The sequence below is a fragment of the Ziziphus jujuba genome, chromosome 10 (assembly GCF_031755915.1).
Source record: "Ziziphus jujuba cultivar Dongzao chromosome 10, ASM3175591v1".
NCBI lineage: Eukaryota > Viridiplantae > Streptophyta > Magnoliopsida > Rosales > Rhamnaceae > Ziziphus > Ziziphus jujuba.
In genome coordinates this window covers 678,707-730,039 of record NC_083388.1, presented here as the reverse complement: position 1 = coordinate 730,039, position 51,333 = coordinate 678,707, and the positions used below count along the sequence as shown (strand labels likewise).

Sequence of the window (51,333 nt, the reverse complement as noted above, 5' to 3'; positions counted from 1 at the left end):
TATTAATTCAACTTTTTAGATCCAATCTAAATATCATATGGTCAGGTTAAAGACTAATGCAAGCATATTATATATATATATATATATATATATGGGTAATATGATGTATATACGCTGCAACCAACTCACAATAATATGATTATTTTTATTTTTTTTTAAGAAAAAGAAAAAGAAAAAAAAAGTGTTATAAATTTTATTTAAAACTGCCATATTCTTTATATATATATATATATATATATATCAATAAATAAATAAATAGAAGATGGAGACGAGAACGGATTAATTAGGCCAAGGAAAAGGAGTGTCCAACGACAATCCGCCGCGTGTCCACGTTTTAAGGCTAAAATAAGAGGCCAAACTCACAAATCGCTTAGTCCAGGCGGGCTTTCGACAGTCTAAGGTGCGTGTTTTTCTTGTCGCTCTTCTTCTCAATCTTCTCTCCCAATTTGTCCTTTTCATTTTATTTAATTTTTGTGTTTTCTTGAAGATATTCTGTTAGATTTCTACGAAAACTCAACGAAATTGCGGAAATATTATTTCCCTTTTTCTTCTTTTCTCATTCATCCTCTAATATTTACAACAGTGGAATTTTCAACTTCTTTTTACTGCAAAATTGATCTGTGGTGTAGAAATAGGGTTATGTAGCTTTGGCCTATTTGTTGGCAACATTTCCAAGTTTTTTGTAATCCACTTGTTCGCTTGCTAAGATTTGGTTGGAAAAGAGGATTATTTTGTTTTTGAAAAAAAAAAATAATAATAATAATAATAATTATATTTTATAATTTGGGATACTAGAAGTATAGGTTCATGAACCAAGTCCAATTAACTATAAGTTAAATTGCAAACTATGGTGTTATCCGAGTGTATTTGGAACTCAAATTTTGGTCCTTGAAGCAAGTGCTGGTTCTGTTATTAGCTTTAACAGCATAGGCTGCTAAGTTAATGTATATCTAGCTTGTTTCAAGAAGCTTCACCTTAAGTTTGATAATTGGGGTGGGAAATGCTGCCATTTTATTTTATTGTATTATACTTTTTCTGCATGCTTTGAATCTGATTCAACTTTGGTTTGCTATTGCATAAGCTTCATAGAGAGAGTGGAAAAGAAATTTCTTTTGCATGATGCAGTAGAAAATCATATAATGGGAAGGAGAAGCTGAGAGGGAACACAATAGAGATTTAATCATCTAAAGATGTAGAAATTTGTTTTGAGCTAAGATTTAGAGGCCAGATAGTATAATCATTGCTGAGTAAATTTATCTAAACATGTTTGTGTTTCATGATCTACTCATGTAACGCCTTTTTGAATCTCTCTGGGTCAATTTGTATCTACATTCTCACCATCCAACTAAAATATAAATTGTAAATAAGCCTCTGACCCCACCATACTGGGATGTTCAATAATCCACATATTATGTAATGAATGTGAATGATGATGTGATTGTAAATTTTCCTCTTCTAAGCATTGAATGCACCCTCTTCGATATATTTAATTGATTTGCAAGCAAAAGGTGGGAAGGGAGATTAAAACTAGCCATTTGTTGGTGTGAGGAGTTTATATCCTACCATTTTGATCTGCTGGCATGATATGCCGTTTATTTAATGCATGCATAAACTGAGGAATAAATAAACTGCTTCCTTGAATATGTCTGCATCCATTCTCTGGTGTCATCTTGCAGATTTAATCCTTAGCAATTCTATATTTCGAGCCCTAACTGAACTTTGGTTTGTTATTTTTCAATTCTTTCCATAATGAAGGTTAACCAACAGGCCAGTGAAAATATCAAGGGGAACATAATTTTTTCTCTGCATTACACACAAGCATTGAGTATTCTTTTGAGAACCCCTTGATGTCATCGGGAGCTTCTCTTATATGTTTCAAATGCTCTGCTTTCTTAATTTCCTTAAAAAATATTCAAAATTCTATGGTTGAAAAATTGAAATTCTATGGTTACTTTACAAATATGAATTCTGAATTATTGTTAGTTTTCTCTTGGACATTTCAACTTCTGTGTGCCAACTACAGGTGCTTGGTGACGTTCTACATTCTATTTGCAAGGTTGTTGTATACACTATTAGTCTGAGAATGTTGTGGACGTTGTGTGGGCTGAGTACTTTGACCTTCTTTCTGTTTCTTTTTTCTAATTTCCAATGTTGCTAAGTTCTCAGGTTTACCTTGTATCCTTTCTGTCATTTGTACATTGACTTTCTCTTCTTCCTTTAAGTTTTAACATGAAATTCTAAATTTGACTTTTAAGTACTTTTGAACATGAATTAGGGTGATTGCTATATTCACATGCTTGACCTGCATGGACCAAATATCATTGCTGCCTTGTTGAATAAACTACTTTGATAGTCCAAAAATATTGTGCTGTTCATTACCGGTTAATTACTATGTGCCTCCTGATTGCATTTCTGGAGATGTCCAGGTTGGCTTAAAATGGGAAATAAACCTGCAAAGCAAGAAAGGGATGAGATTTTATTGAAGGTCATACCTCCAGTGGACCAAGCATATGCTAGGTGGCTTGCACGGGATCTTGAGAGGATTCATGGCTTCATTCCGGTAAAACCTCGTGCAGTGAAGCCCCCAGATCACTATATAGAGTACATGCGCTTGAATGGGTGGTTAGACGTGAACTTGGATGATCCTGACCTTGCCCATTTATTCAAGTAGATGATATTTTACTTAATAGAGTGAACATGAGAAGTCTAGTGGTTTGTAGGGAATGAGAGTCAAAAAGAACATTTTGTTAAGCAGGTTGCTAAGGATGATCTGATGTTTATGCTGTAAAAAGAATGATCTTGTCTTACAGAGAATATCTGGCATTGTTTAATTTTATCTGGAAAGTTACAATCATTTTCATGTGCTATGGTGGGAGAAAGAATTCCTGTTTTCGGAGTTTATTTTCCTCGAACAGTTATGTGCTTGAGTCTGATTTTTTGCTTGATTTGAGCTTGGATTATTTGTAATCTTCCAAACAGTTGATTGGTGAATAGGTTTGAAACCAGGGTACGTAAGGCATTTTTTTCAACTCAACATCATAAAGTAGAGTTCATTGGATTGGCTAAGCAAGATGAAAAATTCAAAACTTTGACCCACAAAGAATTCCTCTTATGTTAGCCTAGAAAGAAGAGAATGAGAAAATGAGGAAAAAAAAAATTGTAATAAAAAAATTGATCCTATTATCTGAAAATTAAACTCCTTCTACAGTTGCTTAACAAAATAATAAAAAATAATTTTGAGAAGCAACATGTTACTTTTATTATATGCCTTTTATTGATACATCAGTTGCCTAAAAATAATGGAAATACTTTTAATAAAATAAATTTTTTTTTTTGGTTAAATCTCCTTCATTTTATTAAATAAAATTATTGCTCTTTTCAGCCAAGGATTTTTATTATCTCGTTGCATATTTGCCAAAAGAAATGCTGTGATAATTTTAATCCAAATATATATATATTAGTTAATAATATTTCTTTAGGCAAAATTAAATTATAATGGTTTAAAATAGATCATGAAGGTCATTTTATGAGGATCACATTGTCTTAACACGTCAAATAAAAAAAAATTGCATTATCCAAGTAAAGTAATTAATTATTTAAAAAAAAAAAAGTAAAATAATTAATTGAAAGTGGACGACAAAATAAAGTGACGCTATGTGTACAACCGCAAGAAGCCGCAACTGCTATTATTATTAATTTGTTTTTTTTGGCATCTAAATTTTGTTAATATATAATATGTTTATGTTGAATGAATTAATACTATTTTTGTCGTTTTTGGAATAACTACAAACAAAAAAAAGAAAAAAAGAAAAAAGGCCAAGTGCTTCCCTCCACATCTATATCCGAACCAAATTCCCTCCAATCCATCTAAGCAGCGAGGCAGGCTTTCCCTCAGTCTTCTCTTACTTTCCCGCTTTTTCCAACGTCCCAAACACTCAACCAGATCTCAAAACCCTCACCCCACCAAAATCCCTTTTCTCTTTCTCTCCACCTGATTTTCCCTCCAATTTTCCATCCGATTCTTCCGCACTGTTCCTTCATTTTCCCTCCCAGTTTCCATAAACACCCTCTCCGATCCATTTCTCTCCCCCCCCCCCCCCCCCCTAAAGGGCACTCGATCTTTTGGGATGTCAGCCTCTCGGCCTCCCAACTCCTCAGTTCAGCCGTCTAATCAGATCATGCAGCCTCTGAATCGGCAGCTTCCATTTACCTGTATGAAGCCGCCCTTTTCTTCTCCTGCGGATTACCACCGGTTCGCTCCTGACCCTCGCCGGCTCTCTGAAAACGAACCCGAGGGAATTGTTGTTAAGACACCTGTAATTCTTCCTTTCAATGATTTCCTTTTTTTTTTTTTTTTCCTTTTCCAATATATATATATATATATATATGTGTGTGTGTGTGTGTGTGTGTGTAATTTGTGTGTGAATATATATATATATATATATATATATGTGTGTGTGTGTGTGTGTGTGTGTGTGTGTGTATTTTGTGTGTGAATATATTACAATTGTATGTGTTGTGTGGGTTTCCATTTGTTTTAATCGTGCCGAATAAATAGTTTGATTGAATAATTGTGTTCAGATCTGCTTAGTCAGTTGTTATGATCGCTTCTCGGTGGTTTGAGTTTGCAGCAATTAGTTTTGAACTTACGGTTTGCTGAAAAGAGTTAGCTAAACCGGATTTACACTCAGAATGGTAGATGTTTTTCTTTTTTTCTTTTTTTTCTTTTTTCTTGGAGATGCGGGAAACTTTGATTACTGCATTTATATGACATGATTCCAGGTTTTTCAGCGGCTGAATTGGTGTATATGACACCCTTTTAAGGAATCGCGTCTTAACCAATAAACAAAATTGCACTAACATTCCTGAGCTTATCAATAAGACAAAATAGACAAGATGGCATCAGGAGGAGAGCTCAACCCAAAATGCACCAAGCCCAATATCAAAAACGCTTTACATCTTAGATGATTTGGCTAACTTTTCTAATGTTTTTTATCTATAACCTCATTATATCATTCACATAAAATTTTCCATCATATGTATGCTTGATGTCTTTCTTTCTCCGGTTGATTATGTTTCTCTAAAATGTTCAATTAATTTTATCCATGTTGAATTGAGTCTTAATGTTGTGCTTTTAATTAATTATTATTAACTGAATTAATTTCAATCATTATTATCCATGATGCTGAGTGTGTTTTGGGATAACTAAATGGTGTATTAGCAGCTAAAACGGAAGAGTGAAACAGCTGAGTATGAAGCCGAATCTAGTGATAGAATGGTTGGTCCTGTATATGCTGAAGTAGTTAACAGTCCAATTCAGACTCCTGTATCAACAAAAGCAGGAAAGACAAACAAAACGCCAAGGGTTATGAAGTGCACTAGAACTGGACCTCAAACCCCTCTGTCAAATGTTGGTGAGTTTTACCATTCAAAATTTCTTGAGTGGGCTCTAGTACTTGTATCAAACATAAACTTATCAATATGAACCAAAGGATTATTTGGTCCACTAGATTTCTTCTAAATGTTTCACTACTTCTCTTCCCTCCATAGGTAGTATTCACTGCCATGTCTATCTAATCTTCTAGACTCTAATAAAATTGACAGGTTCTCCTTCTGGCGCTAATCTTACTCCAGCTGGTCCTTGCCGTTATGACAGCTCACTAGGTAGCATAGTTTGATTTATACTTCCGTAATTTATTCACTTTTGGAACTTGATTAAATATTATTTTTATTTCTGAAATAGATAAATGTAAAATCAGTTAAAATATTTTTAGTCAAACAGAAAAAAGTTTATAAGAGTGACAAAAGGTCCTATGGTTTTCATTCAGGTCTCTTGACAAAAAAGTTCATTAATCTGATCAAACATGCTGAAGATGGCATACTGGACCTAAATAAAGCTGCTGATACTTTAGAGGTGACTATCTATCTGTCGTTCTTGGTAATCTTTTTTAGTGAAGTTATGTTAAAAGTCTTTTATTGCTAATTTGCTACAGGTGCAAAAGAGGCGAATATATGATATAACGAATGTACTTGAAGGAATTGGTCTGATAGAGAAAAAGCTCAAAAACAGAATTCAGTGGAAGTATGCAAAGTTGAAAATGCTTTTTATTTTTTCGAAACTATTATGCCATTTGTTGTTATGTTGTGAAAGATTTTATTTTTTAAAATTAGTTGATTGATTTGTTAGGGGACTTGATGTCACAAGACCAGGAGAGGCAGAAGACAATTACGCTAGCTTACAGGCAAGAAAGAAGAAAACCTGTTTCTTAGCATGTTGTAGTTTAGGTGGCCTTAGACTTTTTGTTCAGCTCATGTGTGGGTCAGGGTGTGTGCGGATTCTACATGTTATTATTATTAATATGTATCAGTGAAACTTTTTCTATCTGCAGGCAGAAGTTGACAATCTTTCCATCGAGGAGCACAGATTAGATGATCAAATAAGGTTACATAATTATTTAGCTTTCTATGCTGCCAATTACATTGATATTTTTACTAGTGTTTGGACTGTGCTGAGACTAACTTTTTATGGCAGAGAAATGCAAGAAAGATTAAGGGATCTAAGTGAAGATGAAAAAAATCAGAAGTAAGGGCTCATTGAAAACATTTATGAATAATCAAAGCTTCCTTATGGTCGGTTAAATGGCATGTGTATCTCATTTTGTCTTTATCCTCTTAGATTGCTCTTTGTCACTGAAGAAGATATCAAGGGCTTACCCATCTTCCAGGTTATATATTATCTTTGCAATTGTTATCACATATACTTGGCACTGTTCTTTTGATCAGCGTGCTAACATTATATAGGGTTAGCACATATGGTTAGCCGTGTGATAACCAATTGTTATCACATATGGTTAGCCATATTCCAACATGCTGCCCTTTCGTCTTTTTTCTTTTCTGTTAACTGAATGTATAGTTTATTTCTTCTGTCAGAATGAAACCTTAATAGCTATTAAAGCTCCGCATGGCACCACTCTGGAAGTCCCAGATCCTGATGAGGTAGGTCAAGAGCAGATGAGTTCTATTATAAGTTCATGCTGTCTAAGTGCGGTTTTCTGAGTGAAACTTGTTGGTTCTTTGCCAGGCTGTTGACTATCCTCAAAGGAGATACAGGATAGTCCTAAGAAGCACAATGGGTCCAATAGATGTTTACCTTGTCAGGTTCAGTTGCTTCTCCTTAGAAATGTAGTTGATATTGTGTAAAATGGTTAACACTTCTTCTGCTGGTGTAATTGAGAATTGTGATAAAATTTACTGATGCCTCTCTCTCTCTCATCCCTCCCTCACCTCATTCTAGTCAATTTGAAGAAAAGTTTGAGGAGATTAATGGGGTTGAGCTCCCTACAAGCTTCCCATCCAGTTCAGGGATTCGTGATGACCCAGCAGCAGCATTGGTCATAGAAAACACAGCCCATAATGTTGAACTGCAGGGACAAGATGATCATAGAACATATGCAGATCCAAGTGCTTCACAGGACTTTGTTAGTGGGATTATGAAGATTGTTCCCTCAGATGTTGATGTAAGTCTGTTTCTGTCACCTGTTTTGGTATTAGCACCTTTTCAAAGCTATAATCTGTTGGAAAATGATTTTACATTTTTTGTTTTTGTTTTTTTATTTTTTCACTTTTTTATCTATTTCACTGGACTTACCGAGATTCATAGACTACGAGCAGCAGATTCTGTTTCTAAGATCCATCTAGCTTTGTAAAGCAATTCAAAAATAAGAGTTTGAATAAAGGGGATTAGGGGTTTCAAGAACTTTAAAATGCCTTTTATAAGTACATTTAAAAATACTTTTATCTATTGCCAAGTTTTCATAACATTTCAAAAATGATCCTTCTTTACTTTAAAAAATAAATAAATAAATAAAATGAATTTGAGTTTTCATATTCTCTGTTCAATGTGCAGAGTGATGCCGACTACTGGCTTTTATCGGACGCTGACATTAGCATAACAGATATGTGGAGAACAGAGCGTATCCTACATAAGATGTTGCCTCGTTACTTTATTTTCTTTCATTTTCTCTCACTCTCCTTCCTAGAAATGTTTGCAATAAACTTGAATTTCTTAACCCTTTTTTATTCTAGCTGGGGTTGAATGGAATGAGTTGGGGCTTCATGAGGATTATACCATGGTTAATGTCAGCAAATCAAGGCCCCAAACTCCACCGTCAAATTCAACTGAAGTGCCTTCAACTGCAAACCATACCAGCAGTTGAAGCCTATGAAGGAACATATATGTTAATGAATCTAGTGAGGATAGATGAGGTGGAAGGTTTCGTGAGAACCTATGACCACCAACCTTTCCCTTCCGTAATCCTTTGTTGAATTCACCATGGGGGTTGGATGGAAGGTTTCACAGAGTTGTTGTACATCAAGTTCTGGTCCCTGAAGACTGATGGAACCGGAAGAATTGAAGGATGGTGTGAGCTGGCTCATTGTACAGTTAAATAACATAAATATCCCATGTGATATAGTGGCAAATAAGATTTATATTTGGTAGTCCCATCCCTGTATATTACCCCATTTTCTAGGCATCTGTGTTAACCATCTAACATTTGGTGAATCAAGGATGTAAAATTTCAAATGGATGCTGTTTGATAGCTTCAGTTCGCGAATTACAATCTGTTTTTGTGCGTGTTGTTATATTTAGAATATTATAATAGGTTGTATTAAAACTAGGTCATTTTAACGTGAAAAAAATTATTTTTCAACTGCAAAAAAGCCTCATCCAAGACGGCCACAATTATGAGAAATCAGCTTACAACAGAACAAGAAATGTCAGAAGAGTGGAAAATTCCTGCAAACGCCCCTCAGATTTTGCCCATTAGCAAAGAGAACCTACAATCTTTTGACCTTTCTTAGAGTTTAACAAAATAATAAGAACTTTTTGGCCTAATGAAATAAGAAACTTTTTCTGATACTTTAATAGGCAAAAAATAAACTTTCGACGATAACTTTTGCCAAGCCCCATCCCATAACTTTGATTTTCACAAGTGAACTTCCTCATGTCATTAAGTTGCGGTTACTTCACAACGTCACCATGTCGATCATTATGTGAATAAGCTATTTAGGCTTGATTGCTTCTCTGATAATTCACAAACACATTATAAGCTTAATTTGTACCCACAAAGGGCTTCAACATAACCATTGAAGAATCATTTGCTTCAACTTGGAAAGTAAGCAAGCAATATCCTAATTCATATCGAAAAGATCATTTGCAACATAATAACAAAATATTGAAAACAGGTATTAACACAAAACTAATTTTCCTTCTCAACTTTCTTGCCAATCCAACTTGCGACAATGGGAGTTAGAGCTACCGTGGGAGGAAATCTTATTGGTGATGCAGCTTTATGCGCCGCATAAGCCAAAGCAAAGGTTCCTACTTTCTCTCCTGTCTCATTAGTTGAGATTCCCACCTGGGCATTAAAACACCAAAATTCATTGAAAACTTGAAATCTAAGTAACCCATAATCCCATTTCAGTTCTTAAAACATATTGAAACAAGTCAGATATGCAGTTTGGGTAAAGCTTCCTTGTATGCTTATATACCTTTTGCAGCAAAGCTTGGACATCAATGCCGGCGTTGATTAGAACATAGCAGAGTGCAAAGGAGATCAAGGAGAGAGTGATGGAAGTGGCTAGGTATGCTCCTCCATACTTGGCAAGGAGCTCCTTGGCCTGATCGCCCTTCGATTTCTTTTCCTCCCCACCTTGTTTTCCCTCCTCCTTCGAGTTGAATATCTGCGTATTGAAGGAAATAAGATTATACCACTTGGTTTAACCAATTTAGAAGCATTATATGCAACCCTGCAACAACTAGTTTATTCTTAGTCAATTTAGAAATTTCTTGTTTAATCAACTAAATTATGTGGATCTTCATCAACGTTTTCGCGGGCACAATTGGACAGATTTTATCCATGGCTAAAACCCACATAAAAAATCAAATTTTTTTTTTTTTAATAAAAAGCTTCTTATTCAATTCTAAACTTAGTTATTTTTATTTTAGTTTGATAAGTAACAGAAAACACTAAATAAACAAAAGACTGAAAATTGCTTTTCCAGCATTTTTCATGGAATATTCCTTGGCACTAAAAATTTAAAGCTAATGTTCACTATAAATGGAAAAGAAAACTAGGAAAGCAGGTGCATCATATTGTACCAACTAAATTGTTTGCATAATTATTCATGTCTAGAACAATAACCAGTACCCAACTATATGTTTGGAACCATCTTTCCATTGCAGCTGCTCGCTACGAACAGCTAATGAGCTTAAACTAACTAAGCCAAGATTTTTGAGCTTTTGCTTCTTTCTCTTTAGAAAATATTCAAACTTCCTATGCAATTCCGCACAAATAAGATTATTTGAGAGACAAAATCCAAAAACAAAAAGAAAACAGGAAAAAAAAAAAAAAACGGAAGAATAGAGTACCTTCCACAAACCAGCTTCGAGGCCATATTTCTTGGTAATTTCTTCAGCTGAAGAAGAGGAAGATGGGTTTTTGATTTCCTGGGTTTTCTCTTTGAGGGAATTGACTCTAAACCGTTTCAACTTAGGAGAAGAAGGTGGAAAAGATGAAGAACAACAATGACGGAGTCTAAGCTGCCCATTATTCAAGCAAGAAGCAGAAGATAGTGGAGGGACTTGCAGTGCTGTTGTCATTGTTAACCAACCAACGACTTTCTATCTTTTCCAAACCAAAACGCCTTTTTGCCCTCCCAGGAAAATATCCGTAGCAAGAAATTCGAATCCAATTCTGACCTCCTCGGAAAACTTCTGCATTTTTTTTTTTTTTTTGGTTCGGGACTACCCTATGAATTTCCAACATTCTCCTCCACAATTGTACAAATTCCTATACTCCACAGTTGATTTTGTGTATGTGAACAAGTAGATAAATAATATATAAACGTAGAAAATGACTATTATTTTTATTATTATTTAAGAATAGGAATGAAATAAGTAAATAAACCCATTCAATATGAATGAATATGAAATAAATAATTCTTGAATTCATTTTCCAACACTGAATTGTTATTTATACAAACTATTATTATTTGTTTAATTGCGGCAAGGATATATTAGTAATTCTGACTTCCACCGCCTTTTTGAAATCTATGGCCATGGTAGGTACAACTAGCCACATGAACAGGTACCATACACTCCTATGTCTATTTAGACTTTTTTGGTAGCGAAAAATTTAAAAAATATATATATTTACCATAATGTGTTTAATTTTGAAAGGAGTTGTGCTCACTAGAGTGATTCATTGGTTCGAACCGAATTAATTTGTAAATAATTAATATGATTTAATTTAATTTTATAATTCAAACTAAACTTATTTATATAATAAATTTAATCTAAATCAATTCTAATTAGTAATTAATTTTTTTAAAGTGCATATTTATTTTTTTAAAGTGCATAAATTATCTTAAAAAAAAAGAAAAACTAATATATAAATATTAAAAAATATATATATAAGTTAAAGTTTACTAATAAATTAAAGCTTAATATATCACGTTACAATGTACAAACGACTAATAAAATTCAAAATAATGATATAAAATTTAAATATATAATTTTATATTGTTAATTGATTTGAATAAGTTTTATTAGATTTTCACCTTAAAAAATGAACCAAATAGAACGGATAATTGATTTTTATTTTAAAAAACCAATCTATTTTGATTACATTAAAAAAAACAATCCAAACAAATCAAAATTGGATTGGATTAATCGGTTTTATAAGTTTATCAGTTTTTTTTTTTTTTTTTTTTTTTTTTTTTTTTTTTTTTTTTGCATACTCCCAGTGTTCCCCATATTACAAAGAGTAAATTGACAATATATTTAAAAGAAAAGAAGATAGTGTGAACAAACTCCCTATATAGTTGTAAATAATTCTTTGTAGTGTATTAAATAATAAATAAATAATTAAAACATCCTATATAACATCATATTTGTAAATTTTTTTAATCATATTCATATTTGTAATTTGTTTAAACATATAACATATTTGCAATTAATAAATGACTATAATAATTATATTACAGACAATGATGATTACAGTTTTTACGGGGAAACTTTCCATTTTCCTTGAATTTTTTATAAGTGATAGGACAACTAATCTTAATTAATATGAAAACTATATTATAATGGAGAACATATAAATAAACTTTAGCACAAAATTTTCCAATACAAAATATTGGAATAATTATCAGCCACAAAATAATTTTTCTATTTTAAGAGAATCATCGTTTGAAATGATATGATTAAGAAACTACTAATAATAGAACATGCGTTATTTGTATTTAGATTTGCATATGATAATTGCAGACTGATATATTAAAGGAAGAACACACACATATTTTGGTTGTATATATATATATATGTATACACACATAAATTTTCTGTTTTCACCTGACCATATACAATCCATGATATATATGTTTTTTTTTTGGGTAAAAATTGATGATATATATTATCCAATTACAAGGAGGGATATAATTTTTATCTACTAGCTAGGCGATGTACCCAAAAGATAGGGATGAGGAATCCCTAGGTCACATGCTTAAATCTCCTTGTAAGTTGTAACTCCATTTTAAAGTTTAGTCAAAATCCCCCAGCCTACTCCCACAACAACCATTCCAATATATATAAATTGACTCCTAACCAAATACAAATTCCCATTTCCCATTATCCCCCATGCTCAAAAATCTTTTTGAGGCCCTGTTGAAATGAAAGAAAAAGGAGTCCTACCAATTTGAAAAACTTGAATTTCCTCCTACCCTCCTCTACTAGTACTATATACCAGTGTGTTTCCTTTCCTTTGATCTCTCAAATCCCAATAATTATACAATGTCCAGCAGCAACAGCAGCAACAACAACAAGAAGAAAAAGAATCAATTCCTAAAATCCATATTATTCTTCAAATTAGGCTGCAATGGAGGTGGATCATGTGGCTGCGGGAGGCCAAAACTTTCTGATGTACTTGAGCCCATTCCAATTCCCAAAACCTCCTCGTCCTATTTAACCCTCCAAAATTTCAACCACCCTCCTAATCTCCTTCCTAACTCCTCATCAAGCTCCTTTGATAATAACAATAATAGAAATGACGAGGACGAAGAAGAAGAAGAAGAAGATGAGGACTATACTTGTTCCACAACCACAACCACCGTCGACTACGACTCTTTGACCATTGATGATAACCATGATCATGACCATGACCATCGTGGATTAGTTCATGAAAAATGCAGCATCAGCAGCACTAAACTCAAAGACAGCATTGCAGTGGTGAAGGATTCTGAAGACCCACTTGAAGATTTCAAACAGTCAATGAAGCAGATGATCTTGGAGAAGCAGATTTGCTCAGATGAAGATCTGAAAGCGCTTTTGAATTGTTTTCTGGAACTCAATTCTCCATTCCACCATGATGTTATCCTACGAGCTTTCACTCAGATCTCCAATCAGATTGCTCTCTCTCGGAGGAGGAGGAGGCCATCCACCTCCACCTCCATCTCTCAAGATGATCACAAACCGTCTGATGATCATTGATCACTCACAGATTTTTGACACGTCTTGTGATGAGAGAGAGATAGAGAGATAGAGAGATAGAGAGCATTGAATTCTCACGTGGGGCAGGGTCTGCATGGGAAGGTTGGAGATTGATTGTAACTTAAAATATATATATATATATATATATAATATTATAGTCATCATCAATTCATTGGGGGTTGGTCAAAAATATTATGGCAATATGGCCGTGAAGGAAGATAGAATTTGTGGTGCAGATAAATAAGGTGTTAGGGGTTTAGTTTTGGTAACGCATTGTTTAATGATAATAATGGTCAATACTCAATAGAGAGGTAGGGTCTAATCGATACAGATTAATGATCGTGGAATTATTATAGTTTTTCTAGGATTTTTACCGACATTCCTTGTAAGCCTTGGCATTTTTGTCATTAGAATTTTTTGAATGACTCTCTTACACTCAGATTTATTCTTTGATACCAAAGGATTTTGTTTCCAAGTCTGTTACAACGAATATACTTGTTTCTTGTTTTGTGCATTTTTTATTTTTTCAATTTTTTGGTGAACATGTTTTATGCTTTTGTAAATATGGAAAAATGTGAAGCAATTTATAAACCTTCTTATAATAAAAATATCATTTAAAAACTTACTATTTATCATCAAACTGAACATACAATGACAAGTCAAATTTTTCCTCAATTCTAACGAATATACAATGACAAGTTAAATTGTTCCTCACTTTTAGGATTTTAAAATGAAAAATAATAGAATTAAATGAAATTTATCAAATAGTCTGGTGGTAAAAACTCTTATTATTTGGGTTTAACTTATTTATGAAAACCCAAAAATTTAGGGATTTTTGCATTTTTCCTATTATTATGTTGTATACATATGCAATTTCCAAAATGGAAAAATCAAATGATACCCCACATTATAACTTGATGGGGGGTATATTTGTTGTTGTTTTTGTCTGCCAATAAATTGGTTGGTGCATGACACTGCTGGAGTTTAAATTTCGTATCATCACTTTCCGGATATATTATAATTTCAATCATTTTTTTAGTTCTTTTAAAAACATATCTGTGTTCCTTTGGTGAATTTTTCCTGGCGAATTTCAACACTTTATATTTTAATGGGGTTTTTATATTTGAAACATATAGGCAAAACCAGACATGTTTTGTAGAAAAATAGTAAAATAATTTATAACATGATGCTACTTAAACTTGGTTGGCGTAGCACATTCACTCCGACCAAAACTCCTGCTCCTATTCAAGCTTATAATTAAGGAGATAGTAAAGGAAACATTATCCTAGAGCAGTAAATTTAAGGCACATGTTTCTTCTTTCAACTTCACAAGACAAAAATTCTGCATGCCCAAGATTCAATGATATGGTGGTACCCCAATTAGCTGTTCCATGCTAGCCAACTGATGTTGCAGGAACGTGTAAACTGAATCAGTTGTTTTGGCAGCTATTCGAACGACGACGCCCAATCCCTGCATGGATAAGGAACCATTCAGCTTGAAAAAATCATCAAGCACAATATGATTGTTTAAGGTGTTTCATATAATTACTACAGCTATTCATTTGGACCCTCCATATACATTCGCTTGATGAAAGTGAAAGAGTAAAACCATGGAGGAGAAAAGATTGTTAAAGAGTGTTCTTAGTATGAAATTTAGAACAAGTGTATGTATACGTGAGTAAAGTAAGAATAGCTTTGGCAGAAAAATGGGGCTTGGCGGATGATAATGTGGACAGACAGTCTCAAATGCTGCCCATCCGAGTCCATTAAGTGTGGAAACTTCCATGGACTGAGCTTGGTTCTCTTAATTGATTCATTTTAATCATGCTGATATATCTATTCCCACCTACTTGCTATATGTTTGCGCAGTCTCTCCTCCACTTTATAAAAAGTAACTCCTCTAAGTTCAAAAAGTTATATTTTCATATGCATATCAATTAGGCACTGAAACACTTGATATAAAAATTTATACATAACGTTGAAATTATCTGTATCCCGTACAAAAAATGAGATTATGTTGAGAGTATGACCAACTTCACATTGTCTGCTGAATTAAGCATGTAAGAAAGAAATCATCTTCTGTGAACCTTGTATTTCTTTAATGAAGCTTCTTACATGCTAGCTAGAAGTGTATTGACTCTTCAATGCACACAACTTATTCCAATTTCAAAAGTTGTATATCAATGAGGTGAATCTACTTAGTAGTCTTCTTACATTAAAACAATTCCATGGTGAGATTATTTTCTATTCATGAAGCATCCAGTTGGATTCTGACAATTCAGAGTCAATTAAGAAAACATAGGTGATCAACTAAGCACCATTTTGTAGGTTATCATACCGGTGAGTGGTTAATTTTTTGAGTGGATTAAACATCAAAAGCAAGCATAGTTTAGCACAAACATTGACAGTACTATGTGGAAGAATACCTGAGGGCCAAAGACACTTGAAGAAGCAAGAAAGTTAGGCCTGTTGGAGCAATGATCGGAAGTTGTTTTTATTTGTCGAGTTGAGGCAGGGGAAAGAAATTGTAACCGCTCAGACATCATCCTCTTCACATCTTTCTGAACTTGATCTTGAATGTGTTTCATTTTTGGCCTACAATCAACCACACATCAAACACTTCGAGTTGTGAAAGTTCCATTATTCTCAGTTTAATACAAGTAAATAAATTTGCAAATTATACAATAAATATATAAGAGATGGTGCAAATGAAATTGAGGTACAAACCCCCAGAATATAACCATTGCCATGACTTGGTAATCTTGCATACGCTCAGCAATGGAAGACATGCCTCGCTCCAGAAGCACCTGCTAGAAACAATAAACCATTAAAATATAAGGTAACACAAAACACAAGAGTGCCACATTCATGATGCCCAAGCTTTGTCTTATCAAAAACATTGATGCAGGTATGAGAGAAAAGTGATCATTCATCACCCTGAGGAAATTTCAAAAGCAATTACAAATAGAAAATTGAGGAAATAAAAACCAGAGAATATAGAAATACCAAGATGGTAACTTGGTAATCTATGTCAGTATCCAGAAAATTCACGTATAAAATGTAAATTCAATAGTATAAAATGTAATATATTCATAACAAGACATTATCTGGTTTAGTGTGAAGCACCTAATTTCCACTGGAATAAACCATAATTGAGTGTATGGAATAGTGTAAATCAAATTTTACACTACATGGTAATATATAGAAGAAACAACAAGATGGAGTCATTTTAATAACGTCAGAACATAGAGAATACAAGAACATAGAGCCCATGAAAAAAGTACGAAAAAAAACGAAGCAGAATTACTAAGTTTTTTTAGCTTAGCTGAATAAGTTGTCTTTTACTCCTCAAAAGGACACATTTTATTAAATTGTTGTCTGCTAAGAAATAACCAACATGAATAAATAGTCTAAAATATTCAAGGAACTCACGTCAATAAATACTAGCAAGTTCAGAATGCAACAGAAGACCCCGGGGAAAATAAAAGATTATGATAGAAAGAGGTAGAAATTACCGTGTCAAGAAACAAAGGCTCATCATTGTCTAGGATTATATGATTGGTGCTCTTATAAAGATCAAAATCCCATCTTTCTCCACTTTCATGACGGCCACTTGTAATCCAATCAACAATGACTAAACTTGAATCATACAGCACTTTAAATACTTGTTTCTGAGTGTACCTTGCAGTGGAAAAACAGGTCACAGGATCTGGAATGACAGCCAAAAGGGCATTGCTTCCAACTCTTGCCTACTGTAGAAGCACAGATCAGCCAGTGTCATTTCCAATAGTCAAAATGAATATTTATTCGATAAACCAAAATGAGCAACTGACACACTAAGTCCAAATTTTGATGTTCATTGTACAATAACCAAGTCTTAAAACAATAGGAAATGCCAAGTCTTAAAACAATAGGAAATGTCATATAATTTATACTAGATTGTTACCTCCAGAACTTGCTCAGAGTACTTTGAATTCAGAGACTTGTACACCTTGACAAAGAAAAACCAACATAGAAACCATTTGGGTTTTTTTCTAGACTAATGCAAATCAAATGTAATCACACTGAAGGTGCATAAACGAAATATAAATAGAAAATACAAATGGAAGCAGTATTAACTTATCATTCAAAAAAAATCAAATCAAGATGTAAAACTAAACCTTTGTGGAAGCTTGGGTAGTTAAGACAGTGGAGCAGCCATCAGCAACAGTCAATTCACACGAAATTGAGTCTCCCTATGCACAAAAGCACATTATTCCGGTGACAAAATTAACAGATATAAAAATTAGCAAAGCAATTTACAAATGACAGAAGTGAGTGAGAGAGAGAGAGAGAGAGAGAGAGAGAGAGAGAGGGGCATACAGAAACAATGCCACCACCATAGCTGAGAGTGTAGATCCAAACTGCATCAATTTCAGAGCTACCCACCTGATAAAATCAGACAAAACCGAAGAGGGTTATGTCAAATCGTCATTATCATCATCAAAATTCAAGAATTCTCAGCGGGAAAAAATAAATAAACAAATAAAAGTAGTACAAGATATTAAGGTTTTTGAAACTGAAAACCTTTCCGGGTACAATGAATTTGAGGGGATACTTAGAAAAGCACTTTGTTACAGTTGACCTGCCACCCACTTTCTCAACCACCAACGATCCCGTAACCATTTCTCTCTCTCTCTCTCTCTCGCACAACAAACACATCCGAAATGCAAGAGACACAGGAACCTCGAAACGGATCGGGTTAGTCAAAGTATTTACCGAAGGTGGGCTTCTTTTAGTGGTTTATGAAACACGTGCAAGCCACATGATTTGAGATTTAGTAGAAAACTTTGTGCTTTACAAATGGAATTAAAATGATTTACCAAAAAAACAAATGAACCGTAATGACTATTTATATATTGATGCTGAAATGTTATTTTGTACCTCTTTTTGAAAAAAATGTGTACATTAAGCAGGCATAGAGCCAAAAAATCAGAATACAATAAATTGGGAACCCATGGAGGGCCCCCAATTCACTAACTTTGGAACTCTTTTTCTTTTCTTTTTTTCTTTTTTGGTAGATTAGCTGAATTATGTATGCTAATTATTATACATTTCATATTGAGATAACATACATGATAATAATCAATAATCATTAAATTTTAAATTCAATTGAATTTGGATTTAAAATATTATTTTTTAATTTAGCAAAATAAAAAATTAATTATATATATTTAAAAAAAATTAATGAATAAAATTATAGGAGTTTCTATATGTTTAATTTCATCAAAAATTTATTGGTTGGAAATACATAATTAGATTATAATTTAAAGAATAAAAATAATAAAATTAATCTGTTATTTATTAATTTGTTTATTTCCTTAATTGTTTTTTTAAAATATTTTAATTTAACTTTTATTGACACGTCACAAGTGATCAAAGTCACACCGTGACACGTCTTTTAAAAAAAAAAAAAAAAAAAAAAAAAAAAAGAGAAATGAAAAACCTAGTACGAAAAGTAGTTTCATATTCTTCATCTTCTACGTTGGGGGGTGGGGTGGGTGCATATCTGAACAAGTACGGACAGACAACGGTGGCGACTGCTTATCTGCTGCTGCACTCTTCTCCTCTGCCACGAAATCTGGGAAGAATCTCAACCAGTCAGAGTTCATTACCGAATCCAACAATCTCATTCCCATCATCCACAAACCCTCACTTCCTCTTCCTCCCCAGATCAGACATCGCCCATAAACTCCAATCCGCATTCTCCGGAAGCGGTTCAGGATACGGTGGTGGCGGCGGCGGAGGATTCATCAACGCTTGCAGTAGTAGCGGAGGCGGAGGAGATGATGGTTATAATGATGATGAACAAAGAGCATTATTCCAGGTTCTCGGGTATCTGGGTCGGGTCCTGTCCGGATGGTTTTTCCGGTGGATAGTCACCGGAGATATTCAATTCCCGTTTGTGCTTCTGATAAAGGAGTTGGTGGGTGGGACGGCATTCTTCGTTCTGGAAAGGGTGTGGACGGCTCTCAGCGCTCAGTTGCAGTTATACATGGAAGGCTTCTTGAAAGCCATCTCGGAAGGCATTGTGATGATGCTTTTATTCCCGCTTTTACTCCCGTTGTTGATGGTGGGTGCCATGATCGACGTTGCAGTGGCCGGAATCGCTTCTTTTTTCTTGTTTGCCATTGCTGCTTCTGTTTTCGCAACCTCTCTTTATGGTCTTTATTGCGTCATCGACTGGATGTGGCCCCATTGGTAAACAAGAAAATTTTGCCTCTTTTTTTTTTTTTTTTTCGTCCCCTCTTAAATACAAATAAGAATTTACAAATTTGTAGGTATTTACAAAATTGCATGCTTTTGTTTGTTTCTCAAAAGTAACATTTTTGGATTTTTGTATGTTTTAGTGTATGTTTCACGTGGTTTTTAGATCCCAAAATAGATTATAGAAAACTTTTTGTTAGACAAAGAAACGAAAAAAAGTGCTCAGTGAATCTATAAATTTTAGAAAATCAAAATAAAAAATTCTATAAATTTTAGATTTTTCAATAATCAACACTTTGAAATTGGAAAAACAATCAAAAACAGCTCTTAAAATTTTACTACAAGTTGCATCAATATTTTAATGTATATTTACAACAATGAAATATGAATTCTATTTTTGTAATTTTTAGTGACTTTGAAATAATAAAATTTTAAACCAAGCCTTATTAGGTAAAGGTTGGGGTTGGACACTATTTTGCTTATATTTTTCTATCCTAACTTTGCCAAACAATTAATGGAAATTAAAACGAGTTTCTTTGGCTCGGTCGTCTTTATAGTTTTCTATTCTGGGTAGTATTTTTTTTTTTTTTTTTTTTGTTATATGCTATGTTTGGATTGGGAGTACTTAGAGAAAATTCCACTCTCTATTTTTTTTTTTTTTTTTTTTAAGAAAACTAAAACTCCTCAACCCTTTTTTTTGTTTTTTTTTGGCTAAATAGGCGTGTTATAAAACCAAAACCAGTCAAGCTTACAAAAGGCTAGCACAAGATGAGGTGGTTGAAAAACCACGCTCCTGGGAAACAAAAGACAAAAAACATTAGGAAGACAGCTTATATCAACGGTCCCTGAAACCTCATTCCTAATGCACCAAGTACAGACAAAATGCACCAGAAAATTAAACTTCCGCGGGATCCAGTTGAAAATGACTTCAGTAAAACTGTTCTTCAGCTGAGAAGTGCCTGAGATTATTCTTTCCACCTGCCAGTGAAGATCAGACCAGTCATTCTTGTTCAAGCTGTGAACTATATTTCGTGCATCTGATTCGCACCAAATATTTGACCACCCCTCTTCCTTAGCTTTAACCAACTCTTGGAATATACCAAAGGCCTCAGCTAGCTCTGCATTGTCAGCACCAGTTCATTTGGATACATTATCAGCACCAGTTCATTCTTCATTTTTTCTTTTTTCTTTTCTAGGTTTTTCTTTTGTTATATGCTATGTGCGAGTAAAGAAAATTGAAATTTTTTTTTTTTTTTTTTTGGGGGGGGCGGTGGGGACACATGAGAGTTAGTAATAAGAATTAAAATGCTCTATGTATCATTTTTATTTTCCTAATGTCAAACAATATTTTAAGAGTTATTATAACAGTGCCAAGACAGCAAAATAGAGAGACTCGAAGGGGCCGGATTGATGACTTGTAATTTATTATTAATGTTGTTGTTTTGGGGGATAAAAAATGACTATTTTGAGGATTCTTCTGTGGTTGATCTCCAGCTGATCATTAAGCCAAGCAAGCATCCTCTACTAATTTTGTTACGGAAATTTTGTTTCGAACAATTGCGAATCTAACAAAATAACAACAAAATGTTACTAAAATGCTGTTTTGAAAACCAAAAACGCGAAATTCTTAATTAATGGCTATTAAAGGTTTTGGTTTTTGGGATAGATTTGGCCAAAAAATTGTTCATAATATTCTTCTAAAAATATATATATATATATATATTTTTTTTTTCTTCTTGTTTTTAATTTTTGTTTAGCGACAAAATGTTTATCAGCATTCCGTGTGCATCTGAATCTGGTCAATTGGATACTGACAAATTGACAGTCGTATTGGGGACTCAAATTCCACCAGCTGTTGAGTGACCGCCTGTGCGAGTGTCACATTCCTATATTTCCGTCTAAATTCATGTTCTACGTGTCATCGTTCCATTAGCTAGTGGGTCCCATATCGCCGGCCCTCAATATTATATTTAACAGTAATACATACACGTAATATATAATCCAAATTACATTCATCCTACTCTAAATTTTTGTAAATATACCTTTATATGCTTTTTCTTTTTCTTTTTTTAAAAAAATAAAATAAAATAGGGACAGTATTACTCACTTTTATGCATATTTTCATATACAGTTTTAGATTTGTGAAAATACACAAATATCAATTACAATTAAATCAATTACATTAAAAATGACTTTGTAATTATTTTTGAATAATATAATATTATTGTTTATACATTAATATATTACATTTCGTATATGAAAATATTTTAAAAAAATTTATGGAAAAGAGTAATATGATAATAAAATTTAATTTAAAAATATATCCCTTTATATATAACTAGATAACAATATAATTATTGCAAAAAAAAAAAAGAAAAAAAGAAAAAAAAGATAAGGATATTATTATTAATTTCTAAATTATGTAACCAAAAATAGTCATTAGGGTTTTACAGGAGTCTTTAATGGTTAGGGCCCACAAAGCCCAATACTTTGACAAAATTCCCCGTCTCACCTAACACAGGCACACACACACAGAGAAGAAATCCAAATTGCTTTGCTTCTTTCCCTCGCCGATAATCGAACGCAGGAACAAGAGGAGGAGCTGTACGGACAACAATGGCGGCCACAGCTCACCTCCTTCGTTACTCTTCTCCTCCTCTGCCCACCGATCATTCCATCAACGTCTCCTCCGGTAATCGCCTATTCTCTAACCCTCCGTCTTCTGCCATCTCCTTCCCATTTTCTCCCGCCAAATCCCATTTCCCCGGCGTAAAACTCCAGCTTTCGTTCGCCGGCGGCAACGGTGGAAATGGGGTTGGTCGCGGAAGTGGCGGAGGTGGAGGCGGAGGCGGTGACAGGGGAGAGTGGAGTAGCAGCGGAGATGGGGACGGCGAAGATTCATCGTCATCGATCAAGGGTGTTGGTCCTATTGGTCTGTTCCTCAATGGGTGGAGATCCAGAGTCGCCGCCGATCCCCAATTCCCTTTCAAGGTTTTGATGGAAGAATTGGTGGGTGTGAGCGCTTGTGTTGTGGGGGACATGGCTTCTCGTCCCAATTTCGGACTCAACGAGCTCGACTTCGTATTCTCAACCCTCGTCGTCGGATCCATTCTCAACTTCACTCTCATGTATCTCCTCGCACCCACTGTTGGAGCTTCGTCCTCTAGTCTCCCTGCGATCTTCGCCAACTGCCCCAAGAGCCACATGTTCGAACCCGGGTCCTATGGCTTGGTGGATCGGCTCGGTACTTTCGTGTATAAAGGAACAGTCTTTGCAGCGGTTGGGTTCGCTGCTGGGCTCGTTGGAACTGCGCTCTCAAACGGGTTGATCAAGTTGAGGAAGAAGATGGATCCGGATTTCGAAACCCCCAATAAACCACCTCCGACATTGTTGAATGCCGCCACTTGGGCCATTCATATGGGTTTGAGTAGTAATTTTAGGTACCAAACTTTGAACGGGCTCGAGTTCTTGTTGGAAAAGGGTCTTCCTTCATTTGCATTCAAGTCCTCTGTGGTGGTTCTGAGGTGCGCGAACAATATTCTTGGTGGGATGACGTTTGTGATTCTGGCAAGGTTGACAGGATCGCAGAGTGTCGAGGGTGAGAAAAAGCCGCTTGCTGCAGAGGTGGGATCGGCGGAGGAGAAGGAGAAGTTAGTGGATGGAAATGAGGATTTGCAGAGCAATCAGTCGACTTACAAGTGATTTGGATTCAAGTTCTAGCTTTGTTGTCGCCTTTTTTTTTTCTTTTTTTTTTTTTTTTTGGGGTGGTTTTGGTTTTATGTTTATAACTCGAAGTTAGGTTGGAGATGACGATGAAGAAGTGGAGTTTTGGTATATTATGGTTTTTGCAGTAATAATAAATGTTGAAGAAAGGCAGTCCATTTCAATGGAACACCGATAAATGTTTTGTTTTTTGTTTACCTGTTCATTTGAGTTACCTTTTTCTCATGTCAGAATTTTCATTTTATAACAAAATTGAAGGAATTTAGATGTTATTGTGGTAAACAAAATGAATGGCAATTTCAATGACGTTTTTTGCAAACGTATAGACGGGTAGAATTTCACTGGAAAAAAGTTTTGCCATGATAGACTAATAATTGAACAAAAAATTTAATAGTTATCAGATGTTTTTAGCAAAAGAAAGTTGGTCGTTTAATGAATTTGATATAAAAACAATGGTTGAACTTCTTACATTTCAATTATTGACCTTATTTAAGTTTCCTTGCTCACCCAAAATGTTATATATTGAACTTATTCTATTGGCTAAAACCACCAATTAACTATCAAAATTCAAGGTGCGATCTTGTATTACACTTCAAAAGTTAGGTTATAGGTTACTTCTGTTTTGGTTTTGGATTTCATAATTAGGGGTTAAAAATGACATTCTAACTGAGATCTCTGCTGTATTTCAAGTTATGCTATGCATTGAATACATGATCAACTTCTCATGTAGAATGCTTCTTTACATGGCAGAGATGTTGCGGGTGGCATGATGTCCAATCAAGGTTTTGGTGAATTTGACAAGCTGCAGCTTCAAACTCCTAAACCTGCTGCCAAATGTTACTGGGACAGGATATGTTGGCGGGAATGCACTTGCTCAATAGGTACATGCTTCTAAACTGATAACTTTATTTTATTTTATATCCATTATTCCTCATCATTTGAGCCTGTTTTTAGATTTTTTCACATTATTTGCAGTTGAGACTTTTATTTTTCTACATAATTACCTACTATGAGATTAGGATATATTTTGTTTGTCTTCCTGAAAGTGGGCATATAATTTAAATATGCATGATTTGTTGTTGACTAGACTGCCTTTACGATGTATGTATAAAAAATCTAATTATGAACTTGACTAAAAGTTTTCCCTGGTATTCAGTCCGTGGTAGCCAAAGTTCATGCATAATGCATACTTTGCAGTAGTTTACTAGTTCCTATATGTTGTTGTTTGGTAGACTGCAACATTCTTTTATCCTACGTAAGTGGACTTTATTTTCCCACACGAAGGCCACATGATACTATCTTTTGTTATGTTGTTCGGATATTTTTTTCCAGTTTTATGCTGTATTATCAACCGTACTTCTTTCAAGTTAGAAATCCATATGGCTGATTACCTGAAATTTGAAGTTTAAACATTTGCACATCTTTCTCTTTAATGCTTACTGTGATCATTCTTTCGTACTGCTACTAGTTCACATAAAAAAATTTTCTGCCTTTCTCTTTATTTGTTGTGTTCACTATTGAAATATGTAAAACTTAAGATGATCATATCCATTGTTACATAAAAGTGGTCAAGTGGATCCCCCGCAGTGACAGTGGACTGGCAAGGTGCACCTCCAAGCCCAAGTTCATCATCGTAAAGAGTATTTTATGTTTGGATATTCCAGTAGATATTTACGCCAATATAAGCCTTTCGCTAGCTAGTATATCAGTCCCGTTTCATTGGTTGTGTTGGACATATCTCAGTGCCATGAATAATGTTTGAATTATTGTGTAACTTTGTTAGGCAACTTTTTGGACCTAGAGGTAATTTCCTGAAACGGGCTGCCATATTATATATCAGTGAGAAAGGATCTATTAATGATCCAGGCAAGGTAATGACAGATCCACACATTCTTTTCTGGTATAATGTCAGAATTCACTGTTTCTCAATGATGATTCACTAAAATGACTTGGAAACATGGAGCTTTTATAATGGAGTTGTTTAGCTACTATGTTCAAATTTTGAGATTGGTTTACTTGCTTGTTGTTTCTTTTATCCTTCCAATCTCAAGGAAGTGAAACTAGGAGGAAGGCCAGCCGCTGAACACCTGAATGAATTATTTATGTTGATGATACAAGGCTGAGAGAGGAAATTATAGAAGAATATCTCAAACCATTGCAGTTGTGTGAAATAGCTATGCTGAATTCAGTTTCATAGGAGGTAGTTTTGGGCTAAATGGTAGTGTATCTCCGTTCAATTAAAGCAGAGCGCAACATGCGAAAACAGGCAGATGAGTGCTTGAGTTTTTGCCTTCCTACAACTGTTTCAACTCCACACCAGAAATTCATGGCTTTTGAATGCCCTGCAATACATCTCAGTTTAGCAAAGCTACAAAAAGAATGGGCCAACAGTTCATGTGTTGATCTTTCTTGTGGGTTTTCTTTTATTTCGTGTTCTTTTTATTACATTTTCAATTTTATTTTTAAACAGCAACAGACAAATGAAAATATGCACTTGATTTTTAGGTTCTGGAGAGGTGAGCTTTTTCCTGTAAACATTATGCATTAATTGAATTTGTTCTTGTGTTATTGATAATATGACAAAAGTGTGGAATACAAATTTAAAGATGCAAATTATTGGGGAGAGCAGTGTTCCGGATTCTTCAGTCTAGACCAAAAATAAGAAACAGAAAAGGTCTCAAGTTTTAGCACGCATTAGTATCCTACCGTTTCTATTCAATAAGGTTTGGAAGTAACCATAAATATTAAATAGGATTATTGGGGTGTATGAAGTTCAAATGTTGTGTAAATAGAACCAACTCTTTCAGTTTTAAAGGGTGTTTCATTATTTTATGCCCACAAAGCCTAGATTTGCATATTCTCTCTAATCTAATACAAAAACTCCATATTACAAAAAATAATGCAAAGCCAGTGTCCCAAATTGCTTTGGCACTTGCCAGCTCGTTTTACACTTCTACGGATCTACGCATGGCACTTTGATCTCTGAAAAGGAACTTTTTTTTTTTTTTTTTTTTGTGGTAATTGAAAAGGAGCCACTCAATTTAAGTCGACAATGTCATTTTGAGTACCATCAAAATTGCAAAATTAACTGTTAAACACAAATATTTTTTCCAACACAAACTACAAATAATTATTAATTAAAAAAACATTAATTTTTTTTATTATATATGTTTTCTTAATTTATGGATTAATTTTAAAGCTTACAGATTTTTATAACTAGTTGTCTGCTTTTTTCCGGAAAAAAGACTAGTTAAATAGTATAAAAAGAATTATGTAATTCTCTTTTTATTTTTTTGATAAAGAAGATTAGGTCTAGTAGTTAAACATCTCTACTTGTATTCATGAGAGTATCAGTTTGACTCATAGCAAAGAAGGAATTTTGGATAGATTGTAATTTAGGTCAGTTGTTCAAAAGAAAAAAAATATTGTATGCTTTTGTTTTTTATAAAATAAAATTTTAAAACTACAATAACCCAAAAATATGGTTTTTTTTTTTTAAATAATAGAAATCAAGTTACAATAAATAAATAAATAATTTAAAAAAAAAGAAAAAAAAAACTAGAAAATGTCATAACGCAAAAAGCAAAAAAAAAAGGAAGAAGAAAAGTTTACGAAACTCCTACTCTTAGTAATTAATAAAAAAATAATAAATAAAAAAGAAAATTATAAGAATACTATTGTGGAATTTTTATTTAATTTTTTTAAAAAAGAAAATTATAATAATGAAGAGAAGAAGAGCCTTTGCCTGCCAAAGGAATCGTCTAGACGTCTCTCCTAACGTAAAGCGTAGCCTGTCTCTGCTTTTGCTTAACTGACAAGGAAACCCGAAGTGGAATAGAGGATTATTTCTGTTACGAACTCCAATTTAGAAACCAAGATCAGAGCAAGCTCAGTTTGAATCGAAAAGGAAACCAATTTGGAATTTTTCGATGGAGGGAAGAAGAGGCCGTTCGAGGGGAATGCTGCCATTGCTGGCGATTCACGCTTTCAGTGAGTATTACAGACTCGAGAGGAAGCCCCCTGTCACTGCCGGACTTGTTGCCGCCAATACTCTCATCTATCTGAGGCCTGCTTTTCTTGATTCGCTTATCCCTTCTATTGATGAGGTCTGGTTCAATCCCCACCTCATCCTCAAGGTAAATTTTCTTTTGGGTAATTTCTTAGAATTATTTTTTTGCTGAAATTATGAAATACCCATGATTATTCTCTCAATATATAACCCAATCCTCAATATATAACCCAATTAGTCTTTCATTGTTGGTCTCACTGGCAGTATTATCCTTTTATTGGGTTTCCGAAGCAGTTTTCTTTGATGGGTATAGAAGCTAATTCCATGTGTATGCTTGTAAATTAACATAAATTTCTTATGTAGTTACATATATGTCAGTATATAGTATGCATAATTTGAAGAGGACCTCCTCTTCAGGATCGATTAGTCGAGTTTGTTGGGTTTAACATAATAATCTTTTATAGATTAAAAACTTTATTTGAAATGGAATTCAGAACTTAAATTGAAAATGACTTCAGGATCGATTTCTTGAGATGGGCATTGCAACTTTGTAGGCAAAGTTTGAAGAGGACATTTTGCTTTGATTCCCATATGTTGTATTGGAAATGAATTTTTTTTTTTTCCCCTTTTTATTACTTCATGAGAGGCTTATTTGAGAACTGATTTTGTATTAGCTAGTGTCATGGCCTGACTTATATTCACATGTTGAACTGTATTGGAAATGGTTATTTTCCGTTCATTACTAGGCTTATTTTATAACTGATTTTGTATTAGCTAGTGTTATGACCTGACTTTATATTCATATGTTGAACTATATTGGAAATGGTTAATTTCCATTCATCACTAGGCGCTTATTTGATAACTGATTTCATATCAGCAAGTGTTATAACATGACTTGATTATATTCATGTGTGTTTTTGGTGATAAGATTTTAATCATGTGTTAAATGTATGTGTGACTATGTTATATGTTTGAACAGAACAAGGACTTGAAACGACTCTTTCTGTCAGCGTTTTATCATGTGAGTGATTCTCACCTGGTTTACAACATGATGTCCCTCCTATGGAAAGGGATCCAATTGGAAAACTCAATGGGAAGTGTTGAATTTGCATCTATGATTGTTGCGCTACTTGGTATGTCCCAAGGAATTACATTGTTGCTTGCCAAATCCCTTCTCTTGTTCTTTGACTACGACAGAGCTTATTATTCGGAGTATGCTGTTGGATTCTCTGGCATCCTCTTTGCCATGAAAGTTGTTCTCAATTCTCGATCCGATAGCCTCACTCAAGTGTATGGACTGATAGTACCAGCACGCCATGCTGCATGGGCAGAGTTGATTCTAATCCAGTTGTTTGTACCTGGTGTTTCCTTTCTTGGTCACCTGGGTGGAATTCTTGCTGGGATTCTCTATCTGCGGTTGAAGGGTTCGTTTTCTGGTTCTGATCCACTTACTCTACTCATCAGAGGTTTTACCAAAGTACTAAGCTGGCCTCTGAGATTTGTGAAGGAGTTGTTTCGGTTGCGGAGGCGTCGGATATCTGGCAGGGGAACTGTTGGTGGGGGTCATAGAGGAAGGATAGAAGCTGGGGTGTGGAGATGCGATGCCTGCACATATGATAATGCTGGTTGGTTAAGCGTATGCGAGATGTGTGGGACACCTCAGAGTGACAGTGGATTGTTGTCTCACCAATTTTCGCCTCATCCTCAGGACCTTTCATTGGAGGAACTACGTCGTCGAAGAATTGAAAGATTTAATAATAGATGACACATTTAAGTAAAGTTGTTGCATGTAGAATGCTAGTTCTTAAACCTATATCAGCTATCAGCTCTCTGGCTTCAAAATAAATCTGAATGCTAGTTCTTAAACCTATATCAGCTATCAGCTCTCGGGCTTCAAAATAAATCTCACAAAAGTTTAAAAACAAGTAGGAGGGAGAAAGAACCAACTCTAAATGCCATGTTTCGTTGCTTGGTTATTCAACAAAGCATTGGTTGCATTTTGTAATTATTGTTCTTTTTGGACCTTGCTCTATGTTTATGTGCCTAAAAATTGATGAGGGAGCCACATTATTTCTTTAAAGAACGAACGCAGGATATAAGTGAAGAGTCTGCCGTCTGATATGGAGTGGGTGACGACATTCCCACCGAATAGAGAAGGATTTCTTTCTCTGTGTAAAACTTGTTAATTTTTTGAATTATTATTATTATAATATTGATTTAGATGTTTCAGCTTTTTGTTTGCTTTCTCTCATTTTCACCGTCAAATGTATACTTTTCTTCGCATGGTTTGATTCCAAGAATTTAATTAATGCGGAATAAAAGGTTCAATAAAAATTAAGCAGAATAATAAAGGTGTGGTCCATTAAGGCGTGCGTTATGACCAGAAGAATCGAATGCTTTGCTTGTTGCATTTGACTTTTGAAATTTAAATCAGTTAAATTCCATAAAAAAACAAAAAAAAATTATTCTAATTGATAAATAAAAGAATTTTATATTATCATTTTTTCTTTTTAACAATAATTTTTGGGGTGGTTTTGGTCCGATTGGTCAATCAAAACACCTCCAGTCCATACAAGACTCCGGCATGTTTTTCCGGCCCATCATTCACAAAATATACATCCCTCATCTTCTGAAAAGCGTGCCACGTCAGCAAGCTGTCGGAGCCGGCCTGGTGGCACTTTCCGACGGCCCGGTCCACTTCCAGCGTCCTGGCCACCCGATCCAGCCCTCCGTACAAGCTCTTGCAGAACCTCATCATGTGCTTTATATCGTAAACCCTGTTTCCGAAAAACACCCTGAGAACCCTCAGAAATTCCTCCATCCTCCCAGGCAAGCTCCGGCGCGTGAGGATCTTGACCAAGTACCCGAAATCATAGGCGCTGTGAAAGGTGACCCAGCTGACGGCGTCGTTGCAGACCAAACCGGAAGACATCATGAGCTCGGCGAACCTGCGGGAATCTATGCCCTCGTCACGGTTGCGGTCGAAATCGATGCCCTGGCGACGGAGGAGGTCGATGGAGTCGGGGGCGTGGGCGTCACGGGAGACGTCGAAGTCGGAGAAGTTGAACTCCCAGATGAAGCGGTTATGGGAACCGAGATCGGGGAGGTTACCAAGGGAGTCGGAAAGGGTGAGGCCGACCTGGATGAGGTTGAGGGCGTCGACGTTGGATTTGAGGAGGAGGTAGTGATCGGAGGGTCGGAGGCGGCGCATGGTGGGGTCCAGTTGAGGAGGGGGACGAAAGACGAGGCCGGGGAATTCGGTGTCCATGGAGATGAAAGGGAAGTCGTCGATGAGGTTCCTGATGAGCTGGAACTCGGCTTCCAGGTTGTGGGCCCAGACTTCCCGGATTGCTATGGGTTTGGGTTTGATACTGGAACTGGTACTGGGATCAGCGTCAGAGTCGATGTTGAGCATGGTCATCGTCTTTTTCTCTGCTTTTTAATTATGGTAGAAATCGTTCACAGAGAGAGAAAAAGAGCAGAGAAAGAGAGAGAGATTGAATTTTTTTTTTTTTTTAATTGTTGTTTTGGAAAATTAGAGAGAGAGAGAGAGAATTGAATTGATTGCTGAGAAGCAGTGGAGTGTGGGGGGAATTATATACGGGGAGGGTGTGATGAGGGAGCGTCTCATAAAAGGTGAAGGTGGTGGGGGGTGGTGGGGGGTGGGATGTTGCTTGGAATGAGGAAAGTTGAATGTAAGTGGAGACTGTGGGGTGGGCCCCAGACCCAGAGATGGCCTTGGCCTACTTCATATAATTTTGTATTGAGATTGCAAACGCGTTCTCTTTTGACCGACTGACTTCTCCAGCCATGTAACGGATCAACGCCCACGACTTGGTCCTTGTTTGCCTCTTTCTACTACTTTCGCTTTCCTTATTCTTTTTCATATTATTATTATTATTATTGTCGTCTTCCTTATTCCCTTATTTGGAGTGGGCTCAGCGTTTTATTTGTGAGCTTTGTTAAGGATTCTCTTTTTTTTTTTTTGTGCGCTTTAAAACCATGTGATTTTCGGTATACAAATACCGACGGCAATACCAGCAGCCATTCACGTTTTTATTTTGGTTCTCCTTTTTGATACTTTTTTATCATCATCGCTCTTTGTTTCATTACTTACATTTTCCACGTCAACTCTACTTATATACATATATATATATATATATATATATAGTTTTAGTCTGCATATTCACCCAAAAACAAAAAGAAAAAATTGTTTATCCTTTTTAGCAAAATTAATGACAACAATTATGAATTATTAATTTCATTTTTTGAAAAAAAAATCAATTTTGTTCTGTATAAAAAAAAATAATAATAATTTGTACAATTTTTTTAAATTTTTTTGTTATGTATGTGTTATCATTTTCAATATTAGGTGATTAGTTTCATCAAGTCCTCAAAGAAAGAATGAATGGATTAATTTGGTGTTATGTCTTATTTTCAAGAATGATATGAAAAATAGTAGGAACTAATAAAGAGCCAATTTGTTTGTAAAATCAACCAATTTATTTGGTTTTTGCTCAGTCAATCCATACATGGCGATGACTCAGCGGTGCAATTGGTTGAGAGTCAAACACGTCCCGTACAATGCATTCGAAGACTTTTCCTTATAAATTAGAAAAGAAACAAAAGAAGGTCGTGAATCATTTACAGAGTAGCTGCTTCTTCTTCTTTGTTGTTCCATATTCTAAATTTCTAATGACAAACGTGAGTGGTCAACGATGGACTAGAGTTAGTTAGCAGTCTAATTAGGGACTGAGAAACAAATTTTATTTATTTATTTATTTTTGCTTTTTGGGTTCGGATGAGAGAAACTTCTATTGCTGTTGACCAAAAGGTGATTCTGACCGCCACCCCATTTGGATATGAACAATTGTAGTCTTGTAAATACTGAATACAATTTTATGAAGGATTTTGTATGATTTTTGTCATTAAAATATTAAGAGGTTCAAAGTCATGGTTTTCATTGTCGTATCTTATATTATTTATATCTTTGGTCCCCATGAATAATTCAATACAATTTTCCAGATTTTCTTTCCGTATCAATTTTTTTTTTCTTTTCTTTTTCTAGTACTTTTATGTTTCTCTGATTTGATCTTACAAATCTATATCAATCATTTTGATTTAACTTAACCATATTTTAACCCAAGTCAAATGAAAGATATCAACATAATTGCAATGATGAATTATATATATATATATATATAATTTAAGTTGAAAATTCTCAGACTTTTCCAATGTTAAAACAATTTAAACCTATGAACTAATTTAATTTTGTTTTTAATCTCCTTTATTTTTCTAGGATTAGGTATTTCTGTATGCTTTATCCTTTTATAATTTGAATTTGTTTATTTATGACAAGTTGATTATTTTTGGAGATTTATGAGGCATTAATATATAATATTATATTAAAATTTAAATCTTATTGAAAATATATATATATATATATATTTAATCTAAGAACTAAGATTTCTAGTTGCTACACTTGACCTTAATAAATTTGTGCAATGTTTTCTATAAAATCATTGCTAAAGCGAACAGTGGGCAAAAATCGAACTGGACTGACCAAACCAACATATTTAATTTGGTTTGGATTAATTTTAACTTATTAATCGATTTGGTTAGGTTAAATATATAAAAAAACTGAAACGGTCGGTTCGGATTGCAAGGTGGATGAAATTTTATCCAATCCAATCCGCACCAAATCGATCATCAATTAAACTAATATTTTATTTTACTTTTATATATAAATATAGTATACAATTATAAAATAAAACTATTATTTTATTTATTGTGAGAATGGGATTGAAGAGTGTGAGAGAAGACTTTTTAACATAATTTCCATTTTTATGAATTGTTAGTTTATTTAATTATAAGTTCATTTTGAAATTTGAGATTTTAAATATGGGTTGTATTCTATTTTATAATTAGTAATGGTTGTAGATTTGTTGTAGAATTTATTTGTTGGCGTATGATGTATTTGTATAATTAGGTTGTAGTTGTAGACTTATATTGTAGTTATATGGTTTTATGTTATATTATTTTACTTGTATTGTAGTTGTATGGCTTCAAGTTGTATTGTAGTTAATAGTTAGTTTATTTGGGATTTTTGCTAGGTGAATGTATGTTAAAATTATTTAATTTATATATTATTTGATTTAGATAATAGCTTAAAAAAGATATTTAATTCAAAATACAATGCATGAATACGATTGAAAATTAATAATTAAAAAGGTTTAAAAAAAATTTATATAATTTTGAGCCTAATGTATACAATTTCTATCTCAAAATAGCATAAATAAAAATATTTGAACCGAAGTCCAATATGAGACACAAACCATTAACCCAACCCAAATCAACTAATGACCATTGGTTGGTTCAGTTCGGGTTTAATATGACAGTTGATTCAGTTCAATTTCGTATCCAACCCAAACTGAATTGGTTGATTCAGTTTTAAAAAGTCCATAAAATCGAACCGAACTGCACTAAGTCTATCCTAGCTAAAGCTATGGCTAATTGGTTGAAATTTGAAAAAGGTTCTTCCATTTGTTATTTCTCATGAGCAGACAAACAACTAATGGATAATGTTATAGTAGCTTTTAAAACGATGCATAAAATTGGTAGTGAGAAACAAGAATTTGATCACTAATGGTAGTTAGTTAAGCTAGACGTACCAATTATAATTACTAATCTATTTTATTGTCTGCATAAATTATAAAAGATTTACAAAAAAACAAAAAATAATAATAATAATACTAAATGGTTTTTTGATGAATTGTATAAACCGAGAACAAAATTATTTATTTTTTAATCTTATACAATACAAAACAACTGGCTTCTTAGCTTGATCAGTAGGAGCATTCAAGATAAGCGTAAAAGAAACTTCTTGTCGTCGTCGACGTACCTTCTACGAAACACAGAGTTGACGGTTAGTTGGCAATGCTAACACAGATGAAAACCATGCTCAACGTGCTAAATCTTATATTAATAAATTAATTAACAAAAGCACATGCCAAATTCAAGAATCAATTGAAGTATAAATTAATATTATAGTGGCATTACTCAATGGATTAACCACTATTAATTTATAAATCATGATGTCCAATACTGTTTAATTTGACTAGCTCTTACTTTGTCAGCAGTTTTACACATAAATACAAATACTCCCTAAATTTTAGCTGGTTTTGCACTTTGGTCCTCGGATTTTTTTTATTGACATTTAGTCCTTTATATTGAATATGAATTGCATAGTAAAATTCTTAACCATTCTCACAAAAACCGCATATGCAAGCCCGTGAGAGCCTTGATGGTCATTTCAATGTGTAATCACACCAAAAATATATATAAAAATTGTAAATATAATAATAATAATAATACTGATGATTAAAAATATTTAGTATTGTACTTAAAAGACCAACAAAAATATTTGTTTAAAAATGTTTAATAGTAATAGGAAAATATTATTTCAAAACTAAATAATAATAAAATAATATATATATATATATGTATATATATCAAAACAAAGTAATTAGAAAATAATATATATTAGTGTTTTAAAAAGTAGGAAAAAACACGGTTTAGATATGATGCTTTTAGAAAATGTCTCATATAGTAACAAAGTTTAGAAAAAAAAGATCAACGCTGTGTTGACCGTCTAATGCGTTCCTAGACGCGAGCATTTTTGTTTAAAGTTTTTTTTTTTTCTAAAATTATTTTTTTAAAATGTTAAAAAACAATTCACAAAAAAATTTAAAAAATATTGTTAAAAAAAGAAAATTTTTTAAGATTAAGTTTTTTAATTCATAAAAAATTAAAAAAATATATTGTTAAAAAAAAAAACTTTTTTAAGATTAAGTTTTTTAATTCATAAAAAAATTAAAAAAATATATTGTTAAAAAAAGAAAACTTTTTTAAGATTAAATTTTTTTTCTTAAACAAAAAAAATGAAAACATAATATATAAGGATTAAAGAATTAGAAAGAAAATTTAACCCCAAAAAAAAAAAAGAAAAAAATGAAATAAAATAATATATTTTTAAGCAAAAGTGGGCACCACACATTTTTTTCATTTAGAGATCCACCGCTCTTAATATTTAAATGAACCAAAGAGAAAAAACTTGCCAGAATGGGCCAAAGAGAAAAAGCTTACCAGTTGTTCCCATTAATGCTCAAGTTGATATTAGAGAGGCCGAGGAAAATGATTTTGTATCAGATAGCATAAAAGATGAGTTAGATGAAGCTGTAAATATTGAATTGGAGTCCAATAAAAAATTAAATAAAAGTTAGATTATGGTAATAACTAAAGTATGTATTAATCTAAGAATTATTTGTACTTATAGGTTTGTAATATATATGTTTTGAAACTAATATGTTGTTGGAAACTTGGAAAATATGAATTTCCATAAATCTATTATGATCAATTACATGCTAATTCATGTTTCTTGCATATACAAAGGTAATATAGACTTATATATATTTTGATATTTTAAAATATGAATTATTTTGTTTATTTAGATAATAATATAATTGTAAAACGCTTTTTTATATGTAGGCTTCGTCTAGGCACGCCTAGACTCATAAAACTTAAAACTTAACCTTGATGCCTTGCAACGCCTTATACCTTTTAGAACACTGATATATATATATATATATATATATATATTGAATAAAACTAAACTAGCAATGAATAAAATATAGATCATATGATTTCTTTTTATTCATTCTTTTTTCTCTTTGTTTATATGCCCTGAGACGGGGAATAGGGTCCTCCCCGCGTATGTGTATGATCATAAATATAATGTAATTTATTATAGATATATTTTTAAAATACATATTGTTTTACTTTTATTTTATTACACCTTTACTTATTTATTATATAATTTTATTTTTATATTTATTTATAAAGGCTATGTAAATATTTAAGAAACATGTAACATATACTTGTTCTAAAAGTAAGAAAAAGAATTAAAATAATTGTAACTATAATATATTATATATGCACATGAATATATATAAATACATATATATTTTCATTTTTTTATGATCATTTTTTTTTCCCTTAAAGCTGGTCACTCAAAATCATAAAGATGGGGAAGAAAAATTTTAATCTTCATATTTGTTTTATTTTGTCAATTACGCAAGCAATATATCTAGTATTAATAGAAAATAAACAAATTTCCTTCTATTTTTTGCTCATATATAAATATATATATACATATTATATTAGTATTTGTTTCTGTCTACGATAACTTAATAAACTTAATTTATGAAAAAAAATTTATAAATTTAAGTTCCTTACAATATAGAATTTTTTACGATTTAACTATTATATTCTCTCTCACACTAACAATTTTTTTCTATTTTTTATGTTTTAATAAAATATGTTTTTATGTTTTTAAATTATTAATTTGGCTTTTATAAATTATTGTCAAATAATTATTTTTCTTTATAATTTTTTGTTTGTTATTGATTCAAATTTTCCCAATTCTTTGTGAAGAAATTATAATATTTTATATATTTACTTAATCGGAAAAAGCAAAATGATCGAAGGATGCCAACTAGGTTGCCATCCTCAAGTCAATTGCCCAAACAAGCCTAATTCATTAAAGAAAAAGAAAATAATACAAATGACAAAACGTGAGCAAATTAAGCTTAAATTAAAAGTTAAAACCCTATGGAGAAAAATCCAAAGGGAAATACTTTTATGGAAAATTAAGAAAAGTACAAATACTAGCAACACAAAGAAGCCCATAACAAAGAAACCCAAAAATAAAATCATGTAAATTTATAAGTCCTACGTATAGGAGATCATTAAAATGAATTGAAATACGATTAGATGGAATACAAAGTGTAATTTGACGGAAAAAAGCTACTCAACTTTTACATTTACGGATTCAAAAACTGAAGTTTTTGAGTCATCACAAAGCCGTTATTGCCTTGCATGTTTACATGCTGCAGTGCGACTACGGGAGGCATCTTTTTAAAATACGATTAGATGGCATCTGAGACGAGCAAGACTCCGAAAAAGCAACCATTGCAGATTTCAATAAAGCATCTGCAACTGCGTTTCATTTATGAGAAGCAGACAAGTGACTAGAAGGACGGAAACGTGAACAATTTATTCAGCGAGCTTTCAATTTCCAATGAACATCCGTAGATCTAGACTGAAGCCCACGACAAAGAAATCAAAAAATAAAATCTAAGTAAATTTATCAGTCCTGCCTCCTATGACATCATTATAATGAATTTAAATACAGTCATATGGCAACTCATACGACCAAGACTTTTGAAAAGCAAACATTCACCCAAAAAAAAAACATAAAAAAGACTTCTAAAAAAGCAAACATTAAAGATTTCGATAAAGGGTTAGTTTTATTCATTTTCCTACAACTTTAACTTAAATAACATTTATTTATTTATTTAGTTATTTTTAAAATATATTTAATTTCAAAAATATCATTTTTTTTTAAATTTCTAAGGAGTTATCATCTCTTTTATTATTATTTTGTTCACATTCTTTGTAATAATAATGTAAAATTATTAAAATATTTATTTAATATTGTAGTAAATAATATGATAATATTTAATTAAATTAATTTTTTTTTATTTAATTGTTTATTTTTTTATATTTAAGTTATATTGATATGTCAATTAATAATATTTTTATATATTATTTGATGAATATTTTGATATTTATAATATTATTATTTTTTAAAATAATATGATTTATACTTTTTTAAAATGTTAGTTATAATTTTTAAAACTTAAAAGATTAAATTGTACTTAATACAAACATTAGAAAATTCAGATGTAATATTCCTGTCAATAAAGCATCTGCACCCTCTTTCACTTCCTATAATATATGGGAAACAGAAATGTGAATAAAAGAAAGGAAATGCAAACAATTTATTCAGCGAACTAGACTGAAGCAAACAAACTGCGTATGACGAATCAGATTCCAACCATATGAAATTCCAAGCAAACTTCTGAATATATATTTATGTATTTCACAACTATTTCCCTTTTATTATAGTGTTTTGAACCCATAATTTTTTAATTATAAGTGTAAATGATTTATTAATTAAATCAATTTTAAGATTTATATTTTTATATATTTATAATTTGTATATGTATTTATAAATATTTTTTTTTGGTACCAAATACTTTTTTTAGTGCAAATAATCCATATTTTTATAATTTTTTTAACCAAAAATTATATATATATATATATATATACAAAATTTGACATTATTGTTTCTAAATAATATAAAATTTGCATTTCAGTCTCCTTCATTAAGCCTATACAGCAAAATGACCACCAATGCTCCTACACATATCTTGTGCATGTGTTTTCCATAAAGGAATTGACAGAAAATAGTTAAGATCCTTAAGATGCAAAATATAGTGGGTAAATACCAAAAAAATAATTTAAAGAGCAAAGTAAAATTTAGGGGTATTTATGCAATCCGTTATTTTAACGGCTTATTTGAAGTTCACTAGTTGTCTTTTTTTTTTTTTTTTTTTTTTTGCTGGAAAGTTCATTAGTTGACTTTAAGAAGAATGAACCCCTCCCTAATTTCGGAAGCTTTGGTTATTTTTAATTCGTTTCAGTACTTATAAAACCATATTTTCATACATACATACATATATATATATATATATATATATTTTATCATGTCTCAATAGTCTTTATATATTTATTTATTGTCTTAAAAAAGTACTTTACATTTCAACATCTTCTGTTCGACTCGATATGTATTATTTCAATTGATATCCTAATAAAAATAGGAACGGTTCTTTTTACAATTTCATTTAAACTCTCTCACATAATTTAATTATCTAAAGTACCCTTTTTTGATTTTTTTTTTTTTTGTTTTTTCAACCTGAATATATAATCTTTCTTATTTCTGCAGTAGCCATTAAAGCAAATTGATGGCATGATGCAATAGGTTCTGGCATACTTCTGGCCACCACTGTCCCTTTATGTTAGTTTTTATTTTATTAAAAAAAAAAAAAAATCAATGGCTGATATACAGTCGGCATATGCCCCCTAGAAATCCAGGTCCAACTTTTTGATACAGTTAGTATTCTCTTCAGTTCAGGTGGTGCACGATCTTTGAAGTAAAAAAAATTATTTAATGAATCAACAGTAAAGGAATACAGTATTTATTTTTCAAAAAAAAAAAAAAAAAAAAGGACAAAGTGGCAGTAGTGCCATTGGTCTACTGTAACTCCCATCAAAGGTCAGTCAGGAGGGGTGGCTGCTGTTTTACAGGGTAGAAGTTTTAGAAAATAAAAAGATAAAAAAAAAAAAAATTGATGATTGAGGTTTTAAAAGAATATTAGGTCAAGAATAAAATAAAAATAATTGTTAGGTCAAGAATTTTTATTTTATTATTATTTGTTTAAATTGAGGTTCTTACGTAATGGGGTTAACATAGTTATTTGAGGGATGTAACTAAAAGAAATCTAAAAATGAATGTTATTTAGACTTAATATTAAACAAAGTTAAAAGAAAAAAAAAAGATAAATTAAATATAGGAAAAAGAAAATCTAGGTTTGATTATATATATTATAGATAGATATAGTTGTTTAGTGTAATTTGTCCTTGTTTACTAATGGTGCAAATTTCCTTCACTTTTTTCCACTAGTTTTTTGCAGTTTCTGAGAAACCAAAAATATAAAGCAATTTAAAAAAAAAAAAAATGGAGGTTCATTTTATACATTTGTTTTGGATTTCCTTTTTCTTTTGAATTGTGGCAGAAAAGCCACCGGTGCAGGGAGACGTGACCGGAGTCAAGTCGCCAGAAAAAAATGGTCATCGTTGGACTGGGCAGGTGTAAGATTCACCGACGCACTCCAATTAGAGCAAAACGTGAATTTTTGCCTCTTTTTTTATTTTATTTTTAATTTCCAAATCTCGTTTAGGAAAAATTAATGCCAGAAATGACAAAAAATAAAAATTGAGGTAATTAGTGGCACGTGAGCAGCATGTGATTTATATTTAACGGATTCTGTTAAATTTTAACAGATTTAATGTAATTTGTCAAACTTTGTATTTGAAAAAAAGATTGTGGGAAATTTAAGGGGATCAATTTTGGCTAAAAGTATTAATGCTGAATTATTTTTTGTTTGCTAGTGGGGCTGGGCCCAGGCTCCCCTCCCCCAAGACTCGATCCCGAGCACACACAGGCTGAGCTGTGGAAACTCGGCCACTTGAGCTGCACGGCGAGTCTTGTATTAATGCTGTACTATGTTTCTTCGGAAAGCACGCAAAATGATGCGCATTAACTCTTTGTGCAGCGTCCACCTACTATGCAGCATTCACCACCTAATTTCAGTGCGGAGAATTTTACTTTTTTGTTTTCTTTTGGGCCAGTTTGAAGTCATTTCAAATAAAACTTAGAAAATCTATATATATTTTAATTTTCTTATCTATTGGTACATAAAACTTTTTCGATAATTCACCCAAAAAAAAAAAACACTTTTTTCGAAAAGTATAATTAATTGTTCTAATGTGAAAATATTATTAATTTTTATTTTTCAATATTAAACTTTTTTTTATTAATTCTATTAATTTTATACAACTTTAGATAATGTAATAATTATGATAAATAATAATAAAAAATTAATTTAAACTACACGAGTAAAATTCTTGAAAATTTTAGAAAAGTGAGTTTTTTTTTTAAAGACTAATAAGATTCATTTAATAATTAATTTTTCTTTTTAGAATAACTCATGCTTAGTTGGTAATGATCACTGATGGTAAAGCCTTATACCTTGTGTTCAAAGTGTTGATGAAATCTCATTTCCTCTAACTTATCAAAAATACAATAGTAATTTATTTAAAAAAAAATCAAATGCTATTAAACTTACTCTTAGTGGCTTTCATATCATAACTTTATACAATGCAACAATTATCATGAATAATAATCTAAATTAAATTCAATATATCATGAATAATGTAATATTGTAATAAAAAGAAAAAATACATGAGCAATTATAAAATAAAAAAAAGAATTAAATATATTATAAACAATTTAATTATTTATAAAAAAAAAATCAATTTTGCTTATTTTGATAATATAATTATTTTTTAAAAAATAAATAAATAATAAAAAATCAATTTTATATTAATAACAAATAATAATATTTATATTTACAAGACAATTCTGTAGCAAATTTTATATAATAATAATAATAATAATAATAATACATTGCAGTTAAATATGAAAGAAAATTACTGAACTCTTGTTGCTAGCAGAGATGTTAATTACAGATTTGGCTGGTCTGCGTCCAGTATTTGATACAAACAGTAGAACTGCCAGTGGATATGAAGCACAAAAAGATCCAAAAGCATTTTCCATTTGATTACATGGACGGAGGGGGATTAAATGTTATTTGTACGAAAATCATTTTTTTTTCAAAATAAAACTGTCAACTTGGCTGTGCCCATTAATTCAATTCTGGATTAAATTATTTTTTCATTGCATATGCATTTATGCCTTTTGTGGGTTTTTTTTTTTTTTTTTTTGGGGTAAAAAATGATATATATGTATATATATATTTATTGTATTTTGTTGAAGTTGGCCTAGGCGACCTCTTTCGTGGTCTTAGCCTAGAGCCGGCCCTAATAACAACTATGATGTTGTGAAAAGTATTTACGTTGTAGGACCATTTATATAAATATGTTGTGGACCTAGATTAATTGTCACCTAAATAAAATTGTACCTTTTTTTGGCTTTTGGGTAAATGGAAATTTCATTGCAAACAGCACAAAAGAGCCTCCCGAAAGGGAGGGAATTACATCCTAGAAACACTACCAAGCATTGTACCTTTTTTGGCAGTATGTACGATGAAAAATAAAATGTTATATATATATATATATATATATATATCTATGCATGCCTGTATGGCTGAACCTTGTCAGATCTGGAAAAATAAATGTTTTCGTATAGCAATAATTCTGAATTTATTTATTATTATTATTATTTTTTTGGGGTAAAAACTGTGTCTCACTTGTTTTATGCATGAATATACATATATGGTAATACAAATGCAGATATATTTTCAATTGTATCTTATTTTTTTCTATTAACATATCAAATATTAAAAGTATCGTTTTTAGTAATGATTTAATATATGTGTGTGTGAATAATATTTTATTGGAAAATATATTTTCAATATTAAAAATATTATTTCAGTTAATAATTTAATGTTAAAATTTTTATTAAAAAAATATTCAATATAAAATGTTAATTATATTTCTAACATATCAGAGTTGTATTTATATATAAACATCTAATGGAGAGTATTTGTGCGTGTGTGCGTGCGTCTTTGAATAATGTTTTATTATGAATGTATTCTTAATATATGGTAGGAAATATCACAAATCCTGAAGTATCAACTCGTAGAACCTTTATTGGACAAGTATCCAGTATAAAGTGGTAATTATTTTTCAACATATCGAAGTTGTATTTATATATAGAAAAATATTATTTGTTGTAAATGGTGAATGATGACGAGTGGAATATATCAAAACTCTTATATATAGATATCTAATGAAAGCGTTTCCATATAACGTTTTTTGACAGATAATTTTAATTACTCAATTAATATAATAACGATTTATATTTAATTTTTTATGAACCTCTTAAATCTATCCCATCCTTATCCAAATACGTACCGTTTATTTTTATACCTAAATTGGTTATTGCTACAAAAGAAACTCTCCAAACCTCCCTTTTAGCTCCTCTAATTCCTAATCTCTAATTTTAGCACATTTAAATATTTTTGCTTTCTTCTCAAGGGCTCATAAAAATAATAATAATAATAAAACAAACATGGATTTTAGTTGATTCATAATTTTGTTAATTTTCTACATTAATTTTGCATCTCACGTATTTTTTAAGGTTGCAAAAAATCCAAAATGAAGATTTAAATTCAAACCCACCTTAATTTACTTTGATTATAGCATCAGAAAATTATTTGTTTATCTCTTTCATTGAAAAAAAAAATGTTTAATATATCTATGAAGGAGTGCTTTCATGCCTTATGGATTTTCGTTCCTAAAACTTTAGCTTTAAAATTGTCAAATAGAAAATATTATATACATGCTCTTTTTGTTGTTGATCTTGTTCAGTATTTCATGCTTTAATGTATGCACCATGAATATTGAGTCGGTACTTTTCCATGGATCCAACTTTTTTCTTTTTTTTTAACGATAATTTTCGAAGAATCCAACCTTTTTTTTTTTTTTGGGTGCAAAATTTAGAGATGATTCATAGTACTGGAAAGTACATCCGAATGGAAAAATAAACTAAAAGAAAAAAGAAAGATTTGAAGTTAAAAAGAAGATTTGAAGTTTAGAACATATATTTACAGGTGGAGCCTTTTTTTCTTTTTTTCAATATGGAGTCAGGATGTTAATGGTGGAAGGCTAATAGCCAGGGTCCGACCTGCGCGACTGCATATGCATTCATAATCAAAGAGGTACCATAATTATAGATATATGACAGGATTTGTTTTTGGTTATCTTTTTAAAATTTTAAAGTGGCCTTATTTAGGAAATTCTCGTTGGATAGATCTTACAAAAAATCTGATGAAATCGTATCTTAAATCATAAATGTTCTGAAACATAAGTGAATGTTCTATATCATTAACACAATCTGTAAACTACAATTTCATAATCAACCATCACCACCAACAACACAACTACAAGATAAACAAATCTTACAAGTACTAAATACAACAGTAAAACAATAATACAATTTGTATAGTCTGTTGATGTAGGAGCTGCTGATAAAATGATACATGAGAAGAGCTACTAACTAATTACTTGAATCTAGGATAATAGAATAAAATAATAAAATATAATATAGAGATATTTTAATAAGTGATATAGTATAATATAAGAAAATAACAATTTATTCTTGCAGACCATTTCCTCAAAATCTCAAATTATAATTTTTTGAAAATATCATTTTTTAAACAATTTCGAAAAACCTAACTTGTATTCTAAATTAATATCTTAAATTTAGCATGTTATAATTAAAAATTTTAAAATATTAATAATAACCAATTGAAATATTTATTTAATGTTAGACAATAAACAATATAATTACAATCATATTAGCAATAATGTAAATATAGTAAAACCATTAATATATATATATATATATATATATATATATTTGCAAGAAAATCATATAATGTACCATATGATATACCTAACATTGTTAGTTAGTGTAAGATGTCTCAAAACATCATTAGACAGTAAAGAAATATAAAGAATCCTACATCATGAGGGAGTGACATATAACTTATCATCATTCTAAAGGAATGACACACAACTCAACTATCATTATTTTATATTATGATAACCTGTCATTTTATAGTTACGAAAAATATTATTATTCAGAAAAAATGACATACAACTCAATTATCACTCTCTCATATTACCACTACACATAAGATGAGTAAGCTTGCACATGGCAAATAACATAAAATAGAGGAGTTAGCACTATATAGTATATCCTTCAAAAAGCAACAACACATGTAGTATTTATAAAAAATTCTTTTCAAGATTATACTTTTCATTTTTCCAAACAAGTATAGTACTATAAATAAAAAAAATTAACATTCAAACCAATCATTTATTTAAATATTTCAAAAATTCCACATTATCATTTCATATCAAAACATAAATATCTATAATAAAATATATATTATCATAAACTATTTTTTTAAGTACTAAAATATATCACTTAAACATGGACGATTTTCATTCCACTTTTTCAAAATGGTTAAAACATCACTTCAAATACCAAAATTCATGAGTTCACTATTAACTTATTAGAATTTAAAACTTTTTAGAATCTTGTAAAAAATCATATGAAATGATAATATATTTATTTTTCCTATGTGGCAATTAACATGATTGACAAACTTTACCACATAAGATATTTTTACCATAAGATCTTTAGGCCATTCTTTCCATATCAAAATCTCTTATACACACACACACACACACAGAGAGAGTTAGTTTTTTATTAGAACATCTGAATAAATTTTCTATTACGACCTTCCTTATTAACCTTTAAATTTCTTCAAAAACTGAGATTTTGAAGATGTATTTATATTTTATATAAGTTTAGTGAAATATCAAAACCCTATGAGGGCAAAATAAACCTTGTCAGAACTCATGTTAACTCCAAATGCATTTTAATCTCAATCTTTAAAAAAAAACAAAGAGCTGATAAGTGAGATTCTGATAAAAAATACATTAGAACATCTTAATTAGAGACTGACTATGTACATATATGTGTGTGTGTATATATATATATATATATATATATATATGAATTGATATTCTAGAAGATAGTTTCCAACTTATAAAGGAAGACACGCAGATATGGATACTAAAAAATGAATTCTCATAGTTTGGCCTACTTTGTTTTATGTGTTAATCTTTTAATATTTTTATTTTTACTACTAAAACCCTAATATGTGAAAGTGAGTCCCATAAAGGTTACCAATAAAATTTCTTCATGGGATCCATTATTAGCATCCACATTAACATATATTTTGGGATAAGCTGGAAAATCAATTTTGCATACTTATCATATTGTATTATATTATATTATATATGGGAACTATTTGATATACAAAACTAATTAACAAATATCTTTTGATAAATCATCTTGGTTTTTGATTGGTTACATTTACTGGTGGATCAGTATTGGAAAGTCACGAATAGTTATCCCTATGTTATTTGTACATTGTTAGATTTATACATTCAATAAACAAAATAATATTTGTCAAATATCTTGGTATATGAAACTGACTTTTATATGTAATATGTACAATAAATGATCTAGGGAACATCATAGCCTATTTTTATACCCAAAAAAAAAAAAAATTTGAAAAAACCTAATATAAGTAAATTCTTAATTAAATAGTAGTTAATTAAACTAATGCTAGATGGTTTGCAGATCGGACCAGAATATTTTATCATCATTTATTATTTTACTACATTAGAAACATATATCATAAGGTAGATTAGCTAACCCATTAAATCAAACAATATATATACATGTATATAAATATATATAGAGTGAATGGTCAAGCATATTAGGTTTTCAATAAATTCCTTCATAACTTTGGAAACCTTTAATTAAATCAGCCTTGGATTGAAGAAGTTAGGTTGGGCGACGTACGGTGGTCACAAGCATGAAAGTTAGAGAAGATGGTACAACCAACGTTGTAAAGGGTCTTACAATTACAATGACATTCATGAAAAAAAGGAGTCCTTTTATTTTTTATTTTCTCTGGGTAATAAATATAGCAACACAGCCTTAGTACCATAGCTAGAGTCCATATTATAGGGATATATAGCTACTGTATGAAGATTGTTAATAAATACCACCAAGGTAATAGCTTAGAGAAAGAAAACCGACTCATTTATAGATTGCAGGCTTGAGAATTGAGGTTCAATCTTGATCAGCTCCATTATAACCTCTTGAATGATTCCAAACCTGTAATTCGCTTGGCACAGTACTTCAACATGATACAACCACAAAGCTTTTTTTTTTTTTTTTTTTAAGCGAAAAAGAGTATTATTAATAGATATTTATCTGGATGGGCATTAAATGAGCTCTCTTAATTATACGTAGCTTGTATTTATATATATATATATATATCTATTTTTTTTTTATCATATATATATATATATAACTGTGTATTTTATGTGTATAGTTCATTATACAACCACTTCTCATGAATTTCTAATTACCACTAATATGTCCTAAAATACCAACTCTCCTTCATCAAAGTTCCAATTGGATCAAAGTTTGAAGTTATTCATTATCACTTTCATGATCATTAAAGGGACCCAAAAAAAAAAAAAAAAAGGAACAAATACTAGGAATCAATTATAAAATCTATAAAAATTTATAATTTAAAAAGTAGTAAAAGATAGCTTTGCAAACTGTCCTTGTAGTATAAGAATTTTGAAATTAAAATTATTATTGTATACGTTAACTAATAATAAAATTATTTTTTACTCATTTATATCCGGTAATAATTTATAGAGAATTTGCTATCATGCGCGCCCTGTTATAGATGCTTGTGAGAACCAAAGCCCAAAAAGCTAAATTTTTATTTTTGCCCCGTCCATATGCCCTCTCCTTCCTCATTTTTCACCATACATGCTCTTTATGTTAGTGCTACCATAATATGAATAATTAATCATTCATAAACTACAGTACTATATTATTTTCAAAATCTATACACAATTATAACTGTATATAGAATATGATGTACTAACATTTTATGTGCAACCATTAATTCATGAGATCTTTTAAGTATTTCAATGTGCAAAACAAAATACAGAAGTAGTACCTAATGAAGATACTATTTTTCAACATTTCTCTTTCAATTTTTTTTTTTTTTTTTTTTACCAAACAGACATCATAGATAATTGGCTTATTTCCCAATTTATACATATATATATATATATATAAAAGTATATTAATAAAATAATAATATATAATAAAAAATAATAATAGTAATAATAATATAATAATAAAAAAGAAAAATAAACCTGGGCTTTTAGAAAGAACATATATTTTAATCCAACGAACTAATAAAAATATTAAAAAAAATATATGCCGGAAGGCTTTATTGAAAAAATCAATAAATAAGTTAGTCTCATTGTTTATATAAACAAACCTTGCAAAAATATCTAAAACTTTACACCCGCTCTCCCCTTCGTGTTTAGTCTGCTCTGTTCTCAATTACCCATTTTCCCTCTCACCATTTAGATATTATTCATCCCCTTTGTCTTTTAATTAGCATCACCATTCAGATCTCTCTTATGGTATTGTTCAAAAACCTATATTAAAAATCCACTTTCGAAACCCCTTAAGTTCTTGTTCACCCTTTTCAGTATCTGACTTTTAAACCAAGTTATTTTCCCCTCTCAACCCTTTTTTTTAAATAAAATTTTCCACCTCAACTTGAGTTCAGTTCATTGCCTTCTCAAGATGCATTTAGGTATTCATAGATCATTAGGGCGACTAATGCCCATTTATCCGATTTTTCAATCGATAAATTTAGATACAGTGATTGCTTAAATTAACCCCTTTTTGGACGATTTAAATCAACCCTGTTAATACTAGCTAGAAGAAGAGGAAGCCATAGGTAAGAGGGACTGTTGGGAGATGTCTGATACCATATCTGACTTAAAATTACAAAGGGGAGAGAGAGGCGAAAAATAATGAATTACAAGGGTAAAAGAATAATTTTAGCTAGCGGCCATCATGTTTTGTTGTACATTATTGACTTAATCAACGATAAATAGGGGGTTAAAATGACTTTTCGATTATGACGCCTAAGTTGGCTTAGAATACAAGCGTTTTTTAGGCAATTCTCATATACACACACACACATTATTATATACAATTATAAGAGTTAAGTAGGGTTTTTTATCAGACGTTGTAATATTTAACAATTTTAAAATAATAATTTATTAAATATAATAAAAAATTAGTTGTTATTTCAGTAGAGCTTTTGCTTATTCTTTCATGATTAATAACTTTAAATTAAACTTTACACACATGCTAGCTTCTATGCATCATTTAAATTTTATAATGCATAATGGGAAAGTGTATAAGAGGATAGCAATCATTGATGAGGAGAACACAAATATATAGAGATATGTACCCCAGTTCATATTAGATTAATCGGATGCTTCTAACATTTGAATTTTTATTATTAACTTTTGAACTATATGAATGATTAAATTTTAAAATTAAATTATTGATAAATATAATTTAATAATATATAAAAAATTTATTTGAATAAAATAAATATGGCAGAAATCTAAAACATTATCAATAAGTTTTTAAATTCTAGTTGTTTAAGTGTTTTAAAAAGAAAAAAAAATCTTAATAGTAAAACGATCCAAATAGATCCAATAGGAGTTACATATAAATATATATATATATATATATATATTTAACCCCCTCACAGAGAAAAGAAGAAAGAAACGGAGAGGATAAATATTGGAAAAAGAACAAGAAATTTAACTTCATTTTACAATAACCAACCTGATGAGCCTGTAAGCACAGAAATTTCTCAATTCTCTTCCCTACTTATCACTTCTGCATAAACACCAACTAAAACCAACGAAAAAAAAAAAAAAAAAAAAGGGGAGGGGGAGGGGAGCGAACTAAACTCGCTCTCCATATATCCCTCTTCTAATACATATATATATGCTACAACAACAAAAACACGCCATAAATAAAGAAGAAGGAAAAGGAGTGGCCTCCATTTTCTTCATTAATTATTATCATATCAATCGGATCCGTGGAGTGGTCTTAGTAGCTTCCTAATCAATATTGAGCAAATCGAGCAATACTTTGCTATTGCATTTGGGGCACTTGGGATCTACTTGTGATAGCATCACATACATTAGGCATCGAGGGCACCCCACCAGCACCATTTCTGGGGTTGTTTCTGAGTTGCTGCTTGCATGGCCGACGTTAACGCTACTCTCCTCTGTCTCCGATGACACACAAGAACCTTCAACAACCGATATCTCTGACGACATTTCCGATGTTGATGAATTCCAAGGCGAAACGTCATCATCTTGTGAGTTTTGCCTGGGTGGGGACAAGTTCAGCTCCATCTCAAGCTTTGGACTAGTGCCTCTTCCACTCATGTTACTTTCAGTATCTTTTGATTTCACTGGCTATATGCATACAAAATTAGAACAAAAAAATTAAAAAAAAAAAGGAAAAAAGAAAAAAAAGAAAAAAGAAAAAAAAGGAGACTAAAAACTTATAAAAGTTTATAATTTATAAGGAAAATATATAGTTAACAATTACGAAGACGAATGAAAAGGTACTAGGCTTACCGAAAGAAACAATATCAAAAGCTCAAGATCTGGAGGTCAATTGAACATTTGAGAAATGAAGAGCATGCTAAACGGTAGCACAACTGCAAGATTTATATTGTGGTATGTATGTCTCTACGCTTGTGTATATGTATGGGTTTAGGGTTCTTAATTATGTGGACCTCCTTCATTATTATTATTATTATTAGGTTATTTGAACTCACATATGGGAACGTCCCTGTTAAATAAATAAGTAATTATGGCATATTTCCAGCCAAAAAAGGAAAAGTAATTATGGCATAGGTAGCCATAGCTTGGTGGTTATTTTTTATTCTTACTTTTTCGACAACAACATTTATCAACTTTATTTACCATTTTTCTAAATACCCATTTACGTAATCACGATGTTCTTGGCTACATTAAAAAGCAACGTGATAAATTAACTCTACAATTTTGGAGGGTAAAATGAAAAAAGTACGTATCTAATTTAGGGATAAAATGATATAATAAACTTGTTGTTTTGATTTGTTCTGTTTTTTTCTTTAATGCTGCCTTACGTCACACTTTTCTGTATGCGGGCCTTTATTGATTTTTCAACCATTAATAACTTATGTAAAAATATTATTAGATATCCAAAAAATTTATAAACAAGTTACTTATGCATTCGTTCCTTTGGAAATGACCAGATTAGCAACAAACATCATTGCTAAAAATAGGTTTTGGGTTTACAGATTTAAAAAATTACCCTTTCCAATTTATCATATGTCCAAAATAACAAAAGAAATAAAGTTATCATATGTCCAAAATAACAAAAAGAAATAAAGTTACTCATGACCTATTAATTAAATACAGATATAAAAGTGGTAGAAAAGTTTAATTACAATGGGTAGAAGAGTTTAGAATGAAGTAAATA

General features: G+C 31.6%; 10 protein-coding genes across 14 annotated transcripts; 6 read left to right on the top strand and 4 right to left on the bottom strand.

The window, feature by feature from the left end:
- Positions 1–244: 244 nt before the first annotated feature.
- Positions 245–2,918, top strand: LOC107410234 (uncharacterized). Its single transcript, XM_016017639.4, has 2 exons — positions 245–400; positions 2,427–2,918. Exon 2 carries the CDS (start codon positions 2,438–2,440, stop codon positions 2,669–2,671), a length of 234 nt encoding a protein of 77 aa, XP_015873125.1. The 5' UTR covers positions 245–400; positions 2,427–2,437; the 3' UTR covers positions 2,672–2,918.
- An 891-nt stretch (positions 2,919–3,809) lies between these two features.
- On the top strand, positions 3,810–8,632 carry LOC107405811 (transcription factor E2FB). Of its 4 annotated transcripts, none has more exons than XM_048468380.2 (15): positions 4,204–4,316; positions 4,582–4,695; positions 5,225–5,414; positions 5,605–5,664; positions 5,829–5,914; positions 5,994–6,082; positions 6,188–6,242; positions 6,390–6,442; positions 6,533–6,583; positions 6,677–6,725; positions 6,931–6,996; positions 7,082–7,158; positions 7,295–7,517; positions 7,907–7,973; positions 8,086–8,632. In XM_048468380.2, exons 2-15 carry the CDS (start codon positions 4,693–4,695, stop codon positions 8,214–8,216), a joined length of 1,200 nt encoding a protein of 399 aa, XP_048324337.1. In that variant the 5' UTR covers positions 4,204–4,316; positions 4,582–4,692; the 3' UTR covers positions 8,217–8,632. The 4 variants fall into 4 exon arrangements, with proteins under 4 accessions (XP_015868389.2, XP_015868390.2, XP_048324337.1 ...); XM_048468379.2 differs by having other exon boundaries at positions 5,222–5,414; XM_016012903.4 differs by lacking the exon at positions 4,582–4,695 and having other exon boundaries at positions 3,810–4,316; positions 5,222–5,414.
- A 418-nt stretch (positions 8,633–9,050) lies between these two features.
- LOC107410230 (uncharacterized) lies at positions 9,051–10,792 on the bottom strand. The gene is made up of 3 exons (XM_016017632.4): positions 10,433–10,792; positions 9,553–9,744; positions 9,051–9,419 (listed from the first exon to the last, which is right to left on the bottom strand). The coding sequence occupies exons 1-3, from the start codon at positions 10,661–10,663 to the stop codon at positions 9,261–9,263; spliced, it is 582 nt and encodes a 193-aa protein (XP_015873118.1). The 5' UTR covers positions 10,664–10,792; the 3' UTR covers positions 9,051–9,260.
- A 1,630-nt stretch (positions 10,793–12,422) lies between these two features.
- Positions 12,423–14,080, top strand: LOC107405804 (transcription repressor OFP3). Its single transcript, XM_016012895.4, has one exon. The coding sequence runs from the start codon at positions 12,854–12,856 to the stop codon at positions 13,547–13,549; it is 696 nt and encodes a 231-aa protein (XP_015868381.1). The 5' UTR covers positions 12,423–12,853; the 3' UTR covers positions 13,550–14,080.
- Positions 14,081–14,640: 560 nt separating this feature from the next.
- On the bottom strand, positions 14,641–18,322 carry LOC107410235 (urease accessory protein D). Of its 2 annotated transcripts, XM_016017640.4 has the most exons (8): positions 18,116–18,322; positions 17,912–17,977; positions 17,710–17,784; positions 17,496–17,540; positions 17,065–17,298; positions 16,277–16,356; positions 15,976–16,144; positions 14,641–15,020 (listed from the first exon to the last, which is right to left on the bottom strand). In XM_016017640.4, exons 1-8 carry the CDS (start codon positions 18,248–18,250, stop codon positions 14,907–14,909), a joined length of 918 nt encoding a protein of 305 aa, XP_015873126.1. In that variant the 5' UTR covers positions 18,251–18,322; the 3' UTR covers positions 14,641–14,906. The 2 variants fall into 2 exon arrangements, with proteins under 2 accessions (XP_015873126.1, XP_024926269.1); XM_025070501.3 differs by lacking the exon at positions 17,496–17,540 and having other exon boundaries at positions 18,116–18,321.
- A 3,968-nt stretch (positions 18,323–22,290) lies between these two features.
- LOC107405810 (protein RETICULATA-RELATED 3, chloroplastic) lies at positions 22,291–23,709 on the top strand. Its single transcript, XM_060812058.1, has one exon. The coding sequence runs from the start codon at positions 22,412–22,414 to the stop codon at positions 23,495–23,497; it is 1,086 nt and encodes a 361-aa protein (XP_060668041.1). The 5' UTR covers positions 22,291–22,411; the 3' UTR covers positions 23,498–23,709.
- A 139-nt stretch (positions 23,710–23,848) lies between these two features.
- On the top strand, positions 23,849–26,095 carry LOC132799123 (KH domain-containing protein At2g38610-like). Its single transcript, XM_060812059.1, has 4 exons — positions 23,849–24,399; positions 25,084–25,123; positions 25,302–25,389; positions 25,570–26,095. The coding sequence occupies exons 1-4, from the start codon at positions 24,285–24,287 to the stop codon at positions 25,639–25,641; spliced, it is 315 nt and encodes a 104-aa protein (XP_060668042.1). The 5' UTR covers positions 23,849–24,284; the 3' UTR covers positions 25,642–26,095.
- Positions 26,096–27,240: 1,145 nt separating this feature from the next.
- Positions 27,241–29,760, top strand: LOC107405808 (rhomboid-like protein 14, mitochondrial). The gene is made up of 2 exons (XM_016015800.4): positions 27,241–27,654; positions 28,507–29,760. The coding sequence occupies exons 1-2, from the start codon at positions 27,448–27,450 to the stop codon at positions 29,290–29,292; spliced, it is 993 nt and encodes a 330-aa protein (XP_015871286.1). The 5' UTR covers positions 27,241–27,447; the 3' UTR covers positions 29,293–29,760.
- Positions 29,761–29,998: 238 nt separating this feature from the next.
- On the bottom strand, positions 29,999–31,105 carry LOC107405809 (probable CCR4-associated factor 1 homolog 9). Its single transcript, XM_016012901.4, has one exon. The coding sequence runs from the start codon at positions 30,946–30,948 to the stop codon at positions 30,079–30,081; it is 870 nt and encodes a 289-aa protein (XP_015868387.1). The 5' UTR covers positions 30,949–31,105; the 3' UTR covers positions 29,999–30,078.
- Positions 31,106–49,913: 18,808 nt separating this feature from the next.
- LOC125420866 (protein GL2-INTERACTING REPRESSOR 1) lies at positions 49,914–50,246 on the bottom strand. The gene has a single exon (XM_048468166.1). It carries the CDS (start codon positions 50,244–50,246, stop codon positions 49,914–49,916), a length of 333 nt encoding a protein of 110 aa, XP_048324123.1.
- Positions 50,247–51,333: the final 1,087 nt, after the last annotated feature.

Coding starts and splice junctions, on each gene's coding strand:
- LOC107405811 (XM_016012903.4), top strand. CDS start 4,128: ATGTCAGCCTCTCGGCCTCCCAACTCCTCAGTTCAGCCGTCTAATCAG. Junction 4,317..5,221: donor GAATTGTTGTTAAGACACCT/GTAATTCTTCCT, acceptor ATGGTGTATTAG/CAGCTAAAACGGAAGAGTGA. Junction 7,159..7,294: donor ATAGATGTTTACCTTGTCAG/GTTCAGTTGCTT, acceptor ACCTCATTCTAG/TCAATTTGAAGAAAAGTTTG.
- LOC132799123 (XM_060812059.1), top strand. CDS start 24,285: ATGATGTCCAATCAAGGTTTTGGTGAATTTGACAAGCTGCAGCTTCAA. Junction 24,400..25,083: donor GGAATGCACTTGCTCAATAG/GTACATGCTTCT, acceptor GTTACATAAAAG/TGGTCAAGTGGATCCCCCGC. Junction 25,390..25,569: donor CTATTAATGATCCAGGCAAG/GTAATGACAGAT, acceptor TCCAATCTCAAG/GAAGTGAAACTAGGAGGAAG.
- LOC107405809 (XM_016012901.4), bottom strand. CDS start 30,948: ATGACCATGCTCAACATCGACTCTGACGCTGATCCCAGTACCAGTTCC.
- LOC107410234 (XM_016017639.4), top strand. CDS start 2,438: ATGGGAAATAAACCTGCAAAGCAAGAAAGGGATGAGATTTTATTGAAG.
- LOC125420866 (XM_048468166.1), bottom strand. CDS start 50,246: ATGAGTGGAAGAGGCACTAGTCCAAAGCTTGAGATGGAGCTGAACTTG.
- LOC107405808 (XM_016015800.4), top strand. CDS start 27,448: ATGGAGGGAAGAAGAGGCCGTTCGAGGGGAATGCTGCCATTGCTGGCG. Junction 27,655..28,506: donor ATCCCCACCTCATCCTCAAG/GTAAATTTTCTT, acceptor ATGTTTGAACAG/AACAAGGACTTGAAACGACT.
- LOC107405804 (XM_016012895.4), top strand. CDS start 12,854: ATGTCCAGCAGCAACAGCAGCAACAACAACAAGAAGAAAAAGAATCAA.
- LOC107405810 (XM_060812058.1), top strand. CDS start 22,412: ATGGCGGCCACAGCTCACCTCCTTCGTTACTCTTCTCCTCCTCTGCCC.
- LOC107410230 (XM_016017632.4), bottom strand. CDS start 10,663: ATGACAACAGCACTGCAAGTCCCTCCACTATCTTCTGCTTCTTGCTTG. Junction 9,745..10,432: donor TCGAAGCTGGTTTGTGGAAG/GTACTCTATTCT, acceptor TTCAATACGCAG/ATATTCAACTCGAAGGAGGA. Junction 9,420..9,552: donor TCCAAGCTTTGCTGCAAAAG/GTATATAAGCAT, acceptor TTTAATGCCCAG/GTGGGAATCTCAACTAATGA.
- LOC107410235 (XM_016017640.4), bottom strand. CDS start 18,250: ATGTGTTTGTTGTGCGAGAGAGAGAGAGAGAGAGAAATGGTTACGGGA. Junction 17,299..17,495: donor ACTCTGAGCAAGTTCTGGAG/GTAACAATCTAG, acceptor CTTCTACAGTAG/GCAAGAGTTGGAAGCAATGC. Junction 15,021..15,975: donor CAAGTGTCTTTGGCCCTCAG/GTATTCTTCCAC, acceptor TTATCCATGCAG/GGATTGGGCGTCGTCGTTCG.